General features: G+C 35.1%; 1 protein-coding gene across 1 annotated transcript; it reads left to right on the top strand.

The window, feature by feature from the left end:
- Positions 1-14,684: 14,684 nt before the first annotated feature.
- LOC133331701 (T-box transcription factor TBX18-like) lies at positions 14,685-41,085 on the top strand. The gene is made up of 5 exons (XM_061540078.1): positions 14,685-14,775; positions 18,129-18,285; positions 32,504-32,771; positions 32,873-33,010; positions 39,766-41,085. The coding sequence occupies exons 1-5, from the start codon at positions 14,685-14,687 to the stop codon at positions 41,083-41,085; spliced, it is 1,974 nt and encodes a 657-aa protein (XP_061396062.1).
- Positions 41,086-57,845: the final 16,760 nt, after the last annotated feature.

The following is a 57,845-nucleotide window of genomic DNA, read 5'->3' as shown; positions in this document are numbered from 1 at the left end:
GAGTTTCTAACTCTAACAATGGGAACACATTCTAGAATAAATTTATTTAGGATATCATAAAATTTATATACTGATAATTCTAGATCAATATGACTCTTACAAATAAATAATGTGCTCCAATTTACGTTTGAGATAAGTGCGTTTAGCTTTCGGAAGTCAGTTTTATTATAATTAGGAACAGATTTAAATGATATTAAAGAATTGTTGGTAGCTAAATTATTATGCATCATGGATATGCATAATGTAGGATGGTAGTTATCTTCGGGAGTACATACTGGAGGTATTCTAATAATTTCAAAATATTGTGTATAATTCACAAATGCTAGATCTAGAATTCGATCATAACAATTTGATACGCTATTTATTTGATAAAGATTTATGTCGCTAAAACGATTTACAATTTCAAAGGTATATAAGTTTACATTTGAATCAGATGTCAAAGGTGTTAGAGCATCTGGCAATGAAAGCCACTTTACGTTAAAATCGCCGAGAACTAATATTTTGTCAGAGTCATTCATTTTGTTAGTGATTGAATTTATTGCTAACAAACGCCACCACCTTTTTTAAGAACTCTATCTTTTCTAAATATTTGATATCTAGAACACAAAATTTCACTATTTAACACGGATGGTTTTAACCAAGTTTCAGAAAATACTATAACATCATAATTAAACCCAAGGCTATCAGAGAATAATCGAGTTAATTTTGTGTTTAACCCTCTTACATTCTGATAGCAAACATTGAGAAACATATTTAGTTTTTTGGCAATATTTCAGCCCTCTGAGGCAAATGAGCTAAATTTTCAGATCTTTCCAGAAATTCCTTTACAAATGCATTAGCAGGCCAAAATTCTCTCGAAATTAGTCGATGAAACATACTTTCTTCTACTACGATTTTAAAAGATGATCTACTTTCTGAGAAAGCAGACCGGAGCTTATAACAACGTAGAAAGAAATTTCCATCGATTTTTGATTTTATATAATAATTTATATCCTCAGCCGAGGTATCTGGTGCAAACCTAGATACAAATACCATTTTCATGGTGGGAGCCATAGATAATGGTCTTTGACCAGGTTGGAGGGAATTGCTAGTGCCAGCTACGGAAGACGCATTAGATGATTGAACTGATGATTCCCGATTTCCGTGAGTAGGTTTTGAAGTCTTTTCCAGACTAGCACTACTTATACTCACAGATTTTGGATTAATCACTTCATTTACATCCTTAACGATTTCCGAGGCCGAATGTGACGCAACACTAGCATATGTCTGGACACAATCAGTTTCCGTTGTATCTGTGATATTGACGGAAGGTGATTGTGGCACTGTATTCCCAACAGAAACTGTGGGTTTGCGACTAGGCACGACTTTATTGGGAGCCTTTTTCGCAGACCTTTTACGTTTCTGCCCAGACACAGACGGTGATGATACAAATTCATCAAGCTCTTGGTACTTGTCGAACAAATTCGAAAAATTCTCAAATCGTTTTGATAACGATGTAAATTCCTTTTTCATCGAACTAAGCTCCGACTGCAAGTCTTTTACAAAGTTATAAAAGTCAGCTGAAAGTTTTCGACAATGGACACAGCACCAACGGACACCAACATTATCCCTAATTGTGTCCACTACTTTTGCATTAATTCGAGCACATTTAACGTGCCATTGATTAAGGCAAAACCAGCAAGTGACACACAACTCATCATCTACGGAAATATTACATAACTCGTAAGGACAAACCATTTTTAAAAATTATTATTATTATTTTTTTTTAAATAATTTATGAATTTACTGGAATTTCTATCCCTTGAATTTCTTATGAAACACACAATTTGGCAACTCTGTTTTGAGATGTCAAAATAACAAAACAAAATAAAAATAAAAGAAATTTTACAACAACAATATAAGCTAATGCAACAAAGGAACAAATTGGGAATGGAATCAAAATGCCAATAAGAATTAAAAAGATTAATTGATATTAGGAAAAATATGTTATATTTCACACTTCCAATTATATCAAAATGCACAAAAATTATTTCACAACACTTTTAAACACCGTTACCACAAAAACACAGATTATATTGTTAGAAATTAAATATTTTTTAAACGAGCACAGAGCACCACAAAATTAGTGAACATTCACGACAGGGTTGCCAAGACTAATTAATATTCAAATCAAAAACTATGAATATAGACTTAGGTTTCGGGGTAGGGCCCACATAAAGTTTGGGGATTTTTAGCACGATTTTCAACCAAATTGGCTAAAATTCAAATTTAATTAAGATATGTCATTGTTTTAAGACCATAATACGCAAAAATTCGATTTCATACACTTTTGACATAAAGTACTGCCAAGAAAAGAACTATTTAGTTTTTTGATCCGTTATTTTGGATTAATTTTATTTGATTTTCAAATTCTGAGTTCACATTTGTAATTGGTGGCCATAGCTCTACAAAACATCTTTAAAAATAATTTGATTTTATTAACATTTAAAAAATTTCACCGCCGTTTTCGATCTACCTTAGTAATTTTGTCTTTCTTCTTGAATAAAACTAATCGGCGTCCTCGAAACCCATTTGATGATGGAACATACTGTTCAAGGACGTTTTCCGATAGAAAAAATAGAAGAACAATATAATTGTATAAGTGCAGTAGAACAATATAAGTGGTATCAATTTATAGGTCAACCACTCCTCTTTGATATACTATCAATTTATCGGGTCTACGTCTTTCACGATTTTTTCTCACAAAGGTCTGAGTCTTCACTTTACAACATAACCACCGATAAAATATTTTTTGAAATGTTATAGAAAAACGAAACGGTTGAAAATCTCAATTTTTCCAAAATTGTAGCTAACACTCTACTCAGTAAACTATCAGCATTTTACGACATCCTCATAGCGGCACGAAGCATCCGAATGTAATGTAATTTTCACATCATATATGTATTTGTTCACTCGTGTCAGTATTCAATCAATTAATATGTACAAGGTAGGTGGGAAGTACCTGTTTCAAACCAAACCAAAAAAAGTTCCAGTAGAATCCAAGTCCAAGACAATCGCGATCGATACATTTCAATAACAATCAAAATAATTCTGAAACCAAACAAAAAGAGAACGCTTTTTATTAGGCATACAATTGGCATGATGTCTCTAATTGTTGTAAACAACAATAACAACAGCAGCAGCAACAACAACCGTCAAACGAAAATAAACTTTCCAGTTCATTGGCCTTACAAGACGACCACTTTACAAGTGTCATTTTCACACATTGCAATAAAGCAAACACCTGAGAACCCTGAGTCAAATAAACGAAAAAACTGATATCATCTCGAAAAGTGACTCAAGAAATACAAAACGCAACAACAACAAAATAAAGAATAACAACAACATTTCACTTGATGCTGCCAAAATATGTAAATCCAAATTTGGACACATGACTTTGTCTACAAATGGGAATGGCAACGGTTACGGTTCATTAACATTGCCATCAACAACAACAACGGCAATGACAACAACATTGTAAGCAACAACACATCAACAACACGGGAGTGAATGCAATAAATAAAGCGTCACAAAGAAGACGCTTCAATATTGACACAAATCATTTGTAACTTTACAGGTAGCCTCTTATTTTTGTGTGTTAGCTTCCAGACACTGGAAATTACCAAGAATTACAAAAACAAAACAACGACAACAACAACAAAAATAAATTTCAAAAGATGCAAAAATCTTACAGCCAAGGTTGGTTAACCTGCATTCGAAATTGGAGTTCATGGACAATTACCAATGTTTTCTAGACGAAATTGTTGATGGGGATATCACGCGGTAGTAGAAAGACAGAAAATAACATAAACATCGTACTGGTCTGTTTGACCGAGAAATGTTGCTGAAATCGATTCGAACTTAGTTGCGCGTATATTGCAGATTGTACCCTAATACTTTAACCGTTTGGATATGTGGGACCCTCCCTCCCTCTAGACCCACCTTTAAGTATGCCGATCGTCATATTTCGACTAGCTGAGTGTGTCCGTCCATCCGTTATAATTTGTAAACACGATACAGGCCGCAGTTATGAATCTCGAATTTTTACAGGGAGAAGGGGATCGGGCCAAAGAATAAACATGCCTGTTTTGATAAACCCGTCAATATTTAGCGGGTCAAATGGACCCTGACTTTTGTTTCAAAAATGACTAAATTTGTATTCTATTGCGTATATATTTACTCCATAGAGTCGAAAAGTTGATAGTATATCCAAAAAGAGTAACCATTCCTTTTAATTGATACAAAAAATATTGTCGTATGTACTCGCATGTGGGAGTTACACGTAAATATTTACAATATTTACATTGGCAATAGCCAATTTCATCCAAACTTTGCACAACGCATTCTTCTTCTTCTGGTACCTCTCACACAAAGTGTCAACATATTGAATATTCATAAATCTAATATAAAGCAAATGGAATGTCCGATTTGGCCCAAGCTGTGCACATCGTAATATTTCTTTTAAACCTAAATCTAGTTCGAATATGGGGAATATCGGTTCACTCCTTCTGTTACCTCCCCAACAAAATGGTCTACATGTTTCTGAAAATTAATTGGGAACAGACCATCGGATTTGAACCAAACTTTGATACCCTAATATTTTAACTAAACCTGTATAATGTTGCATGATGGGACTTATCGGTCCACTCCTTCTAGATCCTCCCATACAAAGGGTGAATATTTTGAAAGCTTCTAAATCTCATATGCTCATATCCATCATGAACCGTGTATATGCCTCCCCAATCTATTTTGGATAAAATTATTCACGTATCGCTATATTTTATGATGCATTTACTCAGGAATATGGCTTGTAAATGTTTATATTTATCTACAAAATAAAGCTATTATACACGCGGAATTCTCAAATTATGTATTTAAAGATGTTTCTACATTCAAAGTACTTTTGACCGCAGTTTTATTGGGCGGATTTGAACACGGCTGGTCTAGGTAGATTCAGTACGTAAAAAAAAAACCAAAATCGCGCGGAGTTCAACACAATAAATAGGTTCTTTATAAAAATATTCTTGAGATATACATAAATCGAAGTGAAATCACGAGTCCTACGATCCTATAATAAGTTTAGAGCTTCAAAATCCGGCTTAGTTGAATGCGGTGGAAATATCGAAAAATCATACATTAAAACTATATTGCCAATATGGTGTTTTTCAATTCAGTTGTTGAGCACAAGTCTGTCAATGGTGTATATTGGTCATAAATTTGCAAAAGACAAAAAAATTGTTGGCTTCAGCATATTTTTACCCATTTTTACACCCTCCTCAAAATAATCGTTTCTGACCCCATGAAGTATATATATTCTTGATCAGTGTGAAATTCTAAGACGATCTAGCTATGCCCATCCGTCAGTTGTTATCACTCTAGCATCTGCAGAAACTGGGTTAGCTGTCCAAAAATTTGCACAGAAGTGCCAGGATATGCCTATTCGTCGACTGATATAGACATGTAGGCATATCCCCCATATAACAGTACCTCCAAATTTTCTCTATTTTGAACCGAATTAGCTGTTATTTGATATTTTGGGTTCTCATTACGTATTAAATGTCTGTATCAAAAATTATCAATATTGAACCACTTTTCAGTGTAGCCCCCAAAAAAACGATACAATAAAAATTTCAGTATGTTGGAAATTATGGACAAGTCTTTTAACCAATTTTGGTGTTATTTTTTTTTTGGATTTTAATGGGCGGAGATTCTCCCTACCAAAAATGAGCGTATGCATAGTAAAACAATATGATGATGTGATTTTTCTATAAAGTTTAAAAATTAAATCACTCAATTTTTATTTATTCATCACATTTATTTGCAATGGTTCTTAGCGTGAATTTTATAGAAAACAGTATGAAAACGGAAAAGCTCACAATTTGTGAACGAATTTCCGTTATAAATCCTTAAAAGTCGTAGAACTATTCAATAGCTAACGATGGTGTAAGATAACGCGAAAAAAAATATTTTTTTGGTTCTCAGAACTAAAAAAAGCCAAAATAATTTAAAAATTGTACTCTTGCGTTTTTTCTCTTCAAATTTTTTATAAAATTCAGACCTGCAAAAGTGAGTGGATAGGAGTTATTTCTATGTTTTGGGGTTTCGTGATGCTTTTTGGTTATTTTTTATACCCTTCACCACACTGTGGTACAGCGTATTATGTCCGTCCGTCCGTCTGTAGATGTTAAATTGTAAACAGAGTACAGGTCGCATTTATGATCCGATTTGGATGAAATTTGGCACAAGTCACTTATTTGGCCCAAGGACGAACCCTATTGAAATTGAGAAAAATCGATTCGGATTTAGATATAGCTCCCATATATAGTTTCGTCCGATTTGAGGTAAGTGGTGCACCAAAGTCTCTTTATATCATTCGATTTGCACGAAATTTGGCACAGAGTACTGAATTAAGTCCAGAATGATTCGTGCCAAGTTTCGAGGAAATCGGTTCAGATTTATATATAGCTCCCAAATATATATTTTCGTCCGATTTAAGATAAATGGGTCTCCAAAGACCCTATATATCTTTCGATTTGCACGAAGGTTGCCATAGGGTGCTGAATTGGATCCAGAATGATGTGTTAAAATCGGTTCAGATTTAGATATAGCTCCAATATATATTCGTCTGATTTAATGTAAATTGTGCACTAAAGAACCAAAGATTGGCCGACCCGTACACAATTTTGTACAATGTACTGAAGTTACTATAACCTTTCGTGTGTCAAGTTTTCTTGAAATTGGTTCAGATTTACATGTATATATGTATATGCTTAAAGTCTATTTACAAAGTATGGAATAGATTGCAGAATGGCATGTGTAAGGGTTGATGTTAGTCGGTTTACTTTTATATAAAGATAGCTTTTTTAAGTTCGTTCAATTTCATGTCAATGTTCCTACAAAAACGACATCTGTAAAGATACATATGTAGAATATCCCCAAAGTGGTGAAGGGTATCATATAGTCGGCCAGGTCCGACTTTACTACTTTCCTTACAGTTTTTTTTTTTTAATTTTTTGCACAATTTTATTAATAAGTGGCAAAAAATTAATTTGGTTTCCATGTTTTAGTTATTTGTGGTGCTTATTGGTTTCTTTTATATACTTTGTTTCTTTGCACATTTTCATTATTCAATGACAAAAAAATTGATTTTTGTTTTTTGCTATTATTTTTATGACGTAAAAAGTGCCCAAAGTATAAACATTCACTCGCTTCTGCACTCCACTGTAAGTTCGAACTGAAATGCAACAATTATTAAGGGATCTAGGGACCATAATCGGTGTCAATTCAATCAATGAGGGCATGTTTTACTTGATTTGCGCTTGATAAACACAGTTTTTCAAAAGATTTCAGATTTTTGTTGAATTTTGTTTTCACACAAACATTGTTTCCTTAATTTTGTCTTATCATTACCATAAAATATAAATAGTGTCCTTGAGTGAAACCCTAAATCAAATTAGGCCGATTATGAAAATGTCCTATATATGTCCCCAGCATGGGAACTCCTGGACCAACCCAACCTATATCACCTCATAACATAGTTACGTAAAATATACACAATCTAAACACCTAACCCCTCGACATTCACCATTCAGACGACCACCAATAAACAAACATCTGCCAAGTTATCAAGACATAGCGATCAAACTATTAAATATGCTTCCTCTCCACTTACATTCATTCTCATTCACCTCAATGTGAAGACGAAAATGAGAGAAAAAACACAATTTGAAATACGGCTGTGTCAAAAAATTTGTTCATTGCATACAATTTTCACAGTAAATAGTGAAATTTTAAACACTCTCTTGGCCATGTCTATCGGATTAATTGCCACTTAATACCAGCCATCTTTGGGTTATGCTATCCGCATTTCGAGCCTGTTTTCATCGGATCATAAACATTTATGATTCCACCTGCTGTAACATGACGAAGCCAATTGGCACTGCCACAGCCATAGCAGTGGAAACAGAATGCAAGCCGAACAAATGTTTTGTGATAAAGCGAAAAAAACAACCAACAACCGAGTAGATAAGAGTGTAAAAAACGCCATTAAGAAACCAACCAACTAAACGATGATCGACAACAGCAGGCAAGGGGAAATCAACAACAAAATGAAACACCAAAAAACGTGAAACGGAGTGAGATAGGGAGGTGAATTGCATTTCGAATAACATAAAGTTTATGGATGATGGCATAGCATATGTTTCCTTTTACCAATTGGTAGTTGTACAAATTCTGTATATGGACATGAGACCACCTTCATTGCTGACATGTTGCAGGAATGGCTGAATTATAAGTCCAGAAAAAAGAGAAAGGATATACAACAGAGGCATATATTTAAAATTTTGGCAGAAATCTTCCAGTTTGGTAGACAAATATGCTATAATTTTTATCGATAATACATTACAATGATTCGTTTATAAATGGTCTGTTCCCGTACTGCAAGAATCTACTACTTTTTACTATGATAACGAATTTTCCTTTATGGTATCGAATAAAATAGTAAACAAGACCTATATAAGGTCGGCCAGTAAGCGAATTCATAGAAAAAAGTCAAGTTTAACGTCAAATTGTTTCTTGCCGAGGCGAAAACTAATTTTTTCGCCTTTAAATAAAAAACACAGCCTAAACGCAACACAATTTATAATTTGTACGATAATTTACTTGAAAATCTTCTTTAAACTCTTGAAATAGTCCAAATGTGTTTCACAAAGGCGATATAAATTGAAATTTAATTGAATGTTGACAAAATATTAATATTTTCGTTTTGACGTCTACATAATTTTGTATGTATAGGTTTCAAAATATGATTTGACAACAAACTGTATACTCACCTGTGCTTACTGGCCGACCTTATATAGACCTTGATAGTAAAATTAAGTAGATTCTTGCAGTACGGGAACATACCAAAAATGTCTATTCGAAGCCTGAGAGAAAATAAAAATGTTTACTACGATAAATAGTTTTCTTTTATGATATCGAAAAAATAGTTGTAATATGAGGATAGTCAAAAAAAAATTATAGGTTCCCTTGATGACACATATACAATTTTGGCCTGATACCGTACTGCAAGAATCTACTTTTTTTACTATTGGAATCTCACCTTTACATCAAATTCTTGTGTTGAAGATAATGGTAAATATTTCTCGTCTCGATTATGCAATTTAAGTTTTAGAAATTCATACTAGAAAAATCCAGAATTCAACTTCATACTTTATTTGTTATATTGTAATACCAACATAGTGGTGTAGATTGCGCTCGCATGTTAACCTTATTAATAAACCTTGGTATTGTCCAATGTATATTAATAAGGTAACCGTATCAAGCCAGCTGGTGGTAATATTATAACTCACAACAAGTTGTTTTTCTTGAATTCGCCGAAAAAAAATAAATTAAATTAAAAATGAAAATTAAAGAAGACAATTTCTGAAGAAACAAAACATATAGGTCATGTATAGGATACCTTCACATTTAGGAAGATCTACACGAAAAGAGCATTTTGGATTTTTTGAATAACGATTTGATGGCGTATTTCTCGTAAAAATCCCCTCCTTATATGCCGTATAATAAACGATATCAATAATCAAATATCTTCGAATGAGACCTTCAGAATAGGCAGAACATATGATAAGGATATTGATCGAGGTAATCAGAACTGCATTCTGGAGTTTTATTGTTAAACATTGTAAGAATTCAGTTTCTTCAATTTGGCATTATAGTTCTTATTGAATGCAAATTTTCTTGCAAAACTTTCTATGTTCTCTGCCATTTAATGATACGTCCCAATTTCAATAATTTGGATGTAATTTCGAACCTTAGATTTCCACATATGTTGAGTTTGGTATGCTGAGGTGTTACTACCACAGAAAACATATTCAAAATGGGTCCACGTCTTCGTTTCTCCAAAAATGTATTCGTTGTCATCAGTTCCTTAACATTAACGAATCATTTTTATCTTTTGTGCTATATTTAATTCATAAATGTACAAATTTCAAAAAGTAAATAAATATTTTATAAAACTTCACAAATGCTTTGTTCTGATTCTGAAAATAGAGGCGAATTAATATTTATTCGCATTGATAACAATTTTGAAATATCATATTCCCAATTCGCCTACGCGGCTACCTTACATATGTCGGAAAATCGTCTTAATATGCAAAATATTGGTCAAATTTTTCCAGAAATTGCTAAATTTTGTAGAAATCAATAAATATTTTATAAAAATTAGTTTTTTTTTTTCCAGCGTCACTATATCGAGCCATATTCGCCAAAAAAAACGTAACCCTCAATTTTAAAAAGAACAAGTGAAAAAGCGTTAAGTTCAATGTACCCTCCACCATAGATATACTGACAGGTACTAGAAATGAAAATATAGGGAACATACCAAAAAGTGGACCTATACCGACATGTCTAAAAACGGATTATGTAAACCATAATGTAAGCCATAATACAAATTTCAGAAATTTTTAATTGATAATTCAAATTCGAAGATGGGGAATATCGGTCCACTCCTTCTGAAACCTCCTACACAGGGGCTACGGCTAAGCCTAAATGCGGGCTATAGTTCACATATAGTTCATTATCGAACCGTACTTTTTAGTTTTTTATCTCGATATCCTTCGCAGGTGAAATGATTACAACAGAGTGTTAGAACCAAACCCAAAACGCGGAAAAATCAGATAATTATATTAATATAAAAATGGGGTTATATGGGGACTACGCCTAAAAGGGGTTGACTATTAATAATTTTTGTAGGGAGATTTGTTTTCATATACGGCTACAAAATACCAAATTTCAGTGATTTCGGTTGAAAAACACGCTCAAGAACCTCAAAATGCCGATATTTGGGGGTACCTTTATATGGGGGCTACCAGAAAAAATGGACTTATATTTATAATTTTTAGTGGAGATATTTGGTACCCAATAGGAACCCAATGTACCAAATTTCAGCGAATTCAGTTGAAAAACGCGCTCAAGAACCCCAAAATACCGAAAATTGGGGGGTACCCTTATATGGGAGCTATGCCTAAACGTAGACCGATATATCCCATCTTCGAACTTGACCTGACTGCAGACAAAAGACAACCCTATGCAAAATTTCAGCACCCCATCTCAATTCCTTCGAAAGATAGCTTGATTACAACAGACGGACAGACGGACGGACATGGCTAGATCGTCTTAGAATTTTACCCTGATCAAGAATATAGATACTTTATAGGGTCGGAAATGAGTATTTCGGTGAGTTACAAACGGAATGACAAAATTAATATACCCTCCACACTATGGTGGAGGGTATAAAAACATCATAATATCATTGTATACCCTTTCCATGCTTCCAAGTACACTTTCAATGCTGAGGCTTGAGACTTTAATTATTTGATATTTTTACTGTAGACATGTAGACCTGATGTTATATCCCTCCCAACAATTCCGTCGAAGTCTTAAATAAGTGGTGTTTATCGTAATGGCAATTTGTTGATCAGTAATCACATGGCAAAGATATCTAAAATTTTCGAGCCAATCTGTTTGTACTGTAGAATTGATTCAGTTTTGTCCAAGCAAAAATTGAGTTAATTCCCTTATCCATACATTATTACTTATTTCATAATAAACATTGCATTCGGTGGATACTTTCCGATACCTACATGAAAATACACAACATGTATAGGCCAAAATTTTTTTATCACATTTAATATTTTTAATTCGGAATTAAAATCTTAATCGGATATATTTGCGAGTGTTTTTCATAAAAAAAACTTTAATTATGTTAACGGTGTTTATATGTGGAGCGAAACAAATGTGTTCTTTAAATTTTGTTTTATAAAATTTTACACTGTGCTAAGTGGTAACGTTGACGGATCAGCAAAGCATGATAAAGCGTTGCCATATGGAAATGATTTTATTTTTAATTTCATTACCGTTACTATTTCATTCAATTATGTGACTTCAAAAATTGCCTTTTTTCTCAGAAATCTTCTATTGGGCACGTCCTGTTTTGAAAATCATATTTGGAATATTTGACCTTAAATTGGTAGGTATACTTTCAAATTATATATATTTTAAGTTCTAATTTAAGTGCTAAAGTAGGGCGTTTTATTCAATAATTTTAAAATGTTTCTTTTTTACATTTTTTATTTCATTATATATTTTTTTTATATAAATAACAACAAGCGTATCTTATATTATTTTAAGCTTTCATTGCATATAAAATTAACGTGGCTTGTTTTTATTTATGTTTAATAATTTCATCAAAAAGGAACATGTTATTCTATTGTAAATCATCTCTCCGCAGTTTTTTATTTATATTTTTTATTTATTATCAAACTTCAACACACTTAAAATTGATGTTTATATGGCGGAAATTTGTTTGCAATATGGTTGCAACCTTCTAAGAATGCCATATAACAGCCCCGAATAAAACCTTCAAAACAACGAACATGGGACCGTATTTATAGTTATCAATTTAATTGGGGCTTAGAAATGCGTATCTATTTTATTGTACTAATGGAGTTGTCGTTATTCTCCAGGAAATGTATGGATTCTGTAGATATTTTTGATCAAAAAGATCAGATAATATAAATTAATTATTAAAAACATACAAATGTAAAATAAATGTACTGATTTTTATATTATAATAGGTTATGGAACGTAAATATCTAACTCATTATCTGACTTATGACCTTTCTAGAATTTCAATTATTATCACTGTGCAATTAGAATTTTATTCCTTAAAATTTTGCAGATTTACTTATTAGGTATATATTTCCTAAAATGGTTGAATTAACATCCCTTCTTATTTCAGTAACACACAATCCAAAAAAAAATCAGCTGCCTACCATTTCGCCAGCTGACAGTAATAACAGAGAATCGCATAATCGCTGAGGTATTACAAATAAAACGAACAGCAACAACTAACATTATTGAGCGTTAAAACTCACGAAAAAAATTACACGCATACAGCACTAAAGGTTCAGCGCAAAAATGCAATAACATAAAACGAAATCATAACCATGCTCAGCGTACCATCACACTGAAGGAGGGGCTAAAATTTTTACGAACAGAAGCGTGTTGGAAGTCAACAGCCACAAGCGTTAAGATCAGCACTTCAATGCGAGTGTTATTTTCAAAATGGAGAATCAGCGCTGGAGTAATCAACAGCTAACCAGTAACGGTGAGAGTGTCAGAGAGAGATGGAGCGAACCACACACCAGATACTCATAACAACAATTCGGAGAGTTGATGACAGCTGCACTGGCTTCCGTTGTTTTGTTTTGCATTGCTGCTGTTGTTGTTTTCTGTAGGGAATGGGAGAAATGGTGGTGAGTTAACTGGTGGGTTTTTAAAAGAGAGTAAGAGTGGAGAGCCAACTCTGCGCTCACAACACTAATTTCAACCAATCACAAGTGTTCAAAGGCAGAAGTACTGAAATAGTGTTGTACACACACAACACATGCCGATCTTATAAGAAGAGTATTCCGAACAGCAGGTAATTTTTCTCCAGACCAAAAAAAGATGCATCATTCATCTTCCATTGTCTCCATTGATAATGATGACGATGATGACGACTATCAACTTAAAAATCGATTTGTTTTTTCTTTGTTTTTTTCTTCTGTTGGCATTTTTACTCTAAAGCCGATGTTGTGTGGTTGCTGCCACCACTGTTATTACGAAAACGATCCCATCCGATCCGATCACTTCTCACTGTAGCTGCCGCGGCACTCATTCACTGAAACGTATAATTTTTTGTGACAAACGTAAAACATGAAAAAAAGACAGTCAGTTGAACTAGAAACTTTGTTAAGCCAGCAAGCCGGATTCATGCTCATTGGCGTTCGTGTCTCACACTCTCTCTCCCTCTTACCATAGGCGAAGAACGTGAATTCAAGCCATCAATCTGATCGATCCAGAATTGTGTGTTTTACAACCGTCGGTACGACACATGGCGTGCTAAAGCTAAAGCGTTATGGAAACTTTAAAACTACGTTAGCTCGATTTCGCATAGTTATCGCTTCGATCTAATCCAATTAGCACCCACTCAAAAGCTGCGATAAAGCTATTTTCGGCTCGGTCGTTTACAAAAGGAGAAAAACCACATTTGACGCATTTGAATAAAACAATTTTAATTTGCATAAATTATTATTTAATAATACAAAAAATAAAACAATACAACAACAATAACAAGTTCACACTATCACAACTAATAACAATTTGTTGTTGATTAATACGAAGAAGAGGGCGAAAAAAGACGTTTTGTAATTATGCTAAAGGAGTGGTGATAAATGTAACACTTCCGTTTAACGCCAACGCGGTTTCGTGTTTTTTTGCATTCGTTATCGTGTCGTCACAGTCATCATAGTCGTCGTGCATACTAGTTCTACAACAACAATCGACTAAAATGCTAATAAAACAACTCTTGTAATTGACAATGTTGTACTTCGTGTTTTGTGATCGTGTCTAGCGATAAATATTCCTTTATCCATAACCTGTCTGTAATAAAAAATAAAACAACAACAACAAAGAAACGACGAACAAGCATATATTTTTTGTGTTTGATAAGTGAAAAACAACAACACCATACTCTGCAGCACCATCATTCATAATTATTATAAATTGCCAAGTATAATCACACACAATTAAAATCCACAACGATGATCACCATGAATGAATTGGTGGATTTGCGTATGCAACAGCATATCGCCCATGAAATATATCGCCAACAGATCATGCAACGTATACCGGGTAAGTGTATTTGTTTTTAAGTAAATTGGAATATTTTAAAAATGCCGTCGGAAACTAAAGGCAACATCTTTTTCGTTTCAAATATTTTTTAGTAGAAGAGGATGAAAAATACATATGATCTATATTTAAATCGACTTTTTTTATAAAGTGCCCGAAAATTATCTTTACAAATTTATATTTTTATTATTAAACTTCAAAAATCGAATACACTTTTTCTACTACTTAATGGTAAAATTGACGAAGGGTTAATTTAAATGATAAAAGTACAATGTACATTTTTAAACGTGGGGTAAAAATGTAGTTTCATATAAAAATAGGTATTTTTAAAAAAAGCTTCCATTGAATTTTACTGTTTGTATTTTTACCACCAAATATTGTGTCCGCTCCCAGGGATAAATTTATTGAGGTACACACATATTTTTTTGTTTAATCAATAATTATATTGATTGCAATACATATTTTGCCACTTAATAATGCTAAACATAAAAAAAAAAATAAGAAATAACCCAATTTATGTAAATCGGTAATGATCAATTGAGTGTAGAAATGTCGATAAATGTACAATGGAATATTTTTGACTTGGATGCTGAAAAAATCGACGTATGAAGTATATATATTCCTTATCGGAATAAAATTCCATGTCGAATTAAGGCCCGTCTGTGTTTGTGTGCAACAGGTAAAATGACACACACAATAGTTAAGAGCTGAAATTTTGCGTTCATATTGATACTACACCGATGATCTTTGATATATCCTCCATATAACCGTTCATCCCAAACTCGATTTTAAAGCTTTAAATTGCTTTTACAGCCGAGCCAAATATAAGATTATATTTGGAATGCCCAAATATACGGCATCTGATATCAAATTGCCTATAATTTAACATTTTGAGCTATTATTGGGTGGCAAATATATCTACCAGAAATCTCATATAAACGACTGACCCCTTTACAAGTATTTTAATAGGCCTTGCCGCATTTCCCAACCTAAGTGACCATATTGTAGCATTACTATTTGCTATTTTGAAATCAGAGATAAGCAATTTATTCACATGTTCAATATAAGTCTATATTTCTTTCTACTTATTTCGAGAACCAATTTTTCAAAATTTTAGCAAAGTTCCCCAACCTAACTGGCTGAAATTTGGCATTCTGGATTATTGGAGAGTGAGAACATTTTTCACACGTAGATCCATGTTTCGGTAGGGTTTCCATGTAAAGATCATTTTCGGTATTTTCAATGGTATAGCCGAAAAAAATTATAATGCATTAAAAAATGGGTCAGGCCGAATTTAGATACTTTCTTTTTAAAATGGTGTATTCGATGGTGTACTACATGTGAGTTGGTTTACATTAAAAAGGACAATATATTTATTCATGCACTATTTAAGACCGTGATTCCCATAGTTTTTATCGGACGTTTCCTCAGTTTAAGTGGTAAATCATGGCCTACATATATAAGAATTTGTTGTTGACTATTTAAATGGGTCTTGTGGTACATCACCCTTTATATAAGTTTCACGGAAGAAACGGAGTTATATCTACCATTTTCGAACTAATCTAGTCGAAACATAAAATATATTAGATTGGATAAAAAGAAATCCATTCGAAAATGTCGATAAAATCGAAGAAATGATCGAAGTTGACCGGCATGTTAGCAGGAGTAACATCGCCCAGAAACTAAAAATCGAACATAAAACTGTTTTAAACCATTTACATTTACAAAAAGCAAAAGCTCGATGTTTGAGTGCCACACTAATTAATAGAAAAAATAGGATGGATCGAATATCCATCTGCGAAGCCTTGGCCAAACGGAATAAGATGAGAAATGGATCACATACGATAAACCTGTGCGAAAACGATCGTGGTCAAAGAGCGGTGAAGCACCACAAACGGTGGCCAAACCAGGACTAACGGCCAGGAAGGTTCTGCTCTGAAATTGGTGGGACTGGAAGGGGATTATTTATTATTAGTTGCTTCCATATTGCCAAACGCCGTTTGAAGATATCAATTGGTTGGGAAGTTTTAATGCACCCGCCATACAGTCCGGATGCGATTGTCATCTTTTTCTTGCATTGCAACAATTCTTTAATGATAAATTGGTACCTCGGGAGGATTGTGAAAATCTACTATTAGAGTTTTTTGCAAATAGAGAGCAGGACTTCTATGAGAGAGGCGTTATGAAGTTACCTTTGAAATGGTAACAAATCATAAGACAAAGCGGATATTTCGGACATTCCGAAGCATGTTAAAAAAATCCTATAGTTAATTGAAAGTAATGGATTTATTTTTTATGATTTCCGCAAACTCTTAAAAAATCTTAAAAATGCTAATAAATATTTTTTTTTAACATTACGATTTTATTTAATCTCATGTAAATCTCATCAAAACATGATACTTTGATGCGAGGTTGTCAAAAAATCATAACCCTAATGTACACGCATGCAGTTGAAAATATTTTTTTATTTGTTGAATTTATCCTAATCATTAATTTTATACACATTTTTATAAACATTTGGTTTTTGGGTACTTTTTACTTTATATTTTTAAAGAATCGACCTATAAAAGCTATGTTTTTATTATTTGAATTTTGCGTTGTAAGGGCAGTGGTCATTTGAAAGTAATTTTTAAGTGATTATTTATCCTCTTTCGAGTGGAGCTTAATGATATAAGTTTTGCAATGGAAAGACAAGCCAGGAGAAGAACCTACGTACCCACCATTATGTGACGCATTTCGGTATTCGGCTATGAGGCTTTACCAAAGTTGTATGTTAATAAGTTGTATTTACTTCGCCCTGTCAAGGTTTGTCAAGGTTGAGCAGGGCTAGGGCTCGAATTTCTGTCCTCGGAGCAGCACAAATGTTGCCAGACCACTTATCATTCTGAGCCATCAACACACTTCCAAAACGGATGCGCAAAAACATGTGTATACCATGGAACAATTGTAGGTGTTATGGATTAAGTATCCATCGCTACAACAAAAATCTGATTTGAAAAGGGCTGTTTCTAAAATGAAGACAAATGTCGAACCTTGGCAAATTTGAATTTTATTCGCATATGCAAGTTTCGCATCAGGGCAAAATAAATACATGTTATCAACATACGACCTTTGTAAAGCCACATAAATAACCACTTAAAAATTATGTTTTTATATATTATTGAGTGAAATTTTTATATCGTAGTATGTAGTGCAGTAATTTCAGCAGTATCGTGACACCCAATTTTTATTTAAACAATTTGTCAGATAAAAAAAACAAATGTTTTGGGTATACATTTTTTCAATTCTAAAAACTGAAAATGGCGGCTGTTAAAATTACCTAATGTAAATAATTCATTTTTATAATTTCATTGCAGATCCCTTTCCACCCATGATGCACATACCGATGCCCCGACATGTGATAATGCCACCACGAGTAACATTACCCGGTGTCGATGTCCAATTGCAAAACGATGAACTGTGGAAGCAATTCCATCAAATTGGAACGGAAATGATTATAACGAAAAGTGGAAGGTAAGTAGGTGGTTCGATACACACCAGGTAGTACATATACCAAACTGCACATACATACATACATACTCATATACCTATGTACAAACATCCTAATATATTTCTGGCGCTCTCATCTTATTTATGCTATTGGCATGGCGCTATTTCTCTACCGATTCGGTTTTTGTTTGGAAATCAATTAAGGATTATTAGACAGAGACGCCAGGCAAACATTGTTTAGGATCAGAATATTCCTAATTTGTTTGGCAGGGAACAAGAACTCGAAAAATATCGCGCCTTAACAATGCCATGGCAATTTGCTTGACCGACCACAAAAAGGGAACTCGGCGATCTATTCTATTTTTGTTGTTTGAGGTTAAGTGCAGCTCGACAGTACAGCTCAGTAGAACAACAACAGGCAACAGCATGGAAAAGAAAATAGATTTTTATGATTGCATTAACACCATCATACAAAAACTCACAGTTACCGTGGTCCTAGTCGTATTCATCGTCTTGGTCGTCGCTGTTGCATTATGAATAGCAACAACAACAAGCACACACAAAACCGACCAGTCAGTGTCTTCGAAATGGAAATGAGATGAAATTGCATTTTAAGTGAGGCTCATTAAACCACGGCGACGTTAACGGCGCCTGCCAAAATGAGCTGCGGAATATAACAACGGCGCGACAAGATTTTTCACACACAAATATCAGATACCGGAGAAAAACAACATTATTTTCATCACATTCTAATTCATACATAGCTAAGGTTATGTTGAGGTTTTCATTTGTTGCTTGTTTTTCCTAATGCAGGGAACTGTGGCCTGGACCTCCTGCTATGTTATTGTTTTTAACAAAATTTGAAGTGAAGCCGGACTTTTAGATCGTATATGAAGGATATATTTTACCTGCATTATTAATGGATGCGAGTTCTATAAGAAAATTCTTGTGATCTATTAGTATATGATTCTTTTAGAGAATACTCTACTAGACGAATAAACAATGGAAGCCATTGGGTTATAAATAATAAAACCACAATGGTGTATTATACAACAGAAGACATTTTGGTCCAGCGTTGCCGTTTGGGACATTTCGAACCAAATTGTGTCGATGATTGGCCATTTCGGTCCATTTTTAGGTTATTAATTTAGGAGAATTCCATTTAAATGGTCAGATTTTGGTGCATTCTTACACACAAATATTTTGGTCCTAATCCTGTTTTTTTTTAACGACAACACTGCTTTGGTCTCTAAAATATAACGAGTGATAACGCCGTTAAATTCGGGCGGGACAAACTTATTGTACCCATCGCAAGACCTTTGTATGGATCTTGCAAGTTGTAAAATCCACTGAGAAAATAAATGCTTAAACATGCAAAAAATTGGGAAGGTCTTTCGTATGGAACATTCGTACGTCCCAACATTGACCTTTATTAAAAAATATATGGGTTATTTCAAAAAGGTCCCCATATGAAAATTGTCTCGGAAGAAGTTTATTATCTTAGAATTTGAAATGAAATTGCAGTCACTTCGGCTTGAAATCCTCTTAGGGCATATATATTATTTATAAACATGCGAATGCAAAATTACGACCACTTCATTGAAAAAATGCGGAAATCTTCGCAAATGCCGAATGCAAAATTACAGCAACTTATTTTATAAAATGCGGCTAAGGACTTCAAAATGCCGAGAATAGAACTGGAACATAGTATAGAGCTCCATCAAATCATGGACCCATATACAATATTTTCTGCAAGGACGTTTTTCACCCTTCAACTGTTTCAAGTTATATCTCCTTCGGTCGGAAATGTGGCACTTACATACTTAGATGACTCCAGGCTGAACATTTGTTCCAGCATTCGAACTTAAAAACTATATTGTGCACAGTCTTTTCCAGTTTGAAAGTCCTGCTTTGATATGTCATCCTCCACTTGACCTTCTCGCTTTAATATGCCTTTTGAGCTGGGCAGCCAGATACATCTGACTATATATAGATGCTATAGCTTGAGGTTCATTCGACACTGGACGCAGATCGTCGACGCAGATCGGCCCTTAGATCTTTCGGAAATTTTTTCTTTCAAACACTCATCTACTTGGGCAGGTACCCATGCTCCTGATCAATATACCAGCACTGGAAGTATCACCGTCTTGTAGGGTGCGAGTTTGGTCTGGCGAGAAGTGGCATTGTTTCTAAATTGTTTACTTAGATCATATTAGCATCTGTTCTCCTTCGCATTTCAAAACTGATGTCATTAGTTTTATTTATGGCGGTACCAAGGTATATAAAGTCTTTGACTACTTCGAAGCTGTAGTTCTCAAGTTCCACAGTTGGTCCGAGTCTAAAGAACGTCCTACGCATTGATACTACCAACTTTTCTTCTCGCCTTTTACTACCACAGCCACTTGGGCAGACTCCTTCTCAATTTGTGCAAAGGTGGTTGTAATCGCTCGCAATGTTCGACCCATTATGTCGATGTCATCGTCGTAGGCGAGTAACGTGTGTTGCTTGGTGTACAGAGTGCCATTTCTGTTCGCCTTTGCATCGCGTATGATCTTTTCGAGAAGAATGTTAAAAAGGTCACATGAGAGGCTGTCACCTTGTCTTGTCCTTTCCGACTTTAACTGCTGATCTTGTGCCAGTTTAAGTTGTCCTGAATAGCCGTATGAATAGCCGCAGAAATGCCGAAATCAGACATGGTTTTAAACACCTCTGAGCGGATATGGGATGTCGAATACGGTTTCATAGTCGACTATGAATAAGTGGAATGTGATTTGGGTCTTCTCTAGGATTTGGGGTAGTGTGGAAATCTTATCTATGGTAGATTTGCTAGGTCTGCTTGAATAATGTCATTGACAATTGGCTTCAGTCGTTCACACAAGACCCTGGATATGCGACTGGGAAACTAATTCCTCTTTATTTGGAACATATCGTTTTGTCTCCTTTTCGTGCACCGGACACGGGGTGCTGGGGTTTCAATCATTGGTCATGCCTTCCTCTAGCCAAATTGTACTAATCAGCGGGAGCATACTTCTGATCAGCATCTGACCACTGGTCTTGAATAGTTCGGCTAGTAATTCAACTGCACCAGCTACTTTATTATTCTTCAGCCAGTTGATTGCTATTCTGGTCTCATCTAGGCTATACACATTTCGTAGAAGTGAAAATTCCAAATCACAACACCGTTGGTTGCAAAATAATTCAAACCCTGCGACATTTTGGACAAAGCCCCACCACCTTTTGTGTGGTGGGGCTTTGTCCAAAATTGGACCTCCAAGAACCACAACATTTCGGTGGGATCCATTATCGTCTAAAGGCGATTATCACCTTCCAAGATACCGGAATGTCGAACTTCAGCTACTTATGTTTCAAAATGCGGTTAAAACCTTGAAAATATAGAAATTGGGGCTAGTATATACGTGGTATATAAATGTATCCCATTTTCCATATCAAACATCCTAGGAGTACATATTAGTACTGCATGTGCAAATCATCGTGATAGTCGGAAGAACATGGCATTTGTGGGGTCTCCGACGAATGTTTTGAGATTTTGCAACGTGTTATATCCTCTAAATGTTATGTTGGAGGATATAAGGACACATCTGAACTTTTATATAAAGAAGACATACAAATTTCGATATACCCGATGGATCTTGGCCCTTCTATGTATAAGAATATGCTCCGGTATTTTATATAAAAAGTACCATAGTGTTATATATGAAAGCTATTTTTCTTCTTATATAGAATACATGACTAAATAAGAATAAAACAATCAATTGTTTCAATACATACCAGAGGGTTTCCACCCTTTTTTAAGATCATGTCTTTCATATAATAGATAACTCCAGGGTCTTCTGTATATAAAATAACAAGATAGTCTGCCTCTGTCCACCTACAACAATACCTTTTCTATATAATTTTCTATATAATGTTATTCTTTCAGGAGAATCATGTATTCTCCTAATCGTCTATATAAGAAAATATTCCAAATCTTTACCGGTTAGAAACAATTCTAACAAGTGAAAAAGCGTTAAGTTCGGCCGGGCCGAACTTTGGATACCCTCCACCATAGATATACCGACATATACTAGAAATGAAAATATAGGGAACATACCAAAAAGTGGACCTGTAAACCATAATACAAATTTCAGAAATTTTTAATGGATAATTATACCCTCTGCCTTATGGCTAATAAGGGTGTATGCAATCGGTCACTCTTTCTGGAACCTCCACACAGGGGCTAGGTCTAAATGCGGCTATAGTTCATTATCGAACCTTACGTTATAATTTCATATTTCGCTATCCTCCGCAGGAGAAATGATTACAACAGAGTCTTAGAACCAAACTCAAAACGCGGAACATATCAGATAACTATTTTAATATAAAAAGGGGGTTATATGGAGAATACCCCAAAAAGGGGGCGAATATTAATAATTTTTGGTAGGGAGATTTGTTACTATATACAACTACAAAATACCAAATTGCAGCAAATTCGGTTAAAAAACGCGCTCAAGAACCCCAAAATACCGAAAATTGGGGGAACCCTTATATGGGGGCTATCCGAAAAAATGGACCTATATTCATAATTTTTTGTGGGGAGATTTGGTGCCTATTAAGGACTCAAAATACTAAATTACAGCCAATTCGGTGAAAAAATCCGGTCAAAACCCCCCAAAAATTGGAAATTGGGAGGTACGCTTATATGGGGCTACCAGAAAAAGTGGACCTATATTTATAATTTTTAGTGGGGCAATTTGGTACCCAATAAGAACCCAAGACGGACGGACATGGCTAGATCGTCTTAGAATTTTACCCTGATCAAGAATATATATACTTTATAGGGTCGGAAATGAATATTTCGATGTGTCACAAACGGAATGACAAAATTAATTTACCCTCCATACTATGGTGGAGGGTATAAAAATCATTTTCTTTTGGTTAATCTTCGTTTAGAATACATTTCATTTTCTCTAAGAAATTTTTTCTCCCACGTTGATGTTATTTTTTTTTTAATCTTTTTAGTTTCTAATTTGCATTTCACCTGTTACCTATCAGATCTTTAACAAGATCACCCTTAACCAAATTCCAAACATGTACCTGTTACACTTGTTGCTGGCAACTACATACAAAAACAAAACCAACAACACTTACGCTAAGAAGCTACACATCGGCAATCGATTGTCAAACGAACCGAAAAGATTTTAAAGATATGATAAGAACGTTAACAGAGAGTTGAGAGAGCCACTGTCGTCATCAATGTTATAATGTTGGGAATGTCATCATCATCATCGTCGTCATTTTCCAAACTGCCAGTCTTAAGGGATAACAAAAGCAAAAACAACACCAACAACATCACAAGCGCCTGTTGCTAGCACGTAATGTGGCGTCTGGGTTATTTATGACTTGAGAACTCAGTTGGATATCTGGTATTTTGGTGATGTGACATGACTGATTTCAATGCCGTTGTGAGCGGGTCCTCCTGCTGCATCATCATTTTTTGCCGTGTGAGTGTGTGTTTTCTCTTCTTCCTTTGGCCGATCACGAAGGATCGGCATTTTAGGCTTTCTTCTTTTTTGCTCGTCCGATGTGGCTATAAATCTTGAAATCTTGTTAGCCAGCTATGACGATAAGAGCGTGCTGATATGGCCAAGAAATGTTGCACGTTTAAGTGGTGGCGATGGCATTGTTTCTACTACCATGCAACGTTACGTAAACTATGTAACACCTATAAATTACGTGTTAAACGTTATCTCTATACTTTAGTTTTCGTTTAAATGAAATATGCCATGGCTTGTTAAAGCTGAACCGTGTCACAATTTTTCGTAAGGGACATTCTTTTTGGATGTGTTGTTTTGCTACTTCGTAAGTGTTTTTTTTTTTTCTTTTATGGGAAATTTGGTGTGAGTGTGGTTTGTAAGAGAGTATAGATTGCACTTCTTGTAGAGTAAGGATGCGAATTTTGGTGGCGCCAGTTTAGGAAAATAATAAAAAAGGTATATTATCATTGTTGTTATCATCTGCGAATAGGGTTGCATAGTGTTGCCAAATATTTGTAGATTGTGAGAACCATTGGAACTTATAGCTCTCATGTCTTACTGTCTTTCATTAAGGAAGACAGACATTTTATAATAATGATTCATTTTAAGAAATGTCATAGTTTGGGAATTAGTTATTTTTATTGCAAGATTTTTTATATTTTGGGTACATTATTCTGGTCAAATGGGATCACCTTCTTTGGGATTTTTCTTTAAATATTCTATATTTATCTAACAAATGAGTCGTTTATTTTGATAGTGGTTTAAGTCTATTTTAGCTTCTGATACAAGTCTTGGTTTTATAGAAAACTAAAAAAAATATTACGTTATATATTCTATCAAACCCAAACCTCTAAATACTTCAATATAGGCCAAAATGCACTTAAACCACTTTCAAAATAAACGACTCATATACTTTACTTCTTATATAGTAAACCATTTCTGGAAAGACTTTGTAGTATTTCATTCAAGAATTCTTTAACCGTCAATCCCTCTGCTGACAAGTTTTGCCATGCTTAGTTAATTTTAAACATATGCACAGAAACAAATTTCAATTAATATATTCCTAATTCCTATCATGGTTAATTTTTTCCATATTGTACATGTACCTCGTACCTCTTATAACCATGAGAACATTTCATTAACATCAAAATAATTTTCCTACTTCGATCTACTTTATCGCTATTTGCTGTCATTTCTCTCCCTCTCTCTCTGATTTCTTGATAAACACAAATGTATTCTTCCGAAGAATAAAACCAATACCATGTTCGTTGTTCGGCTGTGTTTTGTTAAGAAATCGTTCTCCGACTCTCTTGGTGGTTGTTAGTTTTACTTGGTGGTTGTTATTTTTACAGCCGTTTGTTTAACAACTGTTTCTCTTGCTAACCACTAACTCGATTGCGGTTAGTTTTCCATTTCATTGCTTCCTTACAACTCAGCTAACGACATCTGCATTGGTGTTACAAAATTCGCATATGAATTTTCCAAATTATTTTGATATAAATGCTAATTAAAATATATATCAAACCAGTGTTGATATGTCAGAGAAGTAAAGAAATGTGTTGAGCAACAAACCGAATGTTTAAATTTGTATATAATTGTTCTAATGGCGGAAAATCAAGAACATGTAAGTTTGTCAAGAAAGGTGAACATACATTCGGTTTTTGAGTTTAAACGGAGCCTGTACAGACATTGCTCGGATCATCGTCATAGGATTGTATTATGGGTTAACAGACGAACTGATATTTCGGTATTCAGTTTTCCGCCCAATTAATCCCCCAATATTAGATATTATTTAAGACTTTAAATGTCTTATTTATGAAAACTGGTTGTTCAATGTACCCCACATTCAATTCACCTACATGCTTAAGAGAGTGTTAAAAGGACAAACCAAGAGAATTTTTTTAAATTTAAATTTTATTAAATTTGTTATTCCGTTTGTAACATCTCTGGAGATCCCATAAAGTATTTATATTCTAGATCAAAATAAAATTCCCTGTCTTTAGACATGATCTCTGATTGTGAAAATCGTTTATTTGACTACTGTTTCTGCTGCTAACAACCGCCGTTTTTTCCGCATTCCATTGTTTCTTTAATTAAAACACTCGTAACGATGTCTGCATTGGTGCTACAGAATTCGCATATGTATTTTCCAAATAATTTCGACATGAATGATAAATACAAAATATTAAACAAGTGTTTATGCGAACAAAAAGCCTTAGCCAATGGATAATATAGTTTTAAAAGTAAATTAATAAAAAAACGAGACAAGACAATAACAAAGAAGAAAACAAAAAAAATCAAACGACAAAGAGTTTCTGGGCCATATAAACCCGCCATCACCACAAAACACAGACACTAAATTGTGTTCATTCTCTCTGGCAAGAAACAAGTATTTAAAGTTTTATGAATTACATTCATAAAATGCAGAAATCCCGACATTGTCAACACTTTCTAAACACAATTCATATAATATGCGAATTATTTTTTTATGTGTAACTACAATATAAAAGCATAGTTCTCACAGAAAAGTCCTGACCAATTTAAGGAATTATTCTTGATTTTGTTTTAATTTGTTTACAATTGGCATCTGTTTCTCTGTTCAAATTTTATTACTACTTAATATTTATTTGTGTAGCTTTGGCAACCCTTTGCTAAACGGCAATAACTTATCTGCAACAATAATAATAAAAATGAAAACATAAAAAACAATTCACCCGCTATTAACTGAAACACTGATCCCCGATTGTTGACAATATTCACAGCATGTCATCGTTCATCTCGTTACATTAAATACGAACAAATTTCACACTTTTAACGACAGCCAACAAAAGAAGATCTTGATCTCGGTTCACAGCTAAGCCAACAAGGGAGTGAAATATGCGAAGCCACCCGCCATCAGCCCGCCATTGAGACGTGGCGACAAAGCCACGTTAAAAGCAAAAAATTTTAAACAAAAAACCAACAATGTTGCATCTTCATGATCGTTTCGGATATCACTGTTGTTGTGGGTACTTGTAGTTAACGAACTATATATACACGTTTCTTGTTAGCTTTTTTACGATCATTGCCATTGGAGGCTGTAAGGAGTCAACGTGTATGGTGAGGTTCATAAATAAATGATTTTTTTAAGTTATTGTATTTTTCCAGCGATAACCAAAAGACAAATAGAGGTCCATGAGGTTATTTCTTTTTCTTTAAGATTCCCCAAATCCGTAGGTTTTTTTTTTTTCTTTTTCTTCCCACTTCGTGTTTAAGCGATTCTTTCGGTCATTCATACATTATTCATGATTTGTGTTGTGATCGTTTGGTAGCAGGCATAAATCTTGACTTGTGAGAGAGATTTGTTTCTTCTTGTTTTCAGATTGCTGTCTTTAATGATTTCAGATGTTCATGGATCGGCTTGGCTTGGTTTGGCTTCGAACAAATATTGTTTGTCTTAGGCAGTGGCTACAAGTGTCTCTTTTGGCGATTTAAATGGGTCTTTCAATTTGAATTTTTAATTAAACAAATTTGTTATTATTGACAGTAGCTGCTGTTGACGCTGTCGCCATTATAGCCAACATCTGCCTCCGCATGGCATTCCTAGGCGAATAGGAGATAATCCGAAAACGTGTGTTATAAATTCTTTAAGAATGATGTTTATAACACTATTCGTTGGTATTTCTTTGTGTATAGCAACCACTTATTTGTTAATTTGTTGTTTGATGTTTATCTTCTCGGTGGATATTTATCATTTGAAGTTTTATTTTGATTGCAAAATCTGGCCATTCATTTATAGTTGAATTTGATGGGAGTATTTCATGTTTCAGTAAAGTGAAGTGGTCTCTTTACAATTTGTGTGAAAGATTGAAGTGGTTGGTCTAAATCGATGGGAATGAAAATGAAACTTTGCTCTTTACGTATATATCCACAATATCTACAGAGGCATTCTACAATTAAAAAGACTCCTGAAGGTCGTATATTTGTGTGAATAATTAATTTGATTAGTTTATTAGTTTGGTTTTTTGTCTCAATCGGGTAAATATTGGGAGCTTGGTGCACAATTTACATAAAATCGGACGAAACTATATATGGGCGCTATATCTAAATCTGGACCGATATCAACAAAACTTCACAGACATCAAACTGGACTTAATTAAGTATGTTGTGCAAAATGTTGTCTCATTTGGACATACATTGGGAGTTTGGTGCATCATTTACCTAAAATCGGACGAAACTAGATATTGGAGCTATATCTAAATCTGGACCGATTTTAACAAAAAATCACAGACGTCATGGACTTAATTGTGCAAAATTTTGGGGATCTATTTCTAAATCTTTAGCGATTTGAGCAAATTTTCACAGACATCAAACTGGACTTAGTTCAGTATGATGTGCAAAATTTTGTCCCAATCGGACAAATATTGGGAGCTTGGTGCACAATTTACATAAAATCGGATAAAATATATATAAGAGTTATATCTAAATATGGACCGATTTCAACAAAACCTCACAGACGTCAATATGGACCTAATTCAATTAGCTGTGCAAAATTTTGTTCAATCGAACGAAATATAGGGACTTTGGTGTACCATTTACATAAAATCGGACGAATATATATATATATATATATATATGGGAGCTATATCTAAATCTCATCCGATTTTCTCCAATAAAGCTCAATAGGCTTCGTCCTTGGGCCGAATAAGTGACTGGTACCAAATTTCATCCAAATCGGATCATAATTGCGACCTGTACTTTGTTTACAATTTAGCATCAACAGATGGACGGACATACATAAATCGACTCAGAATGTGATTCCATGCATATTCTCAAAATGAACCATGGGTCTATCTCGTTTTCTTTTGCCTGTTATAAACATACGCACAAGACATAATAAACTGTACCACAGTGTGGTGAAGGGTATAAAAACCGTAGAAACATCGGGAGTTTAATCACCATTTACATAAAATCAGACAAACATATATATAGGACCTATATCCATATTTGATAGGATTTCAAAGAAACTTGGCACACATCAGCCTAGACTCAATTCAGTATGCCATGCTAAATTTCGAGGAAATCGAAAAGAATATAGGGGCTTTGCTGCACCATTAACACAAAATCGGACGAGAGTATATATAGGAGATATATCTAATTCTGAACTGATGCCAACTATATATTGAATATATCATTCCAGACTCAATTTAAAATGCTACGCGCAATTTCATGTAATTCGAAAAATATATAGGGGCTTTAGCGCACCATTTACATAAAATCAGTTGAAAATATATATAGGAACTATATCTGAACTGATTTTCACGAAACTTAGCAAAGATAATACTAGACTTAATTAAATACGCTATGAAACATCTCGTGTAAATCGAACGAAACATAGAGGCTTTGGTGCACCATTTACATAAAATTGGACGATTTCGGCATAACATCAGGTACGTCAATCCGTACTTAATTTAGTACCCTGAGCAACATTTTGTCACAATCGATCAAACATTGAGAGTTTGGTGCACAATTATTTATGAGAGATATATTTAAATCTGAACCGATCTCTCTCCAATTTCATAAATACGACCTGGACGGAAGACGGACTTGGTAAACTCGACATAGAATTTTATTCTGATGGGGTATCCGTCAAATAATGCGTTATCTCGATCGTGACAAACTTTTAATATACTTTATCAGGAGATGGTCCTAGTAAATACATAAATAATTTCTGAACCAACATAAAAACAAGGATCATTCCTTGCTAATACTTTTTTACTCCATATGAACCAGGAATGCTAAATCCGGAAATAGGGCGTGAACTTTATTTAAATAGAGAACCCTAACTGGCAAATTACAGACCTTTTGGTTGGTAAATGTGTCTAGGATGTTCATATCTAACTGCATGTCTTCCGTCAATCTTCTTCAGATTCACAACTAACAAATATTTTCTTAGTAAAACCCCGTCAGTTCGCTAAAAAAAACCCTAATTACACAATTAACTAATGAATAATTTTAATTAAAATCACCTCTAAACACTAGATGCCCAATTCCATTTACTACTATTATACAATAATACACCTACTTTATTTTCAAGGAATTTCACTAAAAATATTCCCTATACAATTTTTAGAAATGTTTTCCTTCCCTTCTTACAAACACATTTACTCCAAATAGGCTCATTTTCCACAAATAGCCTTGAAAGCAATTAATGAACCCAATATTTGGACTCAGTTCAACAAAATTTAACAATTTAATTAATTAATCATTTTTTGTTGTTTTGTTCTGTGTTTGAAATTGGTCCTCAAGCGTAAACCTCAGAAAATAAACAGGCAGGACAGACAAAACGGGAACCCACAGCATCAGTCGAAAAGATGCTACAACAAGAACGTGAACAAATAACCAAAAAATTATTTCAGAAAAATAGAGAGAAAACAATCAAAAAAACGCACAAATGAAACATAATGAAAGGGAATACAACAACAACAACAACAAAAAGAACGAGGTCATGCATTTTCATGCGATATAATTTAAATTGGCGCCAGAGACCCCGAACCACCTGCTGTTACCAGCAACCACAAAACGATCCTTGTTAGCAATGCAAACCTCAACAAAACGAACACGAACACAGCCACACACACACATAAACACACTCTCCCGCACAATGTTAGAATAAAAAGGTTAGCCAAAAATAACAGAAAGAAATGGTAACTGATTTCATTGCCACAGCAGCAAAGGCATGCCCAAAAATCTTTACAATGCCAAACAAATTGAAATCAAATTAAATCTACAGAATGCCCTTTAAATGCAAACAAAAATATGCAAAGTATGTTTTGGTTGAGAGAAAAATTCAATTCAATATTCAATGATACTAAATAGAATAGAATAATACTAAAATGTGTTGGAGTCCATTTTCGGTAAAAGTTTGGATACCTTGAAAATATCCGAGCAGTTTGTTTTTTAATAAAGAAGTATAAATATATTTATACCCTACAATATTATGGGTGGGTATGTTTATATTGGTTCAAAAAAGTGCACCACGAACCATTGGCCTTAAACTCACTATTTAACAAGTCGATCTTTATGTACGTTCGCCCAGCTTCCGTTATAACTTGTAATTAAATTACAGGTCGCAACTATCACCACAACATTTTTTACAAATGATGATATGTTAGTACATAGGCGATACCATTACACTGAAAAAATAATTCGTAAATTATATGAATAGTTTTCAGAAAGTGTTTCCAATGTCTGGATTTCTGCATTTTATGAATTAAAATATATATAAGTTTAAATGTTGGTTTCTTGTTAGAGAGAGAAAGCGAAAAAACACAACATTGGAAATGTGTGTTTGGTGGTGGTGGGTTTTTTCTTGTACAGAATCTTTTTGCTTTTTTTATTTCTTTTATTTCGTTGTTTTGTCTCGTCTGTATAAACAATTCTATACAATGTAGAACTTTCGGTTGAGCTTATTTGTTATACTGTATTTGACATTTATATCGAAATAATTGAAATCTTTAGAATACCGCAAATGGACCAACCAAAACCAACATTTGGTCATGGGAGTAAATTCCTAATGTTTTTAGCTTTCAATTGCATGCGTATATTTGAAACATAATACAACATAAGAAAATCGATTTCTTGTGTTTGAGGACCCGATCTAAAAACTTATGAGCAACATTTTTGCAGAACATTGGGTTGCCAAAATATCCTCTTGTGGTAATTAGAAGGAGGATACGTTATACAAAAAGATTCCTCACTCGATTCGACTGAAGGCATGTCATCTCGAAAATAACCTGCAAAGGCCCAAACAAATACAAAATGCTTGCATTTTAGAGCCATAACTCAAAAACTTGACCTATGGCGAATTAGTCCTCCTGGTTTCCTAATACACACCCCAAGGGCTTTTATACCCATAAGAATCCGAATTAATTATAATTAGTTGGAGATTTTGCCATCTTTTCAATTGGTGGTAATTAGAGCAGCAGATACTTTCTTTCTATCAGAGGGAACATCTTCCACCAACTTGTGTTAAAAATATAAACCATCGAAACTCAGTCATTATACCCCTATTCCAAAGTAGTGTATTTTAAAAAGATTGTTCATAGATATTCATAACATTTGCTGCCATTCCTCTCTGGTCTACTTTCTTATTTTCCTGTTAGAAATGACATGGTGCGCTTAAATGTTTGTTTGAGGTTTGAAATAAAAAAGAGAAAACAAAAAAATAACTACACTTTCAGTCACCTACGCTTCCATGTAAAGAAAAAAAAAACAGAAAACAATACTGCACAATGCCGTAGACGCATGCGCAAACGTTCGTTTTCCTAAATGAAATGCTGTAAAACGCACAATTAAATATTTGAAACGCCCCCTTGCCATCAGTCAATAGCTCGTTTTCTTTGTCAGTTTGTTCTTTTATACGATATCAATGAGCTGTTCACCATGATGAAGTGGGGGGATGCAGCCAAGACAATGTGCTATTCATTTTCCAATTTTATGAACATTTGTTTTCTTTCTCTAAATAGGCTGTGGATAAAACAAATAAAATGCTTGGTTATCTAGAAAATGTGCGGTAACATCCCTCCGCATAGATCCTTAATAAACGAAATGAACATCATCATCATTATCACCATTTTTATTTGTTTTTTTTTTTTTTGTTCTTGTTGTTATTCTTTGGAAATAGTTATTTATTGTATTGTGCGATCCTTGTTTGTGTGTCCTTCCAGACGTATGTTCCCATCCATGCGATTGTCGTTGTCCGGTCTGGATGATGACACCAATTATTGTGTTCTACTGGAAATGGTACCAATTGGTGATTGCCGCTATAAATTCTCTGGGTCACAGTGGGTACCAGCTGGCGGTGCCGAGCCACAGTCACCGCAACGTATGTACTTGCATCCGGATAGTCCGGCCACGGGATCACATTGGCAGGCGCAACCGATTCTCTTCAATAAAGTGAAATTGACCAACAACACATTGGATAATAGCGGTCAAGTAAGTAGGCGTTTAGAGAGAAGCGGATCAGATGTTTTTTATTTCCTTTTATGATTAATTGTGTTTTCTTTTCTATTCTTTTTTTAATTAAATTTTTCTAGATTGTTTTGGCCAGCATGCACAAATACCAACCGAGAATTCATGTTATACGCACTTCTGATTTGGCACAAATACCATGGGCTCCCCAGCAGGCTTTTGTGTTTCCTGAAACAGAATTTGTTGCGGTCACCGCATATCAGGTGAGAGATTGTTTTAGTCCTTCGATTTAGCCTTAACCGTCAGTTAGTCCGTGGGTCTTTTGAAATCACGATAAAGATCGCATTATTTAAGATAGAATTTCGAAATTTTGAACATATATTGCTAATATTGATATTGAATGTGGGGTATATCGATATACGTTTTATTATAGCCCCATATAACGGCCTCATTTTAGGTATTTTGAAGATCAATCAGAATTTTCCCACCGAAGTGATATTCCGAGTACTTGCAAAAATTATTCGTTATTGGTCCAAGTTTTGATATAGGCACCATGTATTTCATTTTGAAGATTTCAACCGCATTTGCCCATCAAAGTGGCAGTCATTTTGTGTTTCCGCTTCTGAGACGTTGAAAAATATCTTTGCATAACATTTTCGATATTCATCTATGCTTTGAAACAAGGCGGATTCCCAAGGGGGAGTTTTTCCTGACGAAGAAAAAGATTATTCACAGAAAATTTTCAATATAGTTTAAATTTTTGACATAGCCCATATATAAAGATCCCGATCTGTTTCCGGTATTTTGTGGGTCTAGCAGTATTTTCTAATTTGGTATTGGTTCCTGTGTAAAAAAAATTGAAGAAAGAGAAAGGTCCGCGTTTTGACATAGCTCATATATAAAGATCTCGGTCTATATTTGTCATTTTGAAGGCCTTAGCCTGTTTTTGACATTTCGGGTTCTTGGAGAGTAAAAATATCTTTGACAAAATTTCAAATATAGGATTATGTTTTGAAACAGCCACCATATAAATGGACCCATTTTCGGTATATTGAAGGTCTTACCTGCATTTTCCGAATGACGATGTAATTTGCCATATTGTGTTCCTGGCTAAAAAAAGTGAAGAACATTTTTGATAAAGGTTCAAATTTTGACATAGTCCATATATAAAGATTCGGGCCCATATTCAGTATTTTGATGGTCTTAGCCACGAACAACGAAATGGCTGTAATTTGGCATTCCGGATTATTGATGAGTTTTTCGATATAGGAAAATTGCGGAGTGACGTGGCTGTAATACGGAATTTTGGATTACTGGGGAACAAGAAACTTCTCCTCACAATTTTATTCAATATATATCTATGTTTTAAAACAGCCACCATATAAAGGTACATCCCATTTTCGGATTTTGAGGGTCTTAACCGCATATTCCCAACGAAGAAGCTGTTGTTTGGCATTCTGGGTTCTTGCAGGGTGTTGTTTGCGGAAAAATTTCGACATCGGATATGTTTCATTATAGCCTCCATATGAGACCAATTTTCAATATTTCGAAAGTCCTAGCAGTATTTCCTAACAAAGTGTCAATAATTACAGATTTATAAGAGTGACAAATATCCTTGCAGAGAGGTTTCGATACACGTCGGTCTCAACCGCATTTGTCCCACCAAATAATCTATGATTTGAAATTCTGGCAAACATTTTTTGAGGATTTTTTTCGATATAGGCCTATTTTTTACTTACCCCCAATTTTTTGTAGTTTAAAGGACTCTACCTCATTTTCCAAACTAAGTAGCTTTAATTTGGCATTCCTCGTTCCTAGCGAATAAAAACATATTCCGATGTAGACCATATTTAAATATCTGGACATATTTTTGGCATTTTGAAGGCCTTAGTATGCCTATTTCTTGAAATTTCGATATATGGGTATGTTCTGCATAGCGCCCTCACATAAAAGTCCCGAACCATTATAGGAACTTTAATCGTTTTACGAAATCGTTCACAAAGAAGTGACTATAATTTCGTATACTGGATTCTTTGAGGGTGAAAAAGCATCAATTGGAAATTAATCTAATACAATTTCATGTTATTTATAGCCTCCATATACAAAGGTCCCGGCTCACTTTCTGCATTTGAAACTCAGCTATTTTTTAATTAGCTGTAATCAGACATTTGGAGTTACTGATGAATAAATATCTTCATCCTTGAATATTTTTAAAGGTTCCTATAAGTTTAAGTACTATAAATTTCCTAAACGAAATGGTTATAATCGTGGTTCTTGGAGGGTGGTAAGTGTATATGTAGGAAATTTTCGATTGGGTTCATGTTTTGACGTAGTCCCTGTTCCACTGAATTTCCCCCAAAGAAGCGGCTGTAATTTGCCATTTCGTATTTCTGGTAAATAAGAAACTCATTCTCCGATTTTTTTTCAATATAGGTCCATGTTTTTCAACAGCCCTCATATATGAAGAGTCAAATTATATTGATAATATATTATTCGCATTCTCATAAAAAAATGCAGTAACCACTATTGAATGTTAAATATCCTTAACAAGGCACTGAAGAGGCCAGGCACAGAAGAAGCCATAAACAATTTTTTGCAAAAAAGAAAAATTCCAGAAAAAAAACACACACACCCAAACTCTGGCCACCACAAGCCCACCTTAAGTCAATTTTAAGTACATAATTGCCGTCTATTTGTTAATGACAAACTAATTAAGAGGCGTAGACGACGTCAAATCCAAGAATACCAATCGATCAATCAATCGGCCACTTAAAAAAAGAAGACGAAATGCCAAAAAAAAAAGAAAACAACCTTGACATTGGATATTCATTCATTGGCTCATTCAATATTTACATTGTCTCAATCATCCGAGACTAGCCCATAGATGCCTATTGCAAATTTTCAATTGTCTATGGGTATCCTTTGGTCATACTAACCACTAGGGGGCAGAGGGGTGTTGTCTGTTGAATTTGAGGCCGAAACCATAGAAACCACTTGTAGTAGTAGTTTTTGTTTTTTCTTTTTGTTAATTATTTAATTTGTTCAAGTCTGCAAAAGAAAAACACACACACAAACTGCAACGTCGTCGCTCTCTACCAACCAGCCAACCAAACAAGACGAAATCACTCAGAGACGACAGACGAAATAAACAATGGCACAGCGGTAGGGCCTTTAACAAGCAAATTAGCTTGTAACGCCCCGTACATCCTCGTTGTTTTGCTGTCCGGCCTGGACTAGACGACAAGCTAGTTAGGCCCAGTCAAAGAACAACAGCTCAGCGGCTGCAGCCCAAAAGAGGAAGTGCATGTCGCTGCATTTTGTGGTGATTGCCAAAAAATAGTTGTTAGTCATTGCAAAGTCCTTAGTCATCGCCACTGTCGTCGTAGACGTCGTCATCATCATAAGTATGCCTCCTAGTTAATGGCCATCACTCAGTCCGCCAGCCAGCCAATTTCATTTCCTTTGGACAAACATCTCAGCAATGAATCACCCACCAAAAACACTTGAATGAGCATGAGTGGCATAATTTGAGCTCTTGCTGTGTTTTTGTTTTCAAAACGGAATTCAATTTTTCTTTTCGCCGATCCACGCAGTCAATGGCCAGTTTAGTTCAGTTAAGTCAGTCAGTTGGTCATATATCCGTCTAGTCTGGCCACCTATGTTTCCTGATGCTTGTTTTTTCTGGTTATTCTCTTGTCTGCCTTGCCTAATATGATTTGAATGAGTCGCCATCAGTCTGATGATTATTTTCTCTTCGTTTTTCTTCCTCTCTGCAATGTCTAATTAGCCAAGATCAACGATGATTGGTGTTTTTCTTTTTTTTTCATAGTAAGCTTCAAATGCACAGTGGGATTTTTTAAAATAATTGTGGGTAAAAATCGTATATACTACGTATAGAATATTTGGTATTATGCTGTAGATTGTAAAACTTCAAAAGTGTTTCTGTAAATATAACAGGGTTTCTACTGCGTATCTATCGATCGAAGAATTATCGATTGAAGAATTTTTTATGCATTGAACACTTTCTTCGGGCACTAACTTTAAGTGTCTTTCATAGATAAAATACGTCTAGGGTCTTTTGGTCTTTTTAGGTTAAGGGAACCCCACCCATTCTCGATTTTAATTTTTCAAGATTTTCAATGGGCTGGTAAATCAATACCAATGCTTGTTAAGGTTTGTAACTTTGCACATATATATTTGAAGATTTAAAAAAGAAGAAAAATAATTTACAAAAAAATTTTGTTATTGTTTTGTTGTTGTTTTTTGTAATTAAAGAAAAGTCCTTATTTTTGATGGCGGGCATGATAACTCCTCACTGGAACATCGGAATCCGAAAATTCCAACGGTGTTAGAAAGAGTACACGTCTGGCTCTCGTATGAACTAGGATTATTGACTTCGCTCTAAAATTAACAAAATGGCGGACCTTTGAAAAAATATTTTTGAAAAATCGCCGATTTTTGACCAAAAACAAATAAGGAAGATCTTAACCGATTGGCTTTATCCTAGTTCATACGATAGCTATACACTCACAGAGAAACGTGTAAAAATTTGAAATCGATTGGGTTATTAGTTTTTGAGTTATCGTGCCCGCCATTCGCAAAAGAGAAAAACGCGTTTAAAGTTTGAGAAGCCCTTTAGCCGTCACTTGATGCTGACACAATAAATCGGCTATATCTTCAAGAGTTCTTGAGATTTTCACTTGAAATTTTGTAGAGACATTCTTGAATTAGTGTAGAATCGAATTAAATCAAAAAAAATTTGACCCCGAGAATGGGGGGGGGTCCCCTTAAATGACATTCTACAGGTTTTTGATGAATATAAGGCCTTCGACAGTCTAATATTAATAAGATTCCTTCTACATTACTTTATATATCCAAAAGACTTTTTACCGAAAAACCGCCGAAGTTATTATATTCATACAACATATACATCTCCTACAGATATTCTATAAGGCCTTATAAATGCCTTCAATGCCTTGAGAAACATTCATAGGTCCTCAATGTCGGAAATACATTCTATAAGTCATATATGCCTAGAATGTCTGATAATATAAGGATAGAGGACCTATGAAGTGCCATAGTGAGAAGTCTCTATTCTTTCTAAGGCTGATAACATTATATAGGTCATCTGTGGACAGAATATTTTCCACCGATTTTCTGTGTAGTATGCCTTCTACAGGGTCTCCATAGCTAGAATTCATTATATAGGCCTTTTAGAACTTCTAGAGGCATTCTATGACCAGAATGCCTACACGTCTTCTATACCACAAAATGTCTTCTTCTACTTATATTATCTTAATTCTAAATTTCAAGATTCCAGCTCTATCATCGTCTCACTCAAATCCAAATTTGGTACCAAAACTTCCTATATACTCCAATCCTATACTCTTACATTGATGCTAACTCCAAATTCCAGGACTTCAACATTCTCCCAAAATTCAAATTGTACCAAATTTTGTACACATTTCCAAAACTACCTACATAACCCAATTTTACACCCCAACTGTGAACCTATTCAAATTTGGTATCATTCCAGTTCTATGGATTCACTTAAATCCAATTTGTACCAAATTTAATAACATTTAGTATACATTAGTACGAATTTCCAAAACTTCTTACATACCCCAGTCCAACAATGATCCTAACTCCAAATTTCAGAATTCGAGTTCTATCGGTTCTCCTAAAATTTAAATTGTACCACATTTAGTACCATTAAGTACACGTTAGTACGAATTTCCAAAACTTACTAAATACCCCAATTGTACATACCAACAGTGATCCTAACTCTTAATTGCAGGTTCTAGCTTTATCGGTTCACCCTAATCGAAAATTGGCACCAATTAGTACACATAAGTAGAAATTTCCAAAACTTGGTACATATCCAAAACCTAGACCCCTACAGTGGCACTTACTCAAAATTTCAGGATTCCAAATCTATAAAAGTTTAAATTGTACAAAATTTAGTACTCATTAGTATGAAATTTAGTATAATTTAGTATCCATAAGTACAATTTTTCAAACCTATGCTCCAGCAGTAATCCTATTTAGAAAATTTCAGTGTTTCAGCTCTATCGGGTCACCCAAATAAAAATGATACTAAATATAGTTCCATTTTGTACTTTTCGTACACATAAGTACATATTTCCAAAACAATCTACATATTCCAATCTTATATTTCGAAAGTAATGTTAATTTCAAATTGTAGGATTCCAGACCCATTCGTTTCTCCAAATTCAAATTGTACTAAATTGGTGGTACACGCTTCCAAAACCATTTCCTTATATGGACCCTACTTCTCAGCCTTGATTTGCATTTCAAATGTCAAGTTTTTAACTCTATCCGTTCACATGCTACGAAATTGTACCAAATTTAGTACTTTTCGGATACTTATAATTATAATTTCCAAAAGCCCTTTTGATAAATCTATCCTGCACTCGATCATGACCGTCATTCCAAATTTAAGAGTTCTAGCTTTATCATTCCGCCAAATACAAATGGTATAGTATTTAGTACTTCTCGTACCTTTCTAGTGCGAATTTCCAACCCTGCCTTATCTGACGCCTTTGGACTAAGATTCTAGCTTCAGCCGTTTCGTCGGAGCGTCGATAAATCAATCACTCACTTTACCCTATATTTAGAGAACCTTCTAGGGGTTTACTATTGCTAAGGAATTTTATACCAAAGTCGACCTTTTATATATGCCAATTCGACCTTTAACATTTTTTTAAACTGGGAGACCCTACACAGGTATTCTTTAGCAAAAAATATCTGCTAGTTAGATGACTTCATTCTATTCAAAAAAGGATACCCAACCACAGAAGAACTTCTACGAAGAAGACAGAAGACCCTTCTACATATCTTCTATAGCTCGTTCAGTTACATAGTTTGTTCTGCATTTTACTTATTTTTAACTTTAAGATTATTTCCAGACTTATTTGACCCCATATTTATTATATGTTCTTAATTCTTAATTAACCCTTCTTCCTCTCTTTCTTCGTCCGTTTTTTCTTTCTTTCAGAATGATCGCATCACAAAATTAAAAATCGACAATAATCCCTTTGCCAAGGGCTTTCGTGAAACTGGTCAATCGCGTTGCAAGCGTAAAATGTCTTCATCACCTACTGCCGATGAGCAATTGTTGCGGCAGCAGCATGAAATCATGTCGCCAACGAAATTATCATCATCTTCCTCGTCGGGGTCTACACCACCGTCAACAGCAACGACAATAACAACAGCCTCATCAGCATCCTCGGCAGCAATCAGTGAGTCGGGATCATCAATTTGTTCGGATAAACCAGTGACGACGGCATTCTTTAATGATCATATCATTGTGGACATGGATGCTGGAGGAACATCAGCGCAAATTAAACGATTACGCTCAAACGATTTAGCCGCCATTGCAGCATTGGATCCAGCGTTGCATGGATCATTGGATGCTGGTGGTTGCATTGCAGCATCACCGATGTCTACGCACACCAACAACAACAATGGCATGGAAACCAGTTCCAACCACAGTATGTCATCACCACTGCCTCTGGATTATGTTAACAATAGTGGCAATATTTTTCAACAACAAGCCGCAGCGGCAGCGGTTGCAGCAATAGCTGCTGGCCACAATGGTGTCGGTGGTGGTTCAACCTGTAATGCAACATCCGTTGCATTTATGCATCATTTCCAACAAAATATGCAGTCGTTGTTACGACCTTCACTGGTCGATTTAGCATGTTCCTATTTTGGCCGTCCCCAGCCCATGTATCCGCCACAACATGCAGACTATGTTGCCACACAGCAACAACAACAGCATCAAATGCACCACCAGCATCATGAATCTCTTTTGGCGGCCGGTTTGGCAGCACAGCAACAACCGATATTACCACCAACAGCACCTGTAGCACCACTTCTTCCGCCATTGCCACAGAATTTGTCTCTGACAGCCGGGGGCAGTGATGGTGGTAGTGGAGAATTGTTGCCAAATCGTGTTACTGCCATTAACTCGAATACCACCTCCGATTGCATTACAAACGATGCCGATCTTTCCTCATCCGATTCATCATTAATACAAGATGATGTGACGCTACCAACCACACCAACACCAGTGCCAACGATGTTCGCTGGCTGTGGAGCTACTGCAGACAACGACAACACCAACAACTCAACCACCGCTGGCAGTGGTTGTGATGGTGGTTGTCCCTCGACAAATGATGCATTACCCCAATCGCCGTCATGCAACAGTGCCCAGTCAAATCATCCCGGCCAAAGCAACAACAACAACAGTACCACCAGCAATGGCAGAAAGAAAGGCTTTAGCATATCGGCCATTTTAGGTGGTGGTAGTTAGTTGAGGGCTTCTAATTAACCGGGTGAATTTCTTTTTTTTTCAAGTGTCATAAATGGTGCTATCAGCTAAGAATTCATATTGAGAATGTTTAACATCGAAATTGTGATGATGTAATGTAAATAAATATGTATTTGGTCTGTGTACAATTTTATTCGTATTGTAATTCATTAAAGTTGACAATAATTATATCAGTAATAAAAATAAAAATAATTTTCACAAAAAATTGTTTCTATGGGATTTTTTATTTGCAACTATTAACAAAAATGTTCGGAAAAACGTTAATCCTTTTAGAATCCGGCGCCAATGTTTGTATGTAATTTATTGCAACAGGTCTATAGTATTTAGAAATGATCAACCGATTTGCTACAAATTCAAAGATGAAGCCTATCAGTCCACTCATTATGGTGTCTTCAACACAAAGTGTCAACATTTTGAAAACATGGGAATCTCATATGTAGGTAATTAGTTCTTCAGTTGGATTCAAACATAATGTTTTTACAAGATTTAGGTCAATTCTAAACATGAATCTAAGGGTCCACTCATTAGATACCGAGAGCCAGTATCTAAAAACTAGATCTATATGATTTGTTTATACTATACCTAGTGCAAATATTGACTGTTTAGGTTCATTCTTTCTCTTTCATAATGGTTAAAAATCGTTAACAAAATTCGATCCTAGTCACAGATTTTATTTAAATATTGAGTATAATGTTTTTATAAAACTTAAATAAGTTGGAAAGAAAAGCCACATTTAAAATGCTAAAAGTTGGGGGCTGTGTATATATGAATATAATAAACTCAAGCGTACTAGCATAAAATGAGATAGTCCCCATATAGACCATCTCAATTTCTGCTAGTACGCCCTGAGTTTGGTCGTTCTGCAAAAAAATAGTTCAAAGGAAGTATTTCGCAATACGAACGACCGGTACTAGCTCTTTCGTTCATCTAGTTTTTTTCATTCGTTCCTTTTTGCTCTCTCTCTCTTTCTCGCTCGCCTATATCCTTTTGATCCAATCGTTCATCTAGATTAATGCTGGGCAAGCATGGGAACTGGTGCCCTCATTATATTATATAATGTATCCGTAAGAATCGAGAAAAGAATATAATTGAACAAAAAGTTAAATTATTAAAGGCATTATAGAGAATATTAAAGACATATATGTTATATCCCAAAGGTAACGAGAGGGTAATTTTAATTGACAATAAAATTCATACTAATTACCTACTCGTTTCCCAAAGGATACGATAAGGTAATGAAATGTTTCACTTTTTTCTTGATTTTATACCCTCCACCATAGTATAAAGGGTATATTAATTTTGTCATTCCGTTTGTAACTCATCGAAATATTCATTTCCGACCCTATAAAGTATAGGGTCGGGATATATCGGTCCACGTTTAGGCATTGTAAGAGTTGCACTTGCTTGGTGTTTTTCTTCCGGAAACATTCATTCGAGATCTTTGGAAACAATTTGGCAACGCCATCTACACCTCATATTCGTCTACTTGACTCGATTAAAATATAAAGTTAGTACCATCTTTAGGATTACGTTTTTGCCTTGTTAATCCATTGCCTGGAAATTCGTAGCTTGTGGCCAGCGTTGGATAGGTTTCGTGGCCCCAAAACGGATGGTACTCTGGCATTTTGCCGATCAATTCATCCCTGTAAAGACTTGATTTTGGGAAATTTGTTAAAAAGTCAATTTCTACCAGTTTTTTTACAAAGTAAAATTTTCATTAATCTGAACGGATTTCTTGCTAAAAATTCCCCTAAATTAGAGCTGACTGGGAATTAATATAATTAATGATCGTTATTGGTTGTTATAATTCAATCATAATTATTCACAGCCATCTTAGCAAGAAAATAATTATGGTTCATGGTGCCATCTCGCTATGCGGTAAGTTTCTCAGTTAGATTGTGCACAAAGGGAATGCAAAAATATATTGTTAATTCTTCTACTCTCATTAGGATTGGCACCCAGCCTATAATCATTGTTGTTGTCGTTGCGTTTGCCAGCCATAAAAATACTGTTTTTTTTCACTTGCTTTGTGCAGCGTAAAATCCAGCAGCATATACAACGTTAATGAGAGTAGTCAGTCACATGTACACTTCAGTTGAACTATAGTTAGTGATAAAATCACGTGTAATTGCAGAGCATTAAGGCAATTGAATTATTAGAAATGTGCGCCGTTGATTCGAGTGACACAGCAATATAAGTCCAACAATTTTAATACTGTTCGATTCCCCGGAGTGGATTTCAAAATATATATAATATCAGCGAAAACTGGATATTCCCAATGGTATCAAAAACCGATGATTTGCGAAGTTAGTGATGACTAGTAGTATCAAAGAGTGAGATAATCCAAAACCTAACTGACATCCTGAAATACATTAAGGAATTACTACAAATATTCCAAACTCGATGCACCAACTCAGCACGGTTTGTTCGGACGTCCACAGTCAGCCAGCCTTATTCATAAGTATAAATTTAAATTTTAATATTTCAAATCGGTGCTACTCAAGGTATTATTAATTGTTACAATTTGTTATTATGGGTACGAATTATTTTTTTCTATTTAAAATTATATAACTTTAGTTTCTAACGAATTTGCTTGAACATTTTATTTAATCGCAACTATTATGAAGAGTTGCTACACCGTAATATTATTCTTCATTGCCTCATACTAATATTAGTAAAATTAATATGCAAATTATCAACCATAGTTTTAAGTTTCAGTGTTAAATTATTTTCTTAATATCACATTGTTCTCGAATCACTGACTTCAACAATTAGCTCCGAACATAAGTAATACAACGCACAAACCTACATATAAGTCATATTGGGATGACATACATATCTACAATACTGATGTTTGTGCGTATCAATATGTTATGTTTGTAGCTGACTGTTGGCAGAGATCTTTACATACCTACATTCAGTAATAATTGTCGCCTTTCAGATGAAGTGTGTAACAAAGAAACCGAAACAAAGAGCAATATCAGTTACAATTCTCTCTTAATATCAACAGCAGCAACCACTACGAAAGATCTTTCAACGGTGACGCTACTCTGAGTTGACATGCAAATTGTAAGTACTCTCTTTTATTGTATCGTCATATTGTCTTTTTGCTTCGGTGACAATAATATCTCATTGTTAAGCGTTTAAAAATATTAGCGTGGGTACCAAGAAAAACCAGTATTGTAATATATTTTTAATAATAATTTTTTTTTTTTTTGTTTTTTTGGATTATTTTGTTGAGAATTATTTTTTATTGTTAGCCCAATGCCTCAACACCTTAAAATAGTATAATATAGGATAAGATTGAAAACATTTCTATGTTAATATATGATTACCGTAGTACAGTCATTCATACTGAAATAACATGAATTTTGCACTTTTTCAAATAAATTTAAAAATGTTTTGGGATTAATTTCATACAACTCCTGTTTGATTTCTAGATAGCCTAGGTAGACCAGTCACGATTGCACTAGGGGTCATAGGATCAATTTCTTATCCAGGTTAATACACCTATGACCAGGTTGGGAGGGCATAATGGACTGTTATCACCTCAGTGTCCATCACATAGCTTGCCAATTCGATTGATTATACACTTTCTCTCTGTCTTCCTCTTTTAATTGCACGTATCTTTAAAATAATTTAATCGTAGCGATAACAAATAGCTAGAATATGATCGAACCTACCCCTCCGACGAGCTAGTAGGCCGGAACCAAGTACGTGCGCTAGCTTAATATCAGAATTCGCCTCTTAAATGTTGGTTGTATGCTACATATATAAATTATTTTTGGCGCCCAGAACGTGGGGCCTGAACTAAATGCTTTTTATACTACCTTTTGAATCCATTATGGAACCAAAATTAATAGTTCGGCTCACTTTACAATTTTCTTTATTTTAACTATTTATTTTCTTTAACTTTCTTTGTAAATTTCAATGTGATTCTCTTTAAAGTATGGAATATACAAAGGCTCACGAATTCCATATTCATTCCTAGTGACCTACTTTAGCGGGAATCTCCCTCCAATATCCACCTATGATGTTATTATTATTGTTATTAACAGGACGGAATGCAGTTTCTGGACAATCGGTCTGGATCTGACCACGGTTATGAGCAATATTATAACGTTATATTCCAGCCAGATCCTGGATTTTGAAATATAGTTATATTTCATCCGACCTGGTACTTACATTCTCTTCATAATATATTCTTTCTTATTGGATCGTTGGCTATGTATGTAAATTTTAGTGCGTGACAAACCTATCCTAGATATCGAAGAAGTCAAACAGGATAATTTCTTAAATTTATTTTTCAAGTATATGTTAGTTACGATCTTTGTTTTTGTTTTGAAACTATGAATTTGTTACATTGAAAATACATAACTTAAATTAGGAATAACCATAATTGTGGAATTGGGTTACATCTATTTATTACCATTTTTAAATAACTACACAAGAGTTTATTTATCATACTGCAACATTAATATTTATTAAATCGTCTTAATTATTATTTATTGATGTTCACACAAAGGCAGTCTGTCAATCAATCACCACTTATTTGTTGGGAAAATATCAATTAGCCATTTGGCTTCTTACACAATTCATTGAATTTGTATTGTAAACCAATTGTTAATATTCTTGCATGGGATATTACGTTGTGTTTGTGTGCCTTTTATGCATTTCCTCATGTGTCAATGTTTCTTTCGGGACAAAATAAAACACCATTTGAAATCAAAATTTGTACACTGAATACCTTCAAGTATACCTGTATGATTCAACACATTTCACAATATCAAAAGTAAGGTTTCGATTTTATAAAGTTTAATCCGAGAGTACCATTGGGCTTTATATCTACCAAAATTCATTTTTAATATGGCAACTAGTGCAGGCGAGAAAACTTCTGCCACAATGGCAAAGGATAATTCTATTATTTGTAACGCATGTGGTGAAGTTATTACTTCATCTGCTCAGAAAATTTCTTGTGGACATATTTTCCACAAAAGTTGTATAGATAAATGCATAAAGACTAGACCATATTGCCCAATATGTAACGCGAGATTGGGAACTGATCCTCCCACCCCTAGTACATCTCAGGTTTTGACCCGGTCCCAGGTGAGACAAGCTAGCAACTCTACACCATCCGAAACTGTTCCAGGTCAGAACAATAATTCTGCTGAAAATAACATCGCAATGGAGATGGCACAATCGGAAAGAATCACGCAGTTGGTGACAAATATTGTGTCAGCACAACAGGAACAACTTTTGGCTTCTTTAAGTGTTCAAATGAGTCAGCTCATTGAAAGTCAGATTTCGGCCAGTTTAGCCAGATTAATGCCCACAAATTCTCCTAATAGGTCTCGGCAGACACAAGCCTCTCCCCAGCATATGCAAACGCTACCTGCTGTGGAAGAGCGTACTTTTAGGGAGCTTTTTGGAGTTAGATCTCAATCAGAGCAACAAAATTGTTCTCAGAGCAGACAAACAACATCAGCGAATGCTCAGTCCGCCCTAAATACCTCATCAATGGTAAACTCAGCTTCATCCGACTTGAGTTCTCGTCCGGACAAAGTACTTCAAATAATGTCCAACTGGAAGCTCAAGTTTAATGGGGGTCTCAACGGTCTTCTAGTGGACAATTTTATTTACAGGGTAGAGGCTTTAACCTCTCAAACCCTCCACAGTAACTACGATTTGCTCTGCGGAAATGCCAGTTCATTATTTGATGGTAAGGCGAGTGATTGGTTCTGGCGTTATCATCGCTCAGTTGATAGATTTCGCTGGGATGATTTATGTCGAGCTCTTCGCGAGCAGTATCAAGACTCCAGAACTGATATCGATATCCGAGAATTGATACGAGAGCGTAAGCAACTGCCAAACGAATCATTTGACAATTTTTACGACTCCATTGTTGGGTTGACTGATAGATTAAAAGTGCCATTATCTGAAGAAGTGTTGGTGGAAATTCTGCGAAGGAATTTACTCCCAGAAATACAGCACGAAATATTAAATATTGAAATTAAATCTCTGCCGTTCCTTCGGGATACGTGTAGGCGGCGTGAATTTTTCATGCAAGACATGCGTCGCAGGCATGGCGTGACAGTTTCGAAACCGATTACGGCTTCTAAAAGGGTATCTGAAGTAGACGTTGATGGTGGCGAAATTGCAACAAATATTGGTATCTCTGGCGATGAAATTTCAGCCATAAACTTGGTTTGCTGGAACTGCAACAAATCTGGCCACCGATACCAGGACTGCCTAGAGGAGAGAACAATCTTCTGTTATGGCTGTGGCACGCCAAAAGTTTATAAACCCAGTTGCGTGAAGTGTCTAGCAAAAAACGGTCGAGTGTGTGCACAAAAGAGTGCACACTCGATTGTCCGGACAATGAACCCAGAAATGGATTAGTTGTGTTGAAACGTCACCCAATAAATGTATCCGAATCAAAAGTTTGTAATGATACAAGCGCCGAATGTACCAGATTATTCCCCTTAAAGTCTCCTTCACCCATTGACAGTCAAAGCGATTCTTCAAGTGTAAAATTATTAACTTTCAAACCACTGCACATACGTATAAAAGAATATAATTTGGCCCGAGATAGAATATTTAATGCCAGTATATGCAGTAAAAAGAAATCAAGATCTGCTATTAGAATAAAATCGTTTTGGAATAAAATTAAGAATGTTAAGAAAAAATTAGTTTGCTCAATTTTGGACCGTCCGTCAGATGTTAGGCCTTACGCCGAAGTTACTCTCTTCGGAAAGAAAATGCTGGGTCTTTTGGATACCGGGGCTTCGGTCACCTGTATTGGATCCAATGCGGCCAAAGAGTTTTTAATATCTAAAACTCCTTTTAAACGTATTAAATCTGCTGTTAAAACAGCCGATGGTAAAGGGCAGACAGTTGTTGGGTATGTGGAAACCCTTATTAGTTTCAAGGAGAGTATATTGCCTATAACTGTTTTTATTATTCCGTCTTTAGACAGAGACCTATTTTTAGGTATAGATTTCTGGGAGATGTTTAATCTTCTACCCACGGAATTTCGAAGTGTCAATCTTCCTTTTACGCCCGTTTTGAACGAAATTTCAACTCAAATACCCTTGTTCAGTTATCAGAAACAAAGGTTAGGCCATGTAGTATCGCTGTTTCCTTCGTACGCGAAGGAGGGATTAGGAAGAACTGACCTGTTGTGCCACAATATTGACACTGGCGAGGCGAAACCAATTAAGCAACGACACTACCCAGTATCCCCGGCAATTGAAAAACTAATATATGAAGAACTAGACCGCATGATAGCATTAGATGTGATTGAGGAATCAAATAGCCCATGGTCTTCTCCGGTGGTTCTACACCGGAAACCGGGTAAAAATAGGTTGTGTCTTGATAGCCGAAAATTAAATGCGGTCACAATGGGAGACGCGTATCCTTTGCCTCAAATAGACGGTATTCTTAGCAGGTTACCCAAGGCCCAATTTATTACGAGCTTAGATCTAAAAGATGCCTTTTGGCAAATTCCTTTAGACCAGAAATCGCGAGAGAAGACAGCATTTACCGTCCCTGGGAGGCCATTATATCATTTTAAGGTAATGCCTTTCGGGCTTTGCAATGCCCCCCAAACAATGTCCCGTCTAATGGACAAAGTTATACCTCCAGACCTCAGGGCGGAAGTGTTTGTCTATCTCGACGATCTTCTGGTCATATCGGAATCTTTTGATCGGCATATGGAGGTTCTAAGTCGTGTTGCTAGGAAAATTCGTGAATCTGGTTTGACCATCAACGTTGAGAAAAGCCATTTTTGTGTCCCAGAAGTGAAGTATCTTGGCCATGTGGTTGGGAATGGGGTTATTCAAACTGATCCCGATAAAGTGTCCGCCATTACAGAATTTCCTGCTCCGAGATCAGTGAAACAAGTACGCAGGTTCTTAGGTATGACAGGATGGTATAGAAAGTTCATTAGGGACTATGCGTCTATTACCACGCCTATAACAGATTTGTTAACAGGGAAAAAGAAATTTGTATGGACCGATGAAGCCCAAAAAGCTTTCGAGGTTTTGAAGTTGCACTTGAGCTCAGCCCCTGTTTTACACAGCCCCAATTTTTCGCAGCCGTTCTATATACACTGCGATGCTAGTAAAACAGGAATAGGAAGTGTGTTGGTACAGAAGAATGCGGAGGGTGAAGAAGTTCCTATCGCCTTTATGTCGAAGAAACTCAACAAAGCCCAACGCAATTATTCAGTTACCGAACAAGAATGCTTAGCAGCAATGCTAAGTGTTAAAAAGTTTAGACCATATGTCGAAGGACATGAGTTCACTATCATCACTGACCATGCGTCATTGAAGTGGCTCATGTCCCAGACTGATCTAAGTTCAAGGCTGGCTCGGTGGGCTTTAAAACTGCAGGGGTACAAATTCAGCATACAACATAGGCGTGGTAGTTTAAACGTAGTCCCTGATACGCTTTCTAGAGCCAATACGGAGGACATGTCCGCTCTAGGTCTAGAATGTCTGTCTGAAATAGAAAATGACGCGGGATTTTTCGTAGATTTTAACTCTACACATTTCAAATCGGATGAGTACCAGCAGCTGTTGGATAAAATTGGGAAAAATATTGGACAAATGCCCGACCTTAAGATTATAGATGGATTTTTGTATAGACGAACGGAACATACAAATGGCGAACAGATTCACGATGACCTAGTTTGGAAGCTATGGGTACCGCAAGGATTAGTACCAGAGGTCCTTAAAAAGGCCCACGACCATCCACTATCATCGCATTGTGGGATAAATAAAACTTTGGCGAGAATACGTCAGTTTTTCTTTTGGCCGAATTTAGCAGTCGACGTCAAGGCATATGTTAACAATTGTGAGGTATGTAAATCTGTGAAGCATCCCAATACAGTTCTTCGACCACCAATGGGTAGAACACCTGAAACATGTAGATTCTTTCAGAAGCTTTTCGTAGATTTTCTCGGTCCGTATCCACGAACAAGGTCAGGTCATATCGGGATATTTATAGTTTTAGACCATTTTTCAAAATTCCCGTTTTTGAAACCGGTTAAGAAGTTTACAGCTGAAGTAGTTGTGGATTACCTTGAAGGTGACCTATTCCATACCTTTGGTGTCCCGGAGTCCATTATCTCAGATAATGGCTCCCAATTCAAATCTACAGCATTTAATGGGCTATTGAAAAGATATGGAGTTAACCATATATACACTGCTGTACACTCCCCTCAAGCCAATGCCTCAGAAAGGGTTAACCGGTCTGTGTTGGCTGGCATAAAATCTTACATTAAACCCGATCAAAAGAATTGGGACGAACTGCTCTCTAGTATATGTTGCTCTCTTCGCTCCTCCAAACATTCGGCAATAGGTACATCGCCCTATTATTTAGTTTTTGGGCAGAACATGGTGACCAATGGAGCAATCTACCCCCTTCTTCGTCATCTGGAAATGCTTGAAGATCGTTCTGTTTGTTTTGACCGTAATGATTCGAGGGATATTATGGCTAAGAGAGCTTCGGAAATGATTAATAAACAGTTCTTGCGAAATGAGAGAACATATAACCTTCGATCGAGAGAAGTTTCATTTAAGGAGGGACAGGAAGTCTACCGTAGAAATTTTAAGCAAAGCTGTTTCGAGCAAGGTTACAATGCTAAACTTGCTCCCACTTTCCTAAAATCGCGTGTTAAGAAGAAATTGGGAAACTCTTATTACGAGTTGGAAGACCTCCAAGGTAATTGTGTCGGTACATACCATGCCAAGGACATCCGGCAATAGGATTATTATGTATCTTTAACAGGATGGACTGGGTTTGGCAAGTGCTATCATCCATCGGGAAGGTTGCACTACCCGGTGTCTGATTTTGGCGGGGGGGGGGGGGGGGGGGGGGGTGTGTAAGAGTTGCACTTGCTTGGTGTTTTTCTTCCGGAAACATTCATTCGAGATCTTTGGAAACAATTTGGCAACGCCATCTACACCTCATATTCGTCTACTTGACTCGATTAAAATATAAAGTTAGTACCATCTTTAGGATTACGTTCTTGCCTTGTTAATCCATTGCCTGGAAATTCGTAGCTTGTGGCCAGCGTTGGATAGGTTTCGTGGCCCCAAAACGGATGGTACTCTGCCATTTTGCCGATCAATTCATCCCTGTAAAGACTTCATTTTGGGAAATTTGTTAAAAAGTCAATTTCTACCAGTTTTTTGTTACCAAGTAAAATTTTCATTAATCTGAACGGATTTCTTGCTAAAAATTCCCCTAAATTAGAGCTGATTGGGAATTAATATAATTAATGATCGTTATTGGTTGTTATAATTCAATCATAATTATTCACAGCCATCTTAGCAAGAAAATAATTATGGTTCATGGTGCCATCTCGCTATGCGGTAAGTTTCTCAGTTAGATTGTGCACAAAGGGAATGCAAAAATATATTGTTAATTCTACTACTCTCATTAGGATTGGCACCCAGCATATAATCATTGTTGTTGTCATTGCGTTTGCCAGACATAAAAATACTGTTTTTTAGCTGCTTTGTGCAGCGTAAAACCCAGCAGCATATACAACGTTAATGAGAGTAGTCAGTCACATGTACACTTCTGTTGAACTATAGTTATGTGATAAAATCACGTGTAATCGCAGAGCATTAAAGGAGGAAAAAGTGATTTTTTGAAGACAATTGAATTATTAGAAATGTGCGCCGATGATTCAAGTAATACAGCAATATAAGTCCAACAATTTTAATACTGTTCGATTTCCCGGAGTGGCTTCCAAATTTTTATATAATATCAGCGAAAACTGGATATTCCCAATGGTATCAAAAACCGATGATTTGCGAAGTTAGTGATGACTAGTATTATCAAAAAGTGAGATAATCCAAAACCTAACCAACATCCTGAAATACATTAAGGAATTACTACGAATATTCCAAAATCGATGCACCAACTCAGCACTGTTTGTTCGGACGTCCACAGTCAGCCAGCCTTATTCATAAGTATAAATTTAAATTTTAATATTTCAAATCGGTGCTACTCAAGGTATTATTAATTGTTACAATTTGTTATTATGGGTACGAATTATTTTTTTCTATTTAAAATTATATAACTTTAGTTTCTAACGAATTTGCTTGAACATTTTATTTAATCGCAACTATTATGAAGAGTTGCTACACCGTAATATTATTCTTCATTGCCTCATACTAATATTAGTAAAATTAATATGCAAATTATCAACCATAGTTTTAAGTTTCAGTGTTAAATTATTTTCTTGATATCACATTGTTCTCGAATCACTGACTTCAACAATTAGCTCCGAACATAAGTAATACAACGCACAAACCTACATATAAGTCATATTGGGATGACATACATATCTACAATACTGATGTTTGTGCGTATCAATATGTTATGTTTGTAGCTGACTGTTGGCAGAGATCTTTACATACCTACATTCAGTAATAATTGTCGCCTTTCAGATGAAGTGTGTAACAAAGAAACCGAAACAAAGAGCAATATCAGTTACAATTCTCTCTTAATATCAACAGCAGCAACCACTACGAAAGATCTTTCAACGGTGACGCTACTCTGAGTTGACATGCAAATTGTAAGTACTCTCTTTTATTGTATCTTCATATTGTCTTTTTGCTTCGGTGACAATAATATCTCATTGTTAAGCGTTTAAAAATATTAGCGTGGGTACCAAGAAAAACCAGTATTGTAATATATTTTTAATAATTATTTTTTTTTTTTTTTTTTTTTTTTTTGATTATTTTGTTGAGAATTATTTTTATTGTTAGCCCAATGCCTCAACACCTTAAAATAGTATAATATAGGATAAGATTGAAAACATTTCTATGTTAATATATGATTACCGTAGTACAGTCATTCATACTGAAATAACATGAATTTTGCACTTTTTCAAATAAATTTAAAAATGTTTTGGGATTAATTTCATACAACTCCTGTTTGATTTCTAGATAGCCTAGGTAGACCAGTCACGATTGCACTAGGGGTCATAGGATCAATTTCTTATCCAGGTTAATACACCTATGACCAGGTTGGGAGGGCATAATGGACTGTTATCACCTCAGTGTCCATCACATAGCTTGCCAATTCGATTGATTATACACTTTCTCTCTGTCTTCCTCTTTTAATTGCACGTATCTTTAAAATAATTTAATCGTAGCGATAACAAATAGCTAGAATATGATCGAACCTACCCCTCCGACTAAATGTTGGTTGTATGCTACATTTAATATGAGTCATAAATTCTCAGAGCTAATTCAGTTATCTCCCTCACATCTTCCACTATTATTTTTTCTTATTTTCTTTAATGATTTATTTAAGAATTTATTGTGATGAAAAAAATTAACATGCCGTCCGTTTGGTTATAGTGGAAATCTTAACATTTTACAGCAGATGTTTTGCTTAGTTACCGAAATGACTCCCTATTAAAATTTTAACTAATATAAATTTCAAACACACCATCTTCCCCATACTATTTTCCAAACAATAGCAAAGTGATCCTTTTCATCCCATATGATAATGTGACAGCTATTGGATTATTTGTTAAACGTTTAAGCCTTCCAATGAATCGGTTACTAACTTCATGTTTACCCCATACTAAGAGAATATAAATCTGACCCTTTATTTTCTTAACTTAACCATATCTAAATTATATTTATATTTCAAGCATCATTACTCCCCATGCCCCAAATTTGAAAACTTGTTGTTTGTTTTCTATCCAATAAATTTCAATTGTCTTACATTAATTCTTAATCAACATTGAAGGCTTACGTTTACAGTTCCTCCTGTTTTTGTGTGTGTGTGTGTGAGTGCGTTTTTTGTATTTTTACCATTACAACAAACATTTAATGAATGGAATAAATTGAATGAAATACGGTACCATATTTTATTGAGATTTCCCTTAATCCTACCCTTCATCACATTTTAAAACAATTACATGAATATAAACATCATCCGTAGATCGGTTAACCAATAGACAATATTTTTCCAAATAAATTGAATAATGGTCGAACAAAAATGGCTGATTCGATGGTTGGTTGGCTGGCTCGTTGGTTATTTGGCTGTCTGGGTCTGCAGTGTGCTGAAGAACGGAAACACCGAACAATAAATATAAATTGACTTTTCGTTTATGGAATTCGAAATGAGCGGGGTCACAATAATAAATTGGTTGGGTTACAAACAATGAAACCCGCTCACACAACGTATTTGTTCAACTCTCTTTGCTACGAAATAATGGAAATCATTTGATTATTGGATTATTTTGGTTTGTCTGAACAGTTTTTTTGGGGGGATGTGGGGAGCCAATGGTTCATGGACACCATACAATAGCCACAAACCACATTGGAACATTGAGCAAACTGATTTAATTATTTCATAAATAGAAATAGCATTCAATCAAAAAACGGATAGTAGTTAAACAAATATGCCCCGACGTACAAACACATTCATGCAGACATACCCGCATTGACCCTCATTCACAAACTATACGTGATTAGTTTGGAAAAACAAAATTAGCCTATAGAGATTCCCCAGTCACCATTTGCAGTCGGGGACATGACTTGGCATTGAGTATTAAATTATTTAAGGATCAATGGGTAAAGAAAGATTCAAGTGGAATATTGCGGTGAACTTATAATAAATTCATTCATATTCTCATCCGTCCATACATTTAGTCTGTCCATTTCGTTTGTGGAATTTTATGAACAAACTTCCAGTTTTATTATAGCTTTAGGTTATTTTGTAGAAATAAAACTTCAGAAATTTTATTTCATTACTTTATATCCTGAAGCAATGTTACTATGAAACTAAATGAATGAAAATAGTAGTGCGTTGAAAGTTTACGTAGATTTTCCTTAAGTAGATGGAGCTGAAGGTATAGGATTCTGACAAACATGTGTCTCATCGAAATAAGTATTTTGTTTTGATCGTCTGATAGACATATTCAAAATTACTCAGAAATATTTCAACAATAGGCTGTGATGAAAATTATAAACCTACGCCAAAATTTGGCTGAACAATTATTTAAGATTTTGTGTTTCCTTTAAATTGGCCAAGATTACACTGGTGGCCAAAACTAAAGCAACTAAAACTGCAAGAATAATAAATGCCCCATAACTTTTTTTAAAAAATAAAGACATCGTGTTGGGTTTTTCAGTTTTAATTCGGGTACTTTATTCACTTTAAAAAAAGACAAAAGCATTGATGCAAAATTCATAATGAAATAAATAATAATTTATGGATAAGGGAATTGTCTCAATTTTTGCTTGGACAAAACAAAAGCAACTCTACAGGACAAACAGATGAGTTTTACAGTTTTAGTTATTTTTACCGTTATAGTAAGTTTTGGTTTCTACGCATATTTCGATTCATTTTTAAATGGAGTTTATGGCTATATAAAATGGGTAGAAACAAATGCAGTACTCCGATAAAACAGCTAATTACTAGTGATTGTGAAAATAATTGATCACAGAATATGATTTCGGAAAAATATTCCATGAATAAATCACTGATTTTTCGAATGCAACTATATGATTTTATGCAACTATATCAGTAGTGACAGTTCAGCACAGAGGAAGGCTGCAAAAGAACATCACTTGGTATTGATCAACAAATTGCCATAGCATTAAAAATACATCGTTGGATAGAGCATCAAGAAAAGATCATGGACGTGCTTTGACAGCAGGCCTAGATGCCCAGAAACTATCAAGAAAGTTCTATGGAAACTATCAAGAAAGTTCGATGTCAAGGGTTGATTGCGACTAGATAGACCATTGTTTTTCTATATTCACCATCACTAGGTAGATATTATCCACATTTATATGTAAAATGCACATAAGTTTTTTAAACCTATGAGAAATCTATCATTTTACAGATACTAAAAATTTCGTATGAGCTTCAAAATACCGACTTGTGCCAATCGGACCCACCTGGGGAATTCGTTCTATACTTCATTCAGTTCGATATGCCAAATTTCGTGCAAATCGAAAGATATATAGGGACTCTGGTGCACCATTTACCTAAAATCGGACGAAAATATATACGAGAGCTATATCTAAATCTGAACCGATTTTCACGACACTTAACAGACATCATTGTAGACTTTACTCAGTACGCTGTACCAAATTTCGTGGAAATCGAAAGATATATAGGGACTTTGGTACACCATTTTCCTTAAATCGGACGAAAATATATATGGGAGCTATATCTAAATCTAAACCGATTTTCAGGAAACTTAGCATACATAATTATAGATCCAATTCATTATGCTGTGCCAAATTTCGTGCAAATCGAAAGATATATAGGGACTCTGATGCACCATTTATCTAAAATCCGACGAAAATATATATGGGAGCTATATCTAAATCGGAACTGATTTTCACGAAACTCAACATACATCATTCTAGACTTTATTCTGTACGATATGCCAAAGTTCTTGCAAATCGATAGATATATAGGTACTTTGGTGCCACATTTGCCTTAAACATATATGGGAGCTTTACCTGAATCTGAACCGATTTTCACGAAACTTTGCACACATCATTTTGGACCTAATTCAGTACGCTATGCCAAATTTCGTGCAAATCGAAAATATATAGGCACTTTGGTGCCTATATTGGACGAATATATATATGGGAGCTATATCTAAATCTGAACCGATTTTTCCCAATTTCAATAGGGTTCGTCCTTGGGCCGAATAAGTGACTTGTGCCAAATTTCATCCAAATCGGATAATAAATGCCACCTGTACTTTGTTTACAATTTAACATCTACAGACGGACATGCATAAATCGACTCAGAAAGTGATTCTATGCATATCTAAAAGGAACCATGTGTCTATCTCGTTTCCTTTTGCCTGTTACAAACATATGCACAAAGACATAATACATGTACCACAGTGTGGTGAAAGGTATAAAAATTTCCTATGAGCTTCAAAATACCGACTTATATTTGGAAATTACTATGTTATGACAAAATATAGACATAATTTCTGCTAAGAAGTTGTTCGCAGAGGCTGTGTGTATTTCTAATTTACCTACCTGGAATCCCGGAACAATGAATGCCCCAGTACGAAATGATTTGTCCAGTATGTTGTAGTTATCCCCATACAGACGTATTCCTCCGTATTATTGTACCCTTCACCACTCTGTGGTACAGGGTATTATGTCTTATCATATAGTCGGCCCCGTCCGACTTTACTACTTCCCTTACTGATTTTTTACTCGAATTCGAGTAAAGAGTGAAACTTGCTTGAATTCGAGCGGGAGTACTGTTGCGAGTAGAAAAAGTAAAACGAGTATACTCTATTTTTCTCTTCCACTCAAATAAGAGCGCAAGTGCTTCGCTCGTATTCGAGTGGGAGTGAAATTCACTCGAAATCGAGCAGATTCCACTCTTGTCGAGTACTCCTTTATTATTATTTATTATTATTATATTTTTTTTGTTTGATACCGTTGTTTGGTTTGTAACTTCTCACATGTGTAATGATGTATATGATCTATCTCCCCACATCACACAAAAGGTCAACAACATTAACAGTTTTCTACTACGCACGTACAAACAACCAAAAAATCAAATTTAATTGTCCACTCGATTTCACTCTTAGAGTGAACTCTTACTCTATTTCGAACGTTTTAACTCTCACTCTTTTTCTTCAATAAGGAGTACTCGCGAGCACTCCCAAACAAAATAAAAGAGTGAAGAGTATACTCCTTAAAAAACTCGTACTC

This window comes from Musca vetustissima, unplaced genomic scaffold (genome assembly GCF_032173495.1).
Source record: "Musca vetustissima isolate MV318-11 ecotype Yass unplaced genomic scaffold, APGP_CSIRO_Mvet_v1 utg24084, whole genome shotgun sequence".
NCBI classification, from domain to species: domain Eukaryota; kingdom Metazoa; phylum Arthropoda; class Insecta; order Diptera; family Muscidae; genus Musca; species Musca vetustissima.
This window is presented reverse-complemented; position numbering and strand designations above follow the sequence as displayed.

Bases quoted from the DNA above. Each gene is read 5' to 3' on its own strand.
- LOC133331701 (XM_061540078.1), top strand. From the start codon at position 14,685: ATGATCACCATGAATGAATTGGTGGATTTGCGTATGCAACAGCATATC. The intron at 32,772-32,872 runs GTAAGTAGGCGT...AAATTTTTCTAG, and splicing joins CATTGGATAATAGCGGTCAA to ATTGTTTTGGCCAGCATGCA. The intron at 33,011-39,765 runs GTGAGAGATTGT...TCTTTCTTTCAG, and splicing joins TTGCGGTCACCGCATATCAG to AATGATCGCATCACAAAATT.